This window comes from Schistocerca nitens, chromosome 7 (genome assembly GCF_023898315.1).
Source record: "Schistocerca nitens isolate TAMUIC-IGC-003100 chromosome 7, iqSchNite1.1, whole genome shotgun sequence".
NCBI lineage: Eukaryota > Metazoa > Arthropoda > Insecta > Orthoptera > Acrididae > Schistocerca > Schistocerca nitens.
Window position 1 is genome coordinate 537853897 of NC_064620.1, and position 72089 is coordinate 537925985.

Here is a 72089-nt window from a genome sequence, read left to right on the forward strand (position 1 = left end):
TATTTCATCGCTCATCAGATAAAATTTTCTCCTATCACACACTAACACAGCCTGACCGTCTCCAACGGCTAGATTACCCTACAAATGGCCGCTGTTCATCCCGGAAATCACTGTCAAGCACCACTGCAGTCAGTTAAACTATTGACCACGAAAATTGGTGAAATTCTTAATTTCAATCTCTGATGCACGTATGATACATGAAATCACACAGAAATTTTCGAGAAATATTATTGTGTTATCAGTTTTCTTTCATCTGCCACAGTTTATTTGTAAACAGTAATTTCTATGGTTTTTCTCGGTTTTCGCATTTACAAGTGTAAATATTAACAAAAAATTTAAATTCTAGATTTAATAATTTCGTATGTATCTTAATTTTACAGTTGTGCCACTACTTTTGATGTTTGTCTTTTTATTTAGTAGGAAAAGCGGTATTTAATTGCGCGAAAACCACTTTTCGGCCTCCCATTTAAATATGTGAATAATTCCCGTAAATCAACTATCAAAGTCCGATACAGTTGTACGACATGTATCCATAGGCACCACGTTTGTTACAAGCGGATAATGCGTCGCCGAAATATTCACTTTTACAGTTCAGAAATATTTCTAATATTTAACATACAATAACTTATAAACTAATGCGGATATCGAAGGCGCGTCTTCACATGCGCATTCGTCCAATTTTTCCGCTTCAAATGAGCGTACTGGCTCTTCAGTTACACATATGGCTCAGTTCTCCCGGTCACACGGTCACCTTAGCGGCCGGTGCAAGTCCACAGACAACTTCACCTGTGGAGCATAATGTGAAACTGGCGCTCCACATGCTCCTGCCAAGCTGACATCTGCTGTCAACACGAATATGTCCCGATCCTAGCCGCTGCCTGTGCGTCCGCGGTCGCGTGTTTGTGACGGAATAGAGCGTTTCTTCCCATTAAAATAGGCTGTCGTGTTACGCGAGGTATAATGCCAGACAGCGTAACAAAACTAACTGTGCACATCGAAGTTGGTGGTAACACCCTAAAAGGAAATGGTGACTCATTGTCCAGTACAGCGTGTAACCAGGCCATTATGATACTAAAGAAGGTGAAGCGTATACGAGATGAAAAGATCGCCTTGTTGTGCTGTAGACGCCTAATAAATGAGCAGGACACCAAATACATGGCATCAAGGTACAATGGTAACGAAATAGAAACACTTGCCCAGCGGTTTGTGAATAAGTAACCAACTGACATGGCTGGAAAGACGAGATCATTTCATTCACAGTTGCCCTACAATTCCTGATTTTTCTTATTAACTCCTTGCTCATTCTTCTTACTATTTACTTTTCTTGGACTACTTTGTGTATGGGATGGCCAGCGTTGGTGTCTTAGGGTATGACATGTAGGGCAACGCGAGTAGTGGCACTGCATCTTATCTTCATGGAATTATTGCTGACGTATATATATATATATATATATATATATATATATATATATATATATATATATATATATATGTGTGTGTGTGTGTGTGTGTGTGTGTGTGTGTGTGTGTATTAAACGTTGATCAAAAGCAGAGCGTGTGTAATTCGGAAATCTGTGCAAACCGTATTGGCATTTCAGTTCCGACGCATTCAATACTTTTTGTATGCAAATTTTTTGTATAAAACGGCACATTCCTAAAGCGAAAACAGAATGGAAATTTTAATATATAGTTAATAATTCGTTGCATAACGTGGAAAAGTATTATACAGCACTAATGCATTACATTTTCACCTAGTTGTTCACGATTCTACAAGGCCGCTACTTTCAACACAAAGATTTTAGACCCCTGACAATAGTGTCATGCGGAGCAAAACAAACAAAAGAGATTCAGTGCAACGCCGTTTCACGTTTGTGAACAGCAAACAGCGCCGCTCCCAGCAACAAGGAACAAGTTACGCTCAGTATCGGTACAGCAAAGGAAAGGGTTCGTTAGTTCTGTTTGCCAGGGTTTCTCGTTTTTAATCTTTATTGACGTTCGCGGGCGCACCTATGTACACTCTGCTGCAATCTGCACAGTGAAAGAGGTGCGTGTTGTTCCATTAAACAATAGTTTTGTCCGGCAAGGTCAAACTTTCCAAAGAAAAGCACTACTATTCCAGTAACAGAGCACTTTTGCGAAACGAGGTAGAAGATTTCATTTTTTTTTTTTTATCTTGAGCATATAGCTGAGAGTGCGTTTAATCCAAGTTCTCGGCCTTCAGAAACCTCGTGAGAACTTTTTATGTTGTCCTTTGTTACTCGGAAGTTATACATCCTACTGAGTTCGTTAATTTTTACGAAGTTGGCTAAGAAGCCGGCTCCAACGCCTGTAACTCATCAACGACTACTCCACATGAAAAATATCGAGATGTCGAATTTGTAGACCATGAAATTTTATGTTAGAAAAGCATCTAGTTTTCCAGTTTTAGGCACTATTAGGCGTTCAAGACAAAGTAATCCCATTTTGTTGCTGTATTTCTTTTTTTCTTAAGAAGTTAAAGTTATTCAATGAAATTAAATTTTCAGTGAGAAGACAGCCCTCTAATAATCCCATATGTGGTTCCTACATTCATATGTATTTTTATTCATTTTTATTGTATGTCCTAATTGTTAAAATTTGATTTCTAAAATGAAAACCAAATACATAGCTTGGCCAATATGTGTTTACAAATAAGTAACATAAAATGTGTACAAAAGAAGAAATAAAAGCGCATGACAATATTAAAAACCACAATTTGAAGATTAGAGATTCACATTTTATCAAATTTCAATTCCATCGAGTTCCCTTCGAATTTCAGTTCCATCGAGGTCCCTGCGGAGACTGGTACAGGTCCCGTCCAGCATCCGATCTTCAGGCTCCATTGCGGCACCTTCACCAACTTCCTCATCATGGAACACATCTTCGTTCTCTTCCTCGTCGTCGTCGAACTCAATTTCTGGGGTGTTCTCGCAAGATAAGCCACATAGTGTATGCACGTTGAGAAGCTGTTCAGTCCAATTTGCAACATCCACCTACTGCTGTGCCTCTTGCTTTGCAGCACAGAAGATCATCTTCACAAGCGTGTGTGGTGCAGCATCTTTCTTCATCATCAGAGGAAACAAGCCTGATAAGTTCTTTTCCCAGCTTCAATATCATGGATCAGTTTTCTTCACCTGCCAAGATTGAACATCATGGTGCGGTCACAATGAGTGTCACCTTCCTGCATTCGATCTTGCCGGTAACCCATCATGTTTCAAAGACTTGACAGACTTTACAAAAAACTCCTATCTGAACACGTCCAAAGCTGCGTAGCTTCAATTCCCACACAGCTCTAACATCAGCTATTCTCCTGCCTATGCTGTTAATTCTTGAGAGACCAAGCGTTTAGCAAATTCAGCAGCCCCTACTCAGAAGTGTGACTGTCACTCTGTAAGGTTTGGTAATTTCCCCTTGGCCAAAGAAAAGAAGATGTGGTAAGTATTGGGGCTCGGCAGTTTCTGTGCCACTTTCCATTGTTGCTAGATGTTTACAAGATGGCAGCGATGACGTCATCCAAGATGTCAATGTGTAGACTTGTCAACAGCGCATGATGCGGATTTTGGTGGGTAGATATGTCAATTGGGCAACATCCCTCCCCTTCCCTCCCCCAGAAATACGCCAGGAAGTTCAAATTCCTACAGGATAATGCATCATGCTACAGTTATCTCTACTAACCTAAGAAAATCGCCGGAAGACCGGTCATTTGGGCTACCTCAACTAACCTAAGTCACCCGACCGCCATGTCTTCCTAGGAACTGGTGCCAAGTTTGAATTTTGGCGCTAAAGAAAGGTCAATTGCTATATAAAATAAAAACCGAGTTAACCTCAAAGAAACTGTATAGCGTCCCAGAAATAGTTAACGCTCGCTTTCTTGATGTCTCTTCCTCGAAGGGCTAACGTGGTAGCCCGTCCATCAAATGTTACCCTTGCTGCTTTCCACTCACACAAACGTTCCCTCCACTATCTAGAAACTCCTATATCCCAGCACAAAAGAATGTCTTGTGAATGAATCTAACATTATGATTCGCTCTTATCGAATTTACCCTTCGAATTATTGATTTGACCAGTGTGGAAGCGCCATCCGCCTTTTCTTTCAGCGGAAAAAAACTATTTTACACAGATAACCATATTGCATCGACAATTAAACACTACAAAGTGCCCCTACATATCGCCAAATATAGAAAGACTCTTACTCAATTACACCGCTCTCCCACTGACGACAGGAGCTTGAACATTAGAGTGTGAAACCAAGCTACCCAGCATTATATCACTGTGTACCGTGTCGATGTAGTAACATAAAGAATCGCACCGTTTACATCATTCGTACCAATATGGCAAAGACAGACAGCACAGTACGTATACTAGTGGCACCAGGGCATCCACGCCCAATGGTGGCCACAGCACCCTGAGCAGACCGAATTCACTCTCAGAACTGTTCTACAAATTCGGGCTCTCATACCTTCTGTAAAAATGCGTTATTGTTTCTGGTCCAGACTTGCTTGCTTTTCTGAACCCATCTCAGACTCTGGCATTACAAAAACACATGTATGTTCGCATTGTATGCCATAATATTATATCATTTTTGCGGTACTTCTCGATATCAAGCACCCAGCAGTTCCCTACCGATCGCTCAAGCAACATAATTCCGAATATATACACTGGAAATTATTTCTCTACAAACCCGAAACTTTAGCGCTTATCCCGTCTGCGAAGACCTTTACGTGAGAACTCGAAATAAATAGAGGACAATGATATTTTCACTCATGAATATTCATGTCGGTGATGTATCAGATTCCAAATCATACAAAGTCGACTAAGGTGTTTCTCATCTTTAGAAAACAAGCAAAAGTCTTTTTCACCTGCTACATGCACACACCACAACCGATCTTCTCTCAACTACTTAAAGGAGCGAAATCTGCCGAAACAGTCAACGGAACAATTTACACTGTCCAGCACACACACACCTCCATATTCAATCTTCTCAAATTTCCACACGATCGCGGAAGGAGCCCAAAACATACTAACTATTAGTTACCTATTCTGCCCTCTAGAGGACGTCAAAGTTAAGTCAGATATATTCCTGCATGTTCTCGGGTTCGATTCCCGGCGGGGTCAGGGATTTTCTCTGCCTCGTGATGACTGGGTGTTGTGGGATGTCCTTAAGTTAGTTAGGTGTAAGAAGTTCTAAGTTCTAGGGGACTGATGACCATAGATGTTAAGTCCCATAGTGCTCAGAGCCATATTACTGCATTCCAACAGGCCTTTGCATTCGGACGGCTGCTACCGTTAGCGAGAAACGTGAATCATTCCCGCATAGGTCACCGGCGCTGCAGGCCAAGCATGCATAGACATAGTGATCCTACAAATTCATTCACATAAATATTTTATCCTTGTACTTACAAGTAAATGTTAGCGTTGCGGTCACAGCTGAATGACACTCGTCTACGAGCGAAGTATCGGGAATAAACCTTGGTGACGTCTGTGTCTCTGGAAATAGAAATACCGGTACCCATTATTAGGACTTGAGATACTCTTCGAATGCTATCACAGTACCCCATGCCAAATCCACACCTTCAGTACGACTGGAGATAGTCATTTCCTTTGCACATGTCGGAACACTAACACACACTTCATGAACCTGATGCTCAAATAGGAATATATCACGCACGCTCAACTGCTAAGTATAATGCTTTGTCAATAAATGATCGCTGACGATAAGAAATTATTCTGAGAGAAAATCAACCAAGGGTGGACATGTCTTATAAGTTTTTCTTGCGAGTGGTACCATCGTTCCTAGAAAGAGAGGATTAACCTCCAAATGTTATGAAACGGAACTTGTTGTCCAGTTCGATATTTTTTCAATAAATACTGATACAGGAGAACTATAGCCTGAGTGTTTTGACTCTGCAGAAGTGAATTCCATGTATGACAAAGAGAAGAGAATGGACCAAGTGGTGTTTATTTATTTATTTATTCATTTTGTTTCCTGTGTGCCATGTTTCCTTGTATCCTTTCCCTTATGCGACCTTGGACTGTGTGACTGATATAGTATGTGATGTAGCAGAAATCTCTGGTCAGAGGTCATAGCACTGCATGTGTACAGTCGCCTGTGGTAGGATAGTACCAACCCCCTTAACGTGAACTAGTTTGGCAAAGATGGTGGGCACGTCTTGTCAGAGAGATCGCAAAGGCCAGAGGACAGGATCTGTTTGGTTGGCGAGCCATCCCCTCCACCACCTTTTGAACGAAGAACGGTTAGGCGAGGTGTTCGATCGAGCTCTTGTACCTGGGTCGCGGCGCTGAACAGACATGGAGACGCAGCTCTCGTTTTGGTAATGTTAACAGTGGTATTAGATTGTTTGAAATCTGTTCGGTAATGAGGTTCAGATGTTGAAATCAGGTTCGAAATTACCACTGATCCCCATAAGGAAATTTATTTTAAAAATTCATTCTAATTTCAGTAGAACTTACCGTTTGTGCCTTGGTGACGCCTTGCACCATGGCATTTAAGCTCACGGACATATTATTGCTCTGTGCTTAACCGCAATTTCACTCATTCAATGTATTTTAATCTGCTCTTTCATTTACAGTAATATTTTGGGGAATTTTTATTTGTTTTCCATATGTTTCCTTTGTGAACTTGCTTCCGCGCCACGTGGTCGGTTGGAGCAACCGCCACATTGACAAACTGTAGTTTCGGTCTGTAAATATACTGTACACGATGAATAATCATACTATTTTGGGCGAGTGTAAAATAGGGAAGGAATTATCTTGCTTGTCCATATTTTCGTGGATTTCTGTTGCCTAGCGAAACTTGACCACGTGTGTAGAATAGCATTGAAGTGATCATGTTTCTTGTGCTCCCCATAACTATTTCACTTGTTGGCGGTGTGCGTTAAGTAAAATACATGGTTTATACTCGTCCCACTAGGAAAAGTATCAAATTTTAATGCTCATTGATCTGATGAAGACTTGCGAAGTTCTCTTCCTCCCTGGCCTAGTTTTGCTTGTAATGTCTTTGGTGAACTTGTTCTGAGTCACCTTTAGCAACAGAATGTAATAAGCATCGGTTTAGGTATAATTTTGTGTGTGTATAATATTACATTGAAGCCAGGTGTGCGCTCCCCTGTTCCATTCCATAATTACGTGGCGAAAGTGAACCTTTTTAACTATAAAGACCACTTGTGATGATGTATATTGCAAGAGAAACACGACTAGTTGTTGGAATACCATCGGTAATGAATAAATGTCTTTTAATCTCTACCCTCGACTGATTATTTGCTCTCTCCATCATAAAGAATAGGTGGAAGTCAGTACCACAGTCGAATTCTGGATCATGAAAGCAAATATAAGCTATGTACTACCAATTAAGCGCTGTATAAGTGCCTTCTGTTTTTTTTTTAAAAAAAAGAAAAGAAAAAGAAAAAGGTAATGCTATTGCGTTATTCGTTGCGTTTAAATTCTTACCGGTTGGCTAAAACCTACCGCTATAAATTATTAGTACCCGATAATAACTGGCAGTGGCAAGAAATTTCTTGGACGATACGAATTTAGGAAACCACTTACTACAGATGGTAGCTTGCAGGAGCGGTAGGACATGACAAAGCGACGGCAATCTTCCTGCTTAGGTAGAGTCTTACCACCACCAGTGCTTTAAGGTTACGTTGCACGTGGCCATCCTGTCCAGGATTTCGAGTCGCAGGTCCTTCTGATCAGTAATTAGGAAGTAGTAATTACATTAAAATTTTTGAGTATTAATGATTATTCTTTCCTTGTACAGGTTAGCACAATTCTGGTTGTGTTGATTATAGCATTGTCTTCATTTGTGTTGTGTTCTGTTGTTTTGTGTGTGTTGTGTTCTATTGTAAAACTTATGGGATTTTCTTTTAACTTGAACTTAGGTAATTACAATTTTTTTCTTTCGTGTTTAGTGCTTGGATACTGTGTAACGGGTAGGAAATAGTAGCTATAACGGTGCAGATAGGTGATGAGCCAGATTATTACCAGGTCACGTGCTAAGAGTATAGTTGATATGGACGCGCTAAATGATGGAAACGGTAGTATGGAGAGCGCGTCGGCATTACCGGGTGCAGCGGAGTCCGAAAGCATAGCAGTGAACCCGCAAGGTCAGTGAACCTGCAAGGTCAGCCGACCATGGGAGGCAATAAACAGGTAGGCCAGGCGCGACCCTAATGGAAGACCTGGTAGGACGCCTAGGAACGACCTTGAAGAACACCAGCATTGGCGAGGGGGTGAGAAGCGAAGCTGCAGAAGAACCGCTTCCGACAGTCTTGGCGAGCACGGGAAGTATAAGCAAGGAGAGTCCGTATCTAGCAAGCATTCTTCAGTTATGAAGCAGCAAGCTGCTGAGCAGAAGAGGGCATTGGTAACTTGAACAATTCAAACAAGGCATTAAGTGACAAATTGAACGATTCAGAGAAAGTATTTAGGGAAGCTTTGGGCGACTCAAATAACGAGTTGCGAGATGACCTGACAAGGAAATTGGGCGAGCAAATAGGCGCAATAAATACGCCATTTGACGAACAATAACGTGGGCTAGGGCACTAACAGGAACGCCTAAAAGCGTTATAAACTAGAATCGAACAGCTGCTACAGGAAGCCAAACACTAGCTGACTCCATATTGAAGGAGATATAGTCTGTGGAAACTGAAGTCAGTGAGGCCACAGGCAGGCTTGAAAATCGTGTAATACTATTAGAAAACGAACTTTCCTCGCGAGAAATCGTCATCCCTTCGGAGTGACAAATAAGGGAGGTCCTACTAGACGTCTGCAAGGGGCAAGGAGAGGCTGTTGTTCGTGTGAGCGAACAAGTGGCTGCTCGGGGTGCGAAAATTACGGCGCAAGAGGACGTAATTGAGAGAGTAATCGATCAGGTGGGCGCACTAACGAGTGCGGTGGGGAAGATCACGCTAACGAATGAGGCAGACTCGGACAGGACGCAGCCAGCCGCAATTGCGGAATCCGAAGAAGTGCAGTCACTTCTGCAATTTAAAAGGGTGCAAGCAGACATAAACAAACGCTGTCGGGACCTGATACCCAACTTGCATAACAAGCTGCGGGAAAACGAAAGCGCAGAGGGCAGTGCCACTATTAGTAACACGGTTCGAGGAGCGGAAAGCACCAGCAGTAAGCGCAGGCGTGGAGAAGAGGAGGAATATCGTAACTTCGAAGAGAGACTCTGTAATCTGAGAGGAAATTCGGCGTCACCTGTACGCACTGTGAATAACGGTACGAATTACGATAGCGACAAGGAGGAATGCCGGAGACACTCTGTCTCCGTACAATCTTACTCTCTTTTCCCTGACCCAAATCACGACATAGCGCCCTCGATGTGGTTAAACCAGTTTAGCACTTGTTACCTCGCTCATGGATAAATGTGGTCAGAATAAAATTTGCGTGCAGTCACCTGAGATGTGAAGTGGCAACCCGAATGTAAATAATGCTTCAAGACTGTCGAACCTACGAGGATTTTAAAACGACTTTCCTCAACGAGTTCTCGTCGCGGAGCATGCAAGAACGGGTAAAGTTAGGCATCTTGATGCGAGAAAACTATGTTGAAAGTACATACAAGCACGCCGTGGAATTTTACAAAGAGCTTGTGAAAAGTAGTTTCTCGATGCACCATATGATCCCAAGGAACTTGACAGAACTTCTCTGACTAAGCTTCCGAATAAATGGCGTAAAGATATTAGAATAGCGGGAAAAGGTATGGATGACGTTAGTGGTTTTGAGAACCTGCTGCAAGAATTAGGGACTGAAAGAAATGTAATTGAGCAGCAAAATGTAGTTAAGTTCGAAGGTAATCATGACGGGAATCATGGACAGAGGCGCAACCTGAATTGGAGGCCTCGCTTTGGTCGCAATAACAATGACAGGCGTGGATCTGGGCCTTGGAGCCCACGGAACAATGACAGAGGTTGTAGACGCTTTAGGGAAGGTCGGCCCCGGCCTGATAATGGTAATATGTTGCACACAACGGACGGGAGGTCCGTGGAGCCACACGATAATTCCAGAGGCAGCAATGTTAGTGAAAGTGGGGACGCATGACTATCAGTAATAGGGGCGAACACAGCGGCGACGCGGTATGATGAAACTTACGATGTCAAAGCAATGTGCTTAGAACACGAAGACATCCGGGACGTGGTACTAGAGGAAAGAGCAGCAGTAAACTCAGTCAAATGCCCCACAGTCAGCATAACAATTAACGAAATTACATATCCCTGTCAACTTGACTCACAAAGCGAAGCATCGGTGATTAGAGAAGATGTGTTCGCACAGTGTAGTGTGAACAGTCGGTGGCCGACGCTTCCGTTGCAGAAAACAAGAGTGCGTGGTGCCGTAGGGAATAAAAGCGTAGGGACGAAGTTGCAGGTGTACATTGATTTTACTTGTCAGTCCTACAACCTTACAGTCGTGTTCCTGATTCCTGATAGTGTCGTCACCAGCAGTTCAGGCAGTACTTGGCCTGGAATTTCTAAGACATTATAAGACCGTTCTAGATTTTGATGCGCGATCACAAAACAAAAATGAATGCTGTTTTCGATGAGGGACGAGCAGAAGGAGTGGCATGTGCGTCCCTAGGTAAACGCGTGACCGGCGAGTATGATGACGAAGTGTGCCTAGATACAAAGGAAGGAGATCGGGATAGTGAGAAAACAGTAGAGGAGGCAATACGCGAGAAAACGCGGCATTGGGGATCGACAAAGATAGAGGAACCACTAAGTGAGACTTAAGGAGGTACCATACCGTTTTCGCAGAGTTGGCTGGCGCCACACGTTATTTCAAGTGGGAAGTAGGAGATGTAAAACATAATCAAAATTTGGAGTAGGAGATACAGTTCTCGTTAAAACTCATAGTTTGTCCAAAAGACACCGGTTCATTAGTAGCACATTTTTCGATGTGTATTCTGGACCATTTCGGGTGAGGCGTGTCGCTCATCACAACGCGATTGAAACAGAAACGATCAGGTCTGGTAGGCCTAGGGGTTTGCATCACATATCTAATGTGAAGAAATGGATGGAGTAAGAATTAGGGGCAGAAGTGTCATCTTTTGTAAACAGGGGAATTGATTAGCTTCGTATAAAAAGTAGTAGACTACAAGATAACGTGTAAAGGAATTTGGTACTCTTTACTGTCTTTGCCTGGTCGTCTATTAGGTATGAATTGTAATAACGAGTATCGAAGGAAGATATTCGTACATTACGGTCGTGATTTGCTCTGGAGGAGCGATGTTCACTTGCAAGGGAAACAAGAAGAAATTTCGATAGGAAAGGTGAACCCTTCGGAATGTGCAATGATGAGGAAATGCGCCGTAGATGCGCTTATGTGTAGTAATGGCTCCCGCCGAAGGAGCGACGGGGACCTGTTGTCGGTTGCGAAAGGCACAGAACTTTGTGTGTTGTTGCATTTGTTTTATAGTGGTGTTCAGGGACGCATCGCTATGAAGTGTTACTGACTTAGGCAGTGATGACTTTGAGAGACCCCAAAGGAGAGCTGAAATTAATGGAGTGTATGACAGACCATAGCGAGGGAAATAAGAGTCAAGTTAAGGATCCTGGAGTTAAAACATCCAGAGCAATGGAGACAGGACTAACTAAAGAGGAAGCCCATGGCGGTAACAGAGGGAAGTACAGGTTATACTCATGAATAACATTTATTTAATGGAAGATGAGACTTGTAGTAGAGTGAGAAGATATGAAGTGGACCCTTAGTTTTAAACTAGATGTATGTGATATCCCATATCTGTGCTTAACTTTTGTTCACAGGGAATAAAAGGCACGAAAGAGGACGAGATGCTGATGACAATAGATTGAGAGGTATAACAAGAATTTGGAATAACTGAAGTGGAGGTGTAATGTTTCTATGAGATCTTAAGAGTAATTCCCTAATGGTTTCCTTAACGAACTAAATTAGCGAGAACAAAGAGCAAAAATGTCCGATTTGGGTAATGTGAGACTGATCCAAGTGGTAATAACTCCAAGTGGTGTCGTTCCAATTAGATTTTTTTTCTTGTACTGTGTAATTGTCTACTTGTCACCTGATGGTGTGTTATCCTGGTCATACACTCATGGATGAGCAGATATGTCACCTGTTGTTTTATTGTTGTGATTAGTATAGGAACAGTAAAATAACGTCTAATCGATTTTGGAAATGAAAGTGTTGTAGTAACACCACATTGTGATTTCAGAATGTTTTGGTAACTAGGATGTAACTTAGACCAAATAGCCTATGTGATAGTAAGCATGCAAAGCAGGACATGGTGATGTAGATAGTGGTGGTGGAGTAATGAATTGAATTCCGATTCTCACAATCCAAAGTACCTGTCTCAGTGATTCCACAATTTGTTCCTTGATGGGCAATCGAATACCTTTTAAAATATGAAACAGGCTAGTTATGGTAGGACATCCCAATATTGTAAAGACATTTCGAGACGCATTTTCTCTATTCAGTTGTTAGTCAGCTTGTAGTGTGAAGTCATTTAGTTAAGTATAAAAAAAACCTCACATTCCCTGTCAAACAGCTGATCCTGTGGGCGCGAGCGGCAGGCCTGGACTTATGAATAGAGTCTGGCGCTACCCTTTCCCCTTCCTTCAAACGGCAGTGGCGGCGGCTGAATGGTGACAGCAAAAATGGTTCAAATGGCTCTGAGCGCTATGGGACTTAACTGCTGAGGTCATCAGTCCCCTAGAACTTAGAACTAATTAAACCTAAGTAACCTAAGGACATCACACACATCCATGCCCGAGGCAGGATTGGAACCTGCGACCGTAACGATCGCGCGCTGGCGACTGACACGTGCACTACGGCACACGACACGGCTACCTCCAGCAAGGTCACAGCCGGTCTGAGCGGCCAGACTCCTGCCACCACAATGAAGACAACTGTTGTTATCGCTACGAGACATCTTTACAGACGGAGATCGCAGTGTCGCTCCGCCAGGGCACAGGAGGCGGCGATTTTGGCAGAGGCCATTAGCGATACTGAACGTGTTTGTTGGTGAGGGTGAACAATGTCGCTTTTGCAAAAGTCAAGGAATGAAGGACAAACTACTAAGGGCTGCTAGCCTCATTAGTAACCCTTGTTGGACGCAAGAACACTGAGCGTAAGGAGAAGAAGCGGTAGAACTTTCAACGCAAAGACAGTGGACTGCGAATTTAGAGAGAGGGGATAGTCAAATAAACCGATATTTGAGTAAAATGTGTGTATAGTCATGATGAACTTACGCTTTTGTAATCCATAAAGGTGAAGGGTAGTCACAGACAGTTGTGTTGGACTAGAAACTTTTCATCACAGCACTCAGGCCCGTGAGTCATTGCTAATTCTTGTTTAAACAATGCAGAAGTGGACTGAGAGCAGTAAAATAGGTCATCAACAGCTTGAGGACACGTACGTGCAGTGCAGTTGTTAGACATACAGTCTTATTCTGATCACGGGAATGATGTACCATTAGTCCAACCCGTTGCACTAGTGGAGTTGCTCTAAGGCTATTACAAATTTGGAACTGACTTATGACAATGTGTTGACTGCAGATTGACAACTAGTTTGCCACTACAATTTGCAGAAAATATTTGCCTACACAAAAATAAATTTTAGGAGACAGCACGGGATGGACAGTCGGCAGAGTGCAATAGGCTACCTCCAAGTTCCTTCAGAAGAAAGCGCTCCCCGTCGATAACACTAGATGGCGTGCGTGTTACTTTATAGTGCCGTGTGACTATTGAAACGTAGGGGGTGTCAAACAATAGCTGAACTAGCGTGTGAGCTGGTCCTTTGATAAGGTTAAAATTTACATAGCCTCATATGAATATCGTGCGTTTTCTTGTTTATGACTTAGTTAAATATAAGTAGGATATGAAGTGTTGTATGTTTTAGGTTATTTATTTTTTTTTTATTTCCTTTCTTTGATTAAACGTGGAACAGGATAGTGCCTCGTTCACTGAGTGACAGTTTTCAGCAGAGAGGAAAGAGGGAATGTTTTTTGCTTTGATATACTGAAGTTATCTCTAATCTTAGGAACGTGGTCGATGGTATGTTGTTTTTTGTCATTTATCAGCTTGAAAATGGGGCAGTGAGATGAACAAAAGCTTGCTGGCTCAAGGCCAAATCTTGTCTAGTAACTCAGTCAGAAAGTAGGTCGACGGCATTTCCCTCATTCCTGTCTGAAGAGACCTAAATTTTTGTATTGACGAAGAGACCATAAGCCTGAAGACAGTGCATATAACGCAGTCAGGTGTTATCTGATAATAATGTTTAGAACGACTCTCACTCTGAGGGTTAGCTAGATAAAGATATATCATTACATTGGTTTCATGACACGTCCATAGCTTGATTGCTAGTTGGTAAAGAACAAATCAGATAAAATTTAATGTGTCAAAATACAAAGTTGCTTTTCGATTAAATTTGTGACCTACCTAATGTGCTACTCTATAATTTTGTACTAGTTTGAGATTTTGTGTTTATCAAAGATTAATTATTGAGAGTCCCATTCTGAGTAAATAGTGCCAAGTAGGATCTGTTTCAAAATGTATTTTCTTTATCAGGGTTTCTGATTGGTGACCAGGGAATATTCATAACAGTAAATGTTATGGAGCCATTGAAGGCATGGTTTATAGTATTATTAATTATGTTGAATGTTTACTTATTTTCCGATGTTTCCAGAATGAGATTTTCACTCTGATTTTCCGATGTTTTGCAGAAGTGGTGAATAGGTAATGGACATAGCGGAAAATATTTTGTAGCCGTTGTAGGCTGAGTATTTTATGTTATTGATTGTGTTCAATACTCACAACTTTTTTCAATGCTTTTTATAGAACACATTCTGTATTGTTGAGATACACTAACAGTCACCATTGTTATCAGTATTTGGTTATTATGTCCTATGACAATTAAATGTTAACTTAATGAGTACCTACCTGTATTGGATATATGTGTTTTAAATGATTAAGTTGATTTCATTTATAGAATTTCTGTAATTTTTGGAATATGTTTGCGTAATAAGAACCAACCTGTGTTGGATCTAAGAGTGATTAATTAATGTCATTTCATTTACAGAACTTCTGTAATTTTATGATTACTTGTGACAATGGCCACTGAGTCAATGGTCTTGACAAGCTAACTACACTCCTGGAAATTGAAATAAGAACACCGTGAATTCATTGTCCCAGGAAGGGGAAACTTTATTGACACATTCCTGGGGTCAGATACATCACATGATCACACTGACAGAACCACAGGCACATAGACACAGGCAACCGAGCATGCACAATGTCGGCACTAGTACAGTGTATATCCACCTTTCGCAGCAATGCAGGCTGCTATTCTCCCATGGAGACGATCGTAGAGATGCTGGATGTAGTCCTGTGGAACGGCTTGCCATGCCATTTCCACCTGGCGCCTCAGTTGGACCAGCGTTCGTGCCGGACGTGCAGACCGCGTGAGACGACGCTTCATCCAGTCCCAAACATGCTCAATGGGGGACAGATCCGGAGATCTTGCTGGCCAGGGTAGTTGACTTACACATTCTAGAGCACGTTGGGTGGCACGGGATACATGCGGACGTACATTGTCCTGTTGGAACAGCAAGTTCCCTTGCCGGTCTAGGAATGGTAGAACGATGGGTTCGATGACGGTTTGGATGTACTGTGCACTATTCAGTGTCCACTCGACGATCACCAGTGGTGTACGGCCAGTGTAGGAGATTGCTCCCCACACCATGATGCCGGGTGTTGGCCCTGTGTGCCTCGGTCGTATGCAGTCCTGATTGTGGTGCTCACCTGCACGGCGCCAAACACGCATACGACCATCATTGGCACCAAGGCAGAAGCGACTCTCATCGCTGAAGACGACACGTCTCCTTTCGTCCCTCCATTCACGCCTGTCGCGACACCACTGGAGGCGGGCTGCACGATGTTGGGGCGTGAGCGGAAGATGGCCTAACGGTGTGCGGGACCGTAGCCCAGCTTCATGGAGACGGTTGCGAATGGTCCTCGCCGATACCCCAGGAGCAACAGTGTCCCTAATTTGCTGGGAAGTGGCGGTGCGGTCCCCTACGGCACTGCGTAGGATCCTACGGTCTTGGCGTGCATCCGTGCGTCGCTGCGGTCCGGTCCCAGGTCGACGGGCACGTGCACCTTCCGCCGACCACTGGCGACAACATCGATGTACTGTGGAGACCTCACGCCCCACGTGTTGAGCAATTCGGCGGTACGTCCACCCGGCCTCCCGCATGCCCACTATACGCCCTCGCTCAAAGTCCGTCAACTGCACATACGGTTCACGTCCACGCTGTCGCGGCATGCTACCACTGTTAAAGACTGCGATGGAGCTCCGTATGCCACGGCAAACTGGCTGACACTGACGGCGGCGGTGCACAAATGCTGCGCAGCTAGCGCCATTCGACGGCCAACACCGCGGTTCCTGGTGTGTCCGCTGTGCCGTGCGTGTGATCATTGCTTGTACAGCCCTCTCGCAGTGTCCGGAGCAAGTATGGTGGGTCTGACTCACCGATGTGCGTTAAGTAAAATACATGGTTTACACTCGTCCCACTAGGAAAAGTATCAGATTTTAATGCCAATTGATCTGATGAAGACTTGCGACGTTCTCTTGCTCCCTGACCTAGTTTTGCTTGTAATGTCTTTGGTGAACTTGTTCTGAGTCACCTTTAGCAACAGAATGTAATAAGCATCGGTTTAGGTATAATTTTGTGTGTGTATAATATTACATTGAAGCCAGGTGTGCGCTCCCCTGTTCCATTCCGTAATTACGTGGCGAAAGTGAACCTTTTTAACTATAAAGACCACTTGTGATGATGTATATTGCAAGAGAAACACGACAAGTTGTTGGAATACCATCGGTACTGAATAAATATCTTTTAATCTCTACCCTTGACTGATTATTTGCTCCCTCCATCATTAAGAATAGGTGGAAGTCAGTACCACAGTCGAATTCTGGATCATGAAAGCAAATAAAAGCTATGTACTATCTATTAAGCCCTGTATAGGTGCCTTCTGTAGTGGTTATAACAAAGCTATTGAGTTATCCGTAGCGTTCAATTCCTACCTTTTGGTTAAAACCTACCGCTATAAATTATTACTACCCGGAAATTACTCGCAGGGGCCAGAAATTTCGTGGACCACACGAATTTAGGAAACCATGAGAGATTGCAGGACACTCTCACTTCTGATTTGGTGTAGGGAATAAGATTTACGGCGATTTGACTTCATACATTGTGATGAAATGGTGCGTAGCAGTTTATGGTCTGGTTTACGTGCTCTAGGGAAAGAAATACGGTAAGCTTTACCTGCGTTCAAAGGAACAGGGTGCCGACTTAAACGACTGCAGTAAAGGCACGGCGTTGGTGGGGCGACAACGCTCGTTTTTTCTGGAGAACGGTGAGGAGACGTTCCCAGACGTGTCGTGGTGCTGTCTGCACAGCTTTGTAGCAGAGGACACATGGCCGCCCCGAGTGGCTGGCACCTCTGTTGCATTTTATTTTAATTCTGACTATCTGACGCTGTCAGGTATGACCGCAGCTTTCGTATTTTTTGGTACGTCCCTTGTGACACCGAAACCTAGGTTACAAATTAATTGTGTTCCGAGTGAGGACTGTGTTTTTCAAAATTTTGTATTATACAGCAGTAGCTGATTGACAGCCATATTAAAAAACTTTTTTATTTAATTTTACTTTCTCTTAATTTCAGCACCCACACAGGTCGCAACACGTCATCTACGAGGGCGGTTCAGAAAGTAACCTCCGATTGGTCACAGTGCGGGTTGTGGGGGGAGTAGCGACGCCATCTGTGCGTTCACGCACTCAACAGGTCAGTCGGCATCAAGCCGTGGTCGAGTGAACGTCGTACCTGCGCTAGTTTAGTTTTTGTGGCAGTTTGAAATGTGTGCTGCAATAGAAAACCCCGCCAAATGTGAAGTGCGTGCTGTCATAAGGTTTTTTACAGCCAAAGGATATTCTGCAGCAGCTATTCATCGTGAGCTTTGTGCCGTGTACGGACCAAGAGTTATGAGTGAAGGAGTTGTCCGTGAATGGGTACGTTTATTTAAAAGTGGACGAGAAAACGTTCATGATGAAGAGAGGAGTGGTAGACCATCATTGGTGACTGACGAACTCGTTCAGACAGTTGAAGCAAAAGTTCGTGAAAATCGACGTTTCTCAATGTCGGAGTTGTCTACTGGTTTTCCACAGATTTCTAAGACTCTCTTGTACGAGATAGTGACAGCAAGATTGGGTTACCGTAAGTTCTGTGCACGATGGGTGCCCAAAATTCTTACCGACCACCACAAAACTCAAAGAATGGCCTCTGCATTAGACTTTCTGTCACGTTATGAGGACGAAGGAGAACCATTGTTAAACAGAATCGTGACCGGTGACGAAACCTGGATTAAGTACGTGAACCCTGAGACAAAAGAACAATCAAAGATGTGGGCACATTCAAATTCGCCTACCAAACCAAGAAAAGCCTCGCAAGATTTTTCTGCCAGAAAACTGATGGCAACGGTGTTTTGGGATGCCAAAGGGGTGTTGTTGGTTGAATTCATGGAACGTGGTATGACCATTAATCAAGACGTGTACTGTGAAACAATAAAAAAGTTAAGACGGGCTATACAGAACAAACGCCGTGGTATGCTGACTTCCGGTATCGTTTTTTTGCACGATAACGCCCGTCCTCACTCTGCTCGCAGAACAATGGCCCTTCTTGAGTCCTTCAAGTGGGACGTTATCAACCATCCAACTTACAGCCCAGACCTGGCGCCAAGTGATTATCACCTCTTCATGCATTTGAAGAAATGGCTCGGGTCACAGCGGTTTGATGACGACGAAGAGCTCAAAGATGCGGTCACAGGCTGGCTCCAGGCACAAGCGGGTGATTTTTATGCAGAAGGAATTTCAAAGCTTGTGAAGAGATACGATAAGTGCCTCAATCGCTATGGAGACAATGTAGAAAAATAGTGCAAAGATGTAGTTGTAAGATGTATATATTAAAATATTTTTATTTAACTTGGTGTATTTTTTTAAATCAACCGGAGGTTACTTTCTGAACGGCCCTCGTATATAATGGAAATCATCCACTGTAAATGAGCCTTTCAGTTGTGCTGGAACACCAGGACATAGGCTTGTATGCTGCTGATAATCATAATTACCATCATCCTTATCATCCTCATTGTCATCATCAGCCATCTAACAACTACTGCTAGATAAAAAGTCTTATGTAGATTTTTCCAATTAATAACACTCTACTCTTGACCTCAATTGTTTTACGAAGGTTTATTAAACGGTACACGTTTCTCCATTGCACCATTCTCAAAGGACCTGCCAAATTTTTATACCATCTCATAAGTCTTGCTATAGTCAAGAATAAGTGCAATTTGTGCTTAATGAATGATAGTAGCGTTGTAGAGATACCTTGTATCAATACACGTTGGATGCTTTCAGAATGGATGAACGTTGAAATGCGTATGGTTTAGTAAATATTAACGAACTGTGGAGATGATTAAAGTGTTATTACAGTGCAAAAAACTGATCGCTGCACCTCACAATGCATTTACTCAGCACATGTATAACTTTTCCATTCGTTACAACCTTTATCTATACTCACCTACATCACTCATGCATACTAATATGTCATAAGAAATACACCATAAGTGATGTGTGTATACTTGTGGTCGGGACCACTACGTACGAAAATCGCTGAAGTGCCAGAAGCCGAAGCAGTGCTCTTCTTCTAGCAACTTCACGTGGCTTGTGTCACTGGGACAATGCACATCCTACATGACTGGCTTATATGTTACAAGTTCGAGTCTCCTGGGATTCTAACCCAGTGTCCAGTCTTTCGAGAGCATTCCACATGCAGCTCTGGCATCTTGCCACACCTCTAAGACCACATAAACGTCTATACATGTCATTGTATTCTCCACCGTTATTCAAAACCCAGTAGAAGTGTTTCCTGCACTGTGGGATTAGCATAACGAAAACTAGCTGTGTAGTATACCTACCCATAGCCTCAAACGTCTCACTGAAGAATAAATCGTGTAAGTTTGAGTTTAATGTATGATGCCCTTATTATCAGTTACATCTTAAGATTGTGAGTCAGGCATAGATCATAACCTATATAATCGCCTTTTAAAAGCGGCATCCTACCAGTTCTATCCAACAACGTAGCAAATATTTCGTACGAGCAGAAAAAAAGGACATGTCTTGAATATGATTGGTCAGAACTTTGTCAATAACTTTAATTTAGCTTCAACTGTCGATACTTTGAAGATGGATTTTAAAGCCCTTCTGATTTCATGTCAAAATATTTTGCGCCTGTAACTGTAGCAAGCGCTGACTACTAAGTGTTCTAATAATGTAGCCCATGTTTTGTTCCATACAAACTGACCTCAAGCACATTTCATTAACATATACCATTCTGCTTGTACTATTTTCAAAATGTTATTCGACATTTGTAGGCGTCTAATTTCTATGCTATAAATGACTAAGGAACACATATGCTCTTTGTCTCTCTTTCCTCCGGTGGCTACAATGATAGCAATTAGTGTTGAACTTTCCGGATCGTTGATCTCGTTTAAATGTGATAAGCAGCAGAAGCACTGTAATATGGTATTACTTACCCAGTGAATGCATAAAAACCAGCACACGTTCCCTACAAAGAACGTAGGCTTTCACGGTCATAGTTGATGTTAATGTTTCTTGGGTAGCTGTACCGTTTCATTCCTGCAGAATATTCCATCCCGGCGTTCTGGCCTTCCTTAGACCTTTCTCGAGGCACTGGTGTGCAGTTAGATCTGAAAAAAGTAACAACGTGGATAAAGTCGTTGCAATAAGAGTCAGAAATGTTTCATGCGAATATCTTTATTGGTTTGACTAGTAGAAACAAGATGACCATCACAAAGAAAGAGTAAGACACATTCAAAAGTGACGAAAAAAGATAAAACAGAAACAAATAATAAAACATTCCGCACAGCTGCCAAATTTTTAGGGAAACAGACAAGAAGAATCGACCTTGTACAAAGTCTCTTCGGGAGGTCAAGTTATTTCTGAAAGCCAGTACTGCATTACATCGATATCAAAAGTAACAGGGAGGGATGTGCCGCCTCTGCCTGGCTGGAAGACATTCATTACACCAGCTGGTGAGGAGACGAGACCGCTCAGGCACAATGCTCGATGATGTGGGCCGGGTGGAGGATAGGTTTTCCTGTGATACTAAACAGCATGGGTGTAAAATTGTATACCTGTCAACTTCTTAAGTCGCGTTGGTTTTTCCCCATTCAGAAAATATCGTAAACTAGTTATTTTAATGCAATAAAAGCAGATTAAATTTGGAAAAGAGATTCAACGAAGACAGCTAGATAAATATAACTATGTATCAGTGACGTGATTTTAACAAAAACTGTCTTCAGTTGACTAGACATCATTTATTCACAGCTTGGAACGTGGAGGCGACCTTAGCGATTTCCAGGATGTGCAGATCTTGTTTTACATGCTCTGTGAGGTGTGCTGGTGGCGTCCTTAATTTGGCAGTGTACAGAAGGATCAGTCTGCGAGTGCATAGGGGCATTACAAAGCAGATAACGATCCATTGGTTTCTGCAGGTTCCGGAAACGACGGAAACGACGGAAATACGATACAGCACCCAAATTCCGTGCGAGTCATGTTGGTAAGTATACATAGCGTACAAGTGCAGAAATTTTAAAGCAAGATATTTCGAACACACCAGAACTCTAAAAAACAATGCATCTGTTTAACCCCAGTAATCAGACTCGAAGTGGACACCACCGTCTTATAATTTGTATTTTTTTTTATTATCTGAGAGTTTATATTCCATAATTAGTCGCCCTGTCCGAGTACACATGCCACTACATAAATTCAGACATGGTGGCCATGTTCAAGGCAGTACACATCCAACACTAAGTCGCAACATAGCCCAGCATTTCTTCAATAATCAATAAGGAGACATGAGACACCCTTCCACATCGGCTCACAGGGAGGTGCTAGTCATGTTACTCTCTTGTGTTCAACTTGTCCTCAGGACAAGCAGTTTGGTACACTTGTCTATGAGGCTCTCGTAAGTAGTGTCTGCCTCTTCCACCTTGCATCTGTCTGGTACGCCTAGTTTTATTTTGGTACAAAACACAGAGGCCGGGTGACTCTGTCTCTCGCTATTATTCAGTAAGCAACCAAGAAATGTCACAGTTCCTTTCGAATCTTCTTCAACTTTCTCCACTCAGCTAGTTTGTTCCTGAGACTGTCATCGCTATAGCTCCATCTTTCGTGTAATTTCCCAGAGTAAACCGAATCATGCCTGTTAATGCAGATATCTTTTTCGTTCTTATGACTTACAGACCCCCATAATACAACAACCTCTTGCAACCTATCCATCCAAATTCAGCGTCCAATACAAATTGGTGGATGGAGGTGGAGAAAAACAACATCGTATTTAGTTTTTCTGCAACCTGGATGTTACCCATGCAGTATAATTTCCCACATCTCTTACATGAATATAAAGATGGTGCAGTCCTTACATTTTATGCCCCTGAACTGGAAATATTTGAATGAAGTGTTGGTGCTCTGATAGTATGTTAGGTGAACCGTTGGCAGTCAGCTAATTATCGCCGAACAGCCCTGGCTTTCGGTGGGTTCACAACAGTCAGCTGAATGACAAGTCATATGCACCTCTTTAAAATGGGCGATCCACGCCTGAAAAGACTCAAGGAGCTACGAAGTCAAATGGAGTGAGTAATCGGTGACTCAGGCAAACGGAGCATTAGCTCTTTGAGCCAGTGAGCTGCCTGAAGATTTTACTGCAGGGTGCTGCAACACTGTCGCATGCAACATGATAAATTAGTCAGTATGATACAGACTAGATCGCAGAAAAGTGCGCTGTGCACAATACGTACGTCTATGTTTCTATTCGTTTTCGTAGTGAGCATCTTTTCTCAGCATGGTAAAGAACAGAAAGGGAAGAAAGTTCAGTCCTTTATAATGCTGGATTAAAGCTGTAAAAAATTAATTGGCTCTTATTTCTGCTGTTGATCTGAAAAGACCACTGGGATATGGCTGCCTTGTTACGGCATTAAACGCTTCATCCTGATAGATGATGCACTACACGATGGAAGTGCTTGGGAGAGAGTGAGCTGCAAGGAACTGACTCACAACTGACGCATTTCACAGGAGCTGCTCACTGCTCTCCATTCCCCTACCACTCATCATTGCACTAACCACTCAATGCTCAATGCTTCCAGTAGGTTCCTCATTTACCCACTGACTCAGCTGAGCGCACTGTTGGCTCAGACTCTGCTTAAGCTCGCAGTTTGATTTCATTGTTTTTTTTATTCTACTTTCTTAGTTCTTGTTTGTGCCACCTTGGGAAGTGTTGATTATAGCAATAAATTGATACATATACACATATACATATCATGTAGATTTATTCTAATTTTAGGATTTTACTATTTAAAAAGTGCATATTAAGTATTTGTCCACAAAATTTATTTTTCAGTGTTGCAGGACATAAGTCAACCATGTCGCATTCACCTAGAAATATTTCAAGCAATATGGACATAATTTTATCAAGCTGCATAAAAAAAGAAAGAGCCATTACTATCAATGGGTAACATCCAATGTTTGTCACTCCTCGTCAAACCTGAAATATGTCTTAACTCCAAGCATCCAACAATACTTCTGGAACGGTGTGGGGTAAGAAAGTCCATCAGGATCATTTCAGCTCAAGTGTCATCTGTAGAACTTCCAGATATAATTTCTCAAGAATGATACAAACTTTGGTAGGATTTAAAAAAAATCAGTGATACATCTGACTATGAAACAAACAGTGATCTCAGTAAATTTAACGACCATTGAAATAAGTAAATTAATCCCTTCGAAGAACTTGCTAAGAGATTTGGAAAGAGAATTCAAGGGAATACATTGTTGTGGTGGTCTACAGTCCAGAGACTTGGTTGATGCAGCTCTCCATGCTACTCTTTCCTGTGCAAGATTATTCATCTCTAAGTAACTACTGCAACCTACATCTTTCTGAATCTGCTTAGTGTATTCATCTCTTGGTCCTTCCCTACTATTTTTACCCTCCACGATACCTTCCAACACTAAATTGGTGATCCCTTAATGCCTCAGGAAGTGTGCTACCAACCGGTCCCTTATTTTCATCAGGTTGTGCCACATCTCCCCAACTCTGTTCAGTATCTCATTACTTATGTGATCTACCCATGTAATCTTCAGCATTTTTCTGTAGCACCACATAAAGCATCTATTCTCTTCTTCTCTAAACTATTTGCCGTCCACGTTTCAGTTCCATATGTGGCTACATTCCATACAAATACTTTCAGAAAATACTTCCTGATACTTAAATCTATACTCGATGTTAGCAAATTTCTCTTCTTCAGAAATGCTTTCCTTGACATTGCCAGTCTACATTTTGTGTCCTCTCTACTTCGAACATCAGTAATTTTGCTCCAGAAACAGCAAAACTCATCTACTGCTTTAAGTGTGTGATTTCCTAATCTAATGCCCCTCAGCATCACCTGACTTCATTCAACTACATTCCGTTATCCTCGTTTTTCTTTTGTTGATGTTCATCCTATGTCCTCCTTTCAAGACACTGCCCATTTCATTCAACTGCTCTTCCAGGACCTTTGCTGTGTGACAGAATTACAATGTCATCAGTAAACATCAAAGTTCTTATTTCGTCTCCATGGATTTTAATTCCTACTCCGAATTTTTCTTTTGGTTCCTTTACTGCTTGCTCAATATACAGATTGAATAACATCAGGGATAGTCTACAACACTGTCGCACTCCTTTCTCAACCACGGCTTAATTTTCATGCCCCTCAACTCTTATAACTGCCATCTGGTTTCTGTATCAATTGGAAACAGCCTTTCGCTCCCTGTATTTTTGGCCTGCCACCTTCAGAATTTTAAAGAGAGTATTCCACTCAACATTGTCAAAAGCTGTCTCCAAGTCCACAAATGCTAGAAACGTACGTTTACCTTTGCTTAATCTGTCTTCTAAGATAAGTCGTTGGGTCAGTATTGTCTCGCATGTTCCAACATTTCTACAGAATCCAAACTGATCTTCCCAGATTTCGGCTCCTACCAGTATTTCCATTCGTCTGTAAAAAATTCGTGTTAGAATTTTGCAGCTGTGACTCACTGAACTGATAGATCGGTAATATTCACACCTGTCAGCACCTGCAGTCTTCGGGATTGGAATTATTATGTTCTTGAAGTTTGAGGCCATTTCGCCTGTCTCATACGTCTTGCCCACCAGATGGAAGAGTTTTGTTATGGCTGCCTCTCCCAAGATTGTGAGTAGCTCCAATGGAATGTTCTCTATTCCAGGGGCCTTTTTTTGACTTAGGTCTTTCAGTGATCTGTCAAATTCTTTACGCAGTTTCATATCTCCCATCTCAACTTCATCTACGTTCTCTTCCATTTCCATAATATTTACCTCAACTACATCGTCCTTGTATAGACCCTATATATACTACTTCCATCTTTCTGCTTTCCCGTCTTTGCTTAGGACTGGTTTCCCATCTGAGCACTTGATATTCATACAGATGGTTCTTTTTTTTCCAAAGGTCTGCCGGTCGAAGTGGCCGTGCGGTTAAAGGCGCTGCAGTCTGGAACCGCAAGACCGCTACGGTCGCAGGTTCGAATCCTGCCTCGGGCATGGATGTTTGTGATGTCCTTAGGTTAGTTAGGTTTAACTAGTTCTAAGTTCTAGGGGACTAATGACCTCAGCAGTTGAGTCCCATAGTGCTCAGAGCCATTTGAACCATCCAAAGGTCTCTTTAATTTTCCTGTAGACAGTATCTATATTACCCCTAGTGACACATGCCTCTACTTCCTGACATTTTCCCTTAGCCATCCTTGCTTAACCATTTTCACTTCCTGTCCGTCTCATTTTTAAAACGTTTGTATTGCCTTTTGGATGTTTCATTTATTGGATTTTTATATTTACTCCTTTTATCTATTAAATTCCATATCTCTTCTATTACCCAAGGATTTCTTCTAGCCCTCGTCTTTTTACCTACTTGATCCTCTGCGGCCTTCACTATTTCATCTCTCAAAGCAACCCATTCTTCTTTTACCGTATTCCTTCCCTGTGTATTTGTCAATCGTACTCTAATGCTCTCTAAAACTCTCTACAATGACTGCTTCTTTCACTTTATCCAGGTCCCATCGCTTTAAATTTCTACCTTTCTGCTGTTTCTTCAGTTTTAACCTACAGTGCAAAACCAATATTTTGTTGTTAGAGACATCTGCCCCTGGAAATGTCTTACAATTTGAAACCTGCTTCCTCAATCTCTGTCTTACATTATATAATCAATCTGAAATTTTCCAGTGTCTCCAGGCCTCTTCCATGTATACAACCTTCTTTCATGATTCTTAAACCAAGTGTCAGCTATAATTAAGTTATGCTATGTGCAGAATTCTATCAGACGGCTTCCTCTTTCATTCCTTACCCCTATTCCATATTCACCTATTACTTTTCCTTCTCTTCCTTTCCCTACTGGCGAATTCCAGTCCCCCATAACTACGAAATTTACATCTCCCTTAACCCTCTGAATAATTTCTTTAATCGCATCATTCATTTCTTCAATCTCTTCATCATCTGCGGAGCTAGTTGACATATAAACTTATACCACTGTGGCAGGCGTGGGTTCCGTGTCTATCTTGGCTATGATAATACGGTCACTATGCTATTCGTAGTAGCTTATCTGTGCTACTATTTTGTATTCATTATTAAACCTACTCCTACATTACCCCTATTTTATTTTGTATTTATAACCCTGTATTCACCTGACCGGAAGTCTTATTCCTCCTGATACAGAACTTCGCTAATTCCGACTATATCTTGCTTTAACCTATCCATTTCCCTTCTTAAATTTTCTAACCTACCTGCCCTATCAAGGGATCTGACATTCAACCCTCCAATCTGTAGAACGCCAGTTTCCTTTCTCCTGATAACGACGTTCTCCTTAGTAGTCCCCGCCCAGAGATCCGAATGGGGGACTATTCTACCTCAGGAATATTTTACTCAAGAGGACGTCATCATCGTTTAACCATACAGTAAATCTGTATGCACTTGGGAAAAATTACAGCTGCATTGTCCCCTTGGTTTCAGCCGTTCGCAGTACCCGCGCAGGAAGGCTGTTCCGGTTAATGTTAGAAGGCCAGATCAATCAATGATCCAGACTGTTGCCCCTGCAACTACTGAAAAGGCTGCTGCCCCTCTTCAGAAACCATACGTTTGTCTGGCCTTTCAACAGATACCCCACCGATGTGGTTGCACCTACCGTACGGCTATCTGTATCGGTGAGGCTCACAAGCCTCCCCAATAACGGCAAGGTCCGTGGTTCAGGGGGTGGGGAATATGTATGTGGAAAAAAATATATATATTTACAGGAGCCATACAGCAATTGCCGAAGATTAGTGCATAAGGATAGGAAGCACTACAGAATGAAGTACGTGCGCATCTATTAGCTGAGATGAAAGCAATATACAGAAAAGTCTCCTGAACGAAGGATCAAGTTACTGAACATCGTTACAAACAATACACCTTTTCCTATGCATATTTCAGGTCGTTAACCAGGAAAAAACTGGTTCGTCCTGGTGCTCTAAAATGTGGCATTTACTTTTGTGCGCCTGCCATTACGCCAGGACCTCTGTAAGCACAGCTGCACTTCTTACTCCCACTTCAAAATGATTCACTGAAACATTTACTTAAACATTAGGTCTGGAGGCACTTGGGAGTGTTCTAGCAACCCCGAAATTCAGAAAAGTCCCTAACGTTCTCTTCCCATTCGGATTTCTAAGATGTTTTATTACATCCCATGTTTTCGGCGAAGTTTGACTTCCTGCTATTTACCTCTACAAGTTCTTCTTTGCCTCAGCAGTTAAGTGACATTCGCCCCATGGCCACACAGTTCTTGAAAATCAGGTCATTTACATTGGCTAACTTGAGAAACGCGGCTCCAGAGCGGCTTTCTTTCTAACTGTTGTTCCTCGAACCACAGTGCGGCCTGACATTACATCTGCTTAGCGTTTATCTCGCATGGTATTCTGTGAATACGGCTGGGGGATGACTTCCAGCATTTTTATGACCCTACAACGCTTCCCTCAATTCCTGCAGAGTCCAGCTTGTTTTTACAGTGGCTTCTCATTTTCCTGCGCATACAGTTTAACACATGAAATCATAATCTAAACATTAAGCATCGGAAGTAACTAGTACTGATTCGCTGTTAACTGTTCCGTTGGGACTAATTTATTCCGATTTTATTTCACAAACTGTTATGGGTTTTATATAAGTTACAGAACTGTTTGGAAAAAACTGTCGTGTAATGTTACCATTTCCTGCTCCTTTTACATTTATGCAGATACAGTACTTCTCAAATTCGTTATAGCCTAGGTACATCGAAGAGGTTTTCATAATTTTTGCAGTAGGTTTGTTAGCTAATCTGTGGTATTTATTGTTTGGTGAATGATAGGATTTTGTCAAAGGTACACAACATCATTTATTATATTCCTTAATAGTCTACCAAGCCATTACACACATACTCTTTTTCTTGTTGCGTAAAAAGTTAACTCACTTTATTAAACACATGATATTCAATTAGGTAACCACCTATGAACACGCGCTTCCTCTTTTTAAATTATTCATGTCCCTCTGTTCACCGTCAGCGGCTTTACAAATCAATGCATTATTAATTTTCCTACACATTCAGTTGTTGATGTGTTACAGTCAATCATAAAATGGTTCAAATGGCTCTGAGCACTACGGGACTCAACAGCTGAGGTCATCAGTCCCCTAGAACGTAGAACTACTTAAATCTAAGTAACCTAAGGACATCACACACATCCATTCCCGAGGCAGGATTCGAACCTGCGACCATAGCAGTCACGCGATTCCGGACTGAAGTGCCTAGAACCGCACGGCCACCGCATCCGTCGCTCAATCATAGTTTTTCATTACTCACACGTCGATTAATCATACACTCTCGCTTAAAAATGTTTACTTTAACATTTAACTCATTCATTAAAGTTCAAAAATATTTGAATTAAGATATGATAAGCATAGCAAAACACACATTATAGTACACCATCACACAGTGACGTACATAGCACAAAAATATTAAATTGCAGATGTAAACAATAACATACAAAGCGCAATACATATAAGAACGTCAAGGCATGTATAAGTTAAGATTCAACCTGAGATATAATTTCAGACTTGTGCCACTGTGTATCAGAATTGGTGTTCATGACTGTAAATAGTGATAAAATGCGGTGTGGACAAACATTAAGTCAATAGTGATAAAAATATTGAGTCAAGCGTTAAATTATACATGCATTCTGCAAATAGGGTTATAGTTCTAACAACAACATAAAGCAAAGCAAGCATTTTACAGCAGACATACAGAGCATGTAAGTTTATGACAATACTGTCACACATTAATTTCTCATTGGTGCAAAAATTATTACGTCAATAGTATTAATTTCTGATGATCAAGACCTACAAGTCAGTCTCTAATATGCAAACCCTAAGATATATAAAATTTTATTAATTAAACAATAAACTGTCCCTAAAAGTAAAAACCCACGAAATATTCTCGTTGCTTTGAGGAACAAAACTAGTTTGCCACAGGATATTAGTATAGTCACTGGTTACGTATGGGAGGTACCGCGTTAGTTTCTGGATTGTGGGTTTATTTTTATGAGTTTAGTTTGTCATGTCATATTAACATTGGTTTGACAAGAAGGTGAACTAGTTGAAATGCAGGATAGTTCTCAACAAAGAGATTTTTCTAACTGTCTCAGTTGCACACTCATATGAAATCATTAGTCCAAGTGTTCACAATACTGGTGATCATGATCTATCTTCAAAAAATCCAAACCTTTGATATGGTCACAGCTGTTCACATTTATTTTGGGTACATGCGTGAGAGCGACATCGTGATGACTCTTCCTTCCTCAACAGTGTCACAAGTTTAGTGAAACTGAGTGAGTGGCTTAGTGTATTTTCACTATTTCAGTGTCTTGAATCGCGATTAGTGTTCATTTGTGATAAGTTATTGGTGACCTTCTCTCACTGGACAAAAACGTATCACTCCATCCAGACGATTGTACATTTAAAAGTTTGTAAAAATTGCGCACATTACCTTGGAAAACGTGAGGATGTTTGAGATTGTGTCAATGTTCATTGTATACAAAAGACGTACTCTTTTCACATGTCAACACTCAGTGGTTCATGACAATTTCTACTTTCAGAACCTACATGAGGTTATCATTTTAGTGTGGTAAACAGGGCTGCAGGACTACACCTATCTAGGGATAGTTATGCCTTGAACAATCAGCCGGCGTTTATTCATGGAGAGGCGGCGATGTGTCCCTGCAAGTTCCCTCGGGTGTGTAGCTTGCATAAGGCGCAGTCAGTGGCTGGTAGGTAGAACGTATTATCTCACGGTAGTTTATCTGCGTTAGTCGCCAGTGACCTGTACCATGGTGCATGCGACAGCTGAGCAACCTGCTGAACTGATTTCTTGTGCCACAGGGAGCGCGACAGACCAGAACTGCTGAGCAGTAACGAATCTGTTACTTACTCCTCATACCCACTGTCACACTACGTCTGCAACGCCTTGTACCTCCCTCCAACGTGTGACTACCGTCACCTCAAGGAGTTGAACAATATGTATATTAATTTTATAACACGAGAAAAACATAAACATCCTTCTGTTTCTAGCACTCTTTCTTTGACAACACTACAAATGAATATTCCCAGTTCCCTCACACATTTATTGCCACTCTTAACTGTATACAAAATTTTAGCTTTACTGATGCTTCACATTTCAACGTTATTTCAACTTTGATCAAATGTGCTAGGTTGTATAATTCCTAAACGGACTTTCATTCTTTCGAAAACTGAGATTTATACTTTTAATTCATATGATGTCCGTTAAGTCGGTATTACGTTACTCTTACTCAAAATTTTCGAACTTCTCCTTTCACTTACATAACAACAGTTTCCTGAATACTTCATACAAAAATTTATTTCAGTTGGTAGCTCAGGTTCGGCTTATGTTGTTGGTTAGTTACTTCCATGAGGGTATTTATATTCTAAAGCAGTACTGGTTCATAGATATCTCACAATTACCGGCAGACTTACAACGGCTTACCTGTAAATTCAAATATAATACGACAACCGTACACATTCTACCATCTTACGCATCTTCTTTTGTCTCTGTTTGTTGCGTTTTACCTGGCAAGTAAGATTATCCACTTTACTATCACCATCCATCTTATGTATTCATTTTCTGCCTTGCACTGTGCGATCGCTAATCTGAAATAGAAGCGCAAGCGTAATGCGGTTCTCGACTTATAGCTGAAAATCACAACAGAAAGTTCTCTTATATCATACATCATTTGCTGCGCTGGTTCACTCACACCCTATCATTTCTCTTACTCTTACCATTTGTTATAGTGTTTGACATTTCACAATGGATCATGGTCTGTCCATCTATGATTTGACATCCATTATTACCTTACTCCTTCCTTCATCATATCAAGTTCACATTCTTATCACCTATTTTTCATCAGTACCTTCCCTGTCAGCAGTACTTAGATATACATCGAAAATTACCCCATAGTACTTTCATCAAACAGAGAAGTACTCGCGAATATGAGCGTACTGTTTTCAAACATTTACTCATGAAGTATGTATATCCTCACAGAGCAGCATCCCTTTACGTCTGCTATCTTCAAACGCTCCTCGTCTCAGTGCTACATATCATCAGTCACATCCTCTCCGTTTCTTTCAGCAGCGCATTTGAAAATTTACCAGAATCTGAAATTTCTTCGCCCTTGCTTATGTTCTCTTGCTCCTCTGGTGCGTTTAACACTGGATTTGCGAATCCTGTAAAGTAAAAAATATTGAATATCTGGCAATTCTCTACTGCTGCATTGCATCCAACGTATTCTGTCTCTTCCTCTTCCTATTCGCTGGTCCACATATCCTCACTGGCTACATCGTCCTCTACACCGTCTGTTTCGGTACTTTCTGTGGTGAAAGGTGGAATCACTCTGCCTTAAAAACACTTGTTTGAAGCTCCTCAAAACCTCGTAGTGATTCGCAGCTGACTTCGCCCGCTTATTTTCTAAGTTGTTCCTCTCCGTTTCCTAACATTATTCCCTTGTATTCTTCAGAGATAACCAGGCCTAGTGAAAATACTACGTGTTCCCGATGTTTCTAGATTATTCACGGAACTAAATATAACCTTCTTGTCCTTCAATTTCACCACTGAAAAACTCTTCTTCAAGTGTAGCCCGACGCGGTAATATTTCAAAAAATTAAGATCTAATATCGCTTTTACTGTCAGATTCTTTAGCATTAAGAAGTTCGCTATAAGTACATGTGACTCGTACCTGTAATCTATTCTCACTTGCTCCTTTAGCTCTCTACATATTCCGTTCACTGTGCTTCTTATTCTCAAGCACAGCGTTTCGAATAGTGGCCACTCCTTTTTTCACTACATGAGTCATATACGAAATTACTTTAAAACCCAGACCTTTGTAGCTGCTTACAGGCGTTGATAAATATCAATGCGGACAGAAGAAAATGTGTATCCCTCCTGCTGCTTAAATGGCAGACGCTCTATCCGGCTGAGCCATCGAGGACTCACAGGATAGTGCGACTGCAGGGACTTATCTCTGGCACCCTTCCGGTGAGACCCATATTTCCAACTTATTGTCCACACACTACATTTGTAGTGCCCCTGCCCACTATACTCATTACTCGCGGCATTCAGTCTACCGAATCCCATAAGAGTTCGGACAATGTGAGTGCGTCCGCACTACAGATGATCATTGGCCAGTAAGCCTCATGTATATGAACATGGTGTCTGTTCTTTCGGACACCATATTCATATGAGTCGTATACCTCCTTTGCCAACAACAATACTTGGCATCCAGAATGGAGTATACTATTTATAAATTGTTTCCAGGTCACACTAATTATTCGACATGCAATGTCCTCTGTTCCACTGTCTGATTTCTTGATTCCTGCTTCAAACGTTTCTTTTAGTTTGTCGCAATTTACAAATAGATCTGCCAGTAGACATATCATTACCTATTGTGAAGTCTCTGTTGCTGCTAAGTTTCTTGGAGCTTTCCCTCATTTTTCATTCCTTTTGTCTTATCTTGAGTTAGACCCTCATAGTTCTATTACTTCGTCTCTCTCTTCCTGCTGATCATTTGTCTCCAATTGTTCGTCCTATCATCAGGCTAATGCTATGGTCTCCATCGTCTGTGAACATTCTGCTTGGGCCATTAGTTTCTATTTATTCACAGCAGGTTCCGCGGTCTTCAGTTTTGGTAGTTCTGATGCTGCTTTTCAGGTAGAACATGCGTCTGTGTGAAGTGCACTTTTTCCTTTGCTTCTGTCAAAAATGGTTCTAAAATGGCTCTGAGCACTATGGGACTTAACAGCTATGGTCATCAGTCCCCTAGAACTTAGAACTACTTAAACCTAACTAACCTAAGGACATCACACAACACCCAGCCATCACGAGGCAGAGAAAATCCCTGACCCCGCCGGGAATCGAACCCGGGAACCCGGGCGTGGGAAGCGAGAACGCTACCGCACGACCACGAGATGCGGGCTTTGCTTCTGTCCTATGACTGTATCCTCACTCGTGCAATAAGTGCTGTAATCCTCTTTCATCATTAGATGAAGGACCGATGACCGTAGCAGTCTGGTCCCTTTAATCCCCCAAACCAACCAACCAACCATCATTAGATGAGGCCTCTCGGTACTGCTCAACCCAAATCTTTGGGTGTAAGCAGTTCGATGCACCTGGAAACCACGAATATTTAGCACTGACATGAACTTCTTTTTGTCGTCTTCGTCCTCTATATCGATACTGTTATATCTCCCTGTATTAGATGCGTTTGTTTCGTCAAACATATTTGGATTAGCTCTGTTGGCTCATAGAGCACGTCTAACTATTGATTTCTTTCGACCATCTCCATGAAAAAGAGTATTGCGTCATGTTACACATATTCTCCATACCGTTTCATCATTGCTATTCCGTACTTAATTGGATCCTCCTTTGTCTCTGACCAATATTCATGAAGGAAAGTGAGTATGAACTCTTCGTACTTCTTATACATTCCTATAATAAATCCCGTCCTCACTGCTGCCTCTTCTCTGAACTGTCCGCAAAGTAGATCCGCGAAACATATGGCCATGATTTAGATGAGGCTTCTCGGTACTGCTCAACCCAAATCTTTGGTTGTAAGCAGTTCGATGCACCTGGAAACCACGAATATTTAGCACTGACATGAACTTCTTTTTGACGTCTTCGTCCTCTATATCGAATGATAAATATTCAACGGTGGCAGTGTTATTTACTGGTCGATTTGAATGTGTTGGTTCTCACATGATGCGACATAACCTGCGGGTAAGTTCTCTGCATTCCTTTTCCTCCCGATCTTTCTGTTCTTCTCTTCAGTTCTTCACGTTTTCTCTTCCTCTACTATTCGAGTTCTGCTGCTCTCTTTTTCCTGTCATTAGTGCAACTAACGATTCCAAATTTCTTTAGTGGACTTGGCCCTTCGTTTCCTGGAATTTTACTAAATCAGTAATTTCTTCATGCTCGTTTGGGCTTACTCGAATTGTTCTATTGACAATCGCTAAAGGGCAGTGGTTAAAGATTCATCTTGTTATATGACTTTCTCTAACGTATTCTTCTGCGAGTCAGTATTCTGCTGAACAACTTTTACATGTTACTAACTTCTCGCGTCCATGTTTTGATCGCTTCAGTTTTCTGAGCGTTGGTATCAGTATCTTTGCTAAACTATCTGTAGTCCATTTTGTGTTCTACATCCAAATCTCTATCATCGCATCAGAATCTCGTGGTTGCCCATCTATCTACTTCAAGATCTGTTTTACAACTTCTGTAACGAGATCATCATTGTTTGCGCCTAATAATGTAATCTATTCTTAGCATCTAATTTATTATTTGTTACCACAACCTGTTCTTCTATCTTTTTGTTTAGATTCCCACTACTCTCGAGTTGTTATTCCAGTTTTCCGAACTGCGCGTCCCTTTTTTCCTCACTTTTCTAGAAACGATCCTTACTTATTTTCTCAATAGCCCTGAACTGTTCCTCCGTTTTCTTGAACTACTCGTCATTTTTCTTTTTGTTCTTTTTAATATTTCCATTTTTTCTTAACCAGTGCAATCAGATAATGCTGCAGACCGATTGCTGTTGGTTGTTGAGGTGCGGACTGACGTGTATCATACTCGGTGCGGCGTTTTCGCGACCTATTACTTTGTAAGACTCTGCTACTGGTCAATTCTGTCTGTAGTATTCTACACTAACAACTGTTTCCGAGTTCTGATCATTGTGATGACATACGCAAATCCTTCTCAAAATAAGTTTTAAGAGTACCCAACTTTTTAGTTTCCAGTTTGTTTATATTCCCCTTGCCTAATTCGTGAGTATAATACCTTAATTAGAACCTTTCATTTAATATGTTAATTTGTCCATGTAATATCAGACATAAGTAAATCATCAGTCAACAAATCAATGATTCATCTGACAATGAAATGAAAGAGTGACCTCAGTGAATTCAGTTTATTACACAAACACAATCAAAATAAAGATAGTGGAAGGTGACTGACAGGGGTAAACTAATGCCTTGACAAAAATTTGTAGCCAGTAGCCAAGTGAACACAAACCGAACGAAACATTTACATTTGCAGGAGTCATACTGTGATTGCAGAGGGTTCGTGCATAGAGATATAAAATACCGCAGAAGGATATGATGTGCATCTATTGCCAGAGTTGAAGTCATGTGGAACCTCTAACTGCAAACAAGTTTTCTTAATGAAGACTGAAATTACTGAACATCGTTTGCAAATAGTTCGCCCTTTCCCACAGTTCGCTTCACTGGCTCACTACCAACAAGTCCTCTCTATCTGCGTATGAGTTCATCTCAGCTGGCCGAGACACTCTCGTCGCATATGGGTCTGGGTGTGGAGAAGTCGTTTAGAAGGGAAATCTGCTTCTTCGAGAAGCCCGTATGAGAAGACTGCCTGGAAGACGTCACCGTCAGATTTAACTCTTCGCAGTGCACCTGTAATAAGGAAATCTCGGTGCTCTATATTTTTTTGTGTCGCTTATTTCAGGTAGTTAACCAGTTACAACTCTTGTTAGCCTTGGTATTCTAAAATCGGTCTGGCTTACTCTCTCCCTCTCTGGCTATTTTCGTGTGCTAGCCACTACGATAGAACGTCTTCAGTGTAGATGCACTTCTTAATCCCACTTCCCAAATATTTAGGAGAACAAATTGTAGCCGCCGGCGGTTGTGGCCGAGCGGTTCTAGGCGCCTCAGTCTGGAGCCACTCGACCGCTACGTCGCAGGTTCGAATACTGCCTCGGACATGGATGTGTGTGATGTCCTTAGGTTACTTTGGTTTAAGTAGTTCTAAGTTGTAGGGGACTGATGACCTCAGATGTTAAGTCCCATAGTGTTCAGAGCCATTTGAACCATTTGATGCAAGTTGTAGTCATATTTATATTTCTGTAAACATTCAGTTTGGTGGCGCCTGGGAGTGTGTTAGCATCCCACGATCTTCCAAGAAGCCCCCAAACTTTCTTTTTCCATTCGACTTTCTAAGATATTGTCGTAACAGCCCATGGTTTTCGGCGATGTTTGACTGACTGCTGTTCCCCTCTACGGTGCGAGGTCTTCCGTGAATCTGCTGTTAAGCAGCACGCATCCTGTGGGCACACAGTCTGTGAAAACAGACTCTCTTGTCGAGCTCACCGTGGAGGTGCAATCTGCAATGTCTGACATCACACGTTTGATGCTAGGGCAGATTTCCGACTGACTCTCGTTCTATAAAACATAGGCCTACCTGGCATTGTACCTTCCTGGCCTTCACCAGCATAATGGGATTGAGCAGCAATTCTGCGAACAGGACTTGGGTATAATGCCCTGCAGTTTCATCGTTCTACAGCGCTTTCCTCATCCTCTCTGGAGTGCATCCTGCTTTCACGGTAGTTACTGATTTACCTGTTCTTGCAGTTTAACATAGGAAATCCTAATTGAGGTGGTTAAGTACTGGTAGTTGCTGGTACTAATTGACATTATCCAATGGAGATTATTTTATTCCGATTCTATTCGATTCGTACAGGTTTTACGTATGTTACGGGACAGTTTGGAGAAAAGCGGTGACATAGCACAATGTCTAAATGCAGTAACAACAATTATAGCACATTACCTTTTACGTTGTGGGCATACATTTGTAACTGAAAATGTCTGGCAGTCGCTCCTCAATACTTTTTATATCAAGACGACGCATTACAAACAACCTGCATGTGTCAGCTATGAAACGATCAATGAAGTTATGAAACGATCAATGAAGTAATGACGCAATCCATCGTTAAACTACCATTTGCAATTTCATAGCAAAGATAGTCACAAATTTAACACGCAGCACAGGAGTATAAGTTTAGATGCCTACTAACACCACTGACTATGAATTAACTAAACAAACTTATGATGAGATGAAAGACATCATTTTCATACTGAAATGTGAGAAGTTTCATTCTGATGAGGGTCTGCAATTCGTTAGTAGGAAGAGGAAGAAAAGGAAAAATAGCAGAACATGGACTTGGAGAAGAAATGAAAGGGAAAGTTATGTGGTAGAATTTGGCGTAGAGAATAAATTAATCATTGTTAACAGTTGGTTTAAAATTTAAAAAAAAGACGGAAAATGTGGGACACACCTAGAGAGAATGTAAGGTTTCAGGTGTGCTATAGGATAGTAAGGCATTCTATTCGACACCAGATAATACATTTCCAGGAGAGTTTGAAGACTGACATTAATTTAATGGCTATGAAGTGCAGATTACACCTAAAAGTGTAATAAAAGTGTCGAAAATAAAGAAGATGGGACCTGGATAAGCTAAGACCCAGACCTTGTCGAAAATCTCAAAGGAATTACTAGGCAACAGCTGACTGACGAAGGGGAAAGGAATGCTCTACAAGACATTTGGGTGGATTTGAGAGATGAAGTAATGAAGGCAGCAGAGGAGCAAATTGGAAAAAAAGGAACAGCAGAAATTCGCAAGTAACAGAGGATATTGAATTTAATTGACAAATGGGAAAATATAGCAATGCAGCGCATAAAGTTGCCGAAAGAAAATACGGATGTCTGAAACATGACAATGAGGAAAATTACAAAAAGGCAAAGCAAAGATGGCCAGAGGAAAAATGCAAGTTTCTGGTAGCTTGCATGGAAGTGATAGATGCCGCATGCAGAGAAAAACAAGCAAATTAAAAATTACTTTGGAGAAAAGATAAGTAAATGTATGAATCTTAGATTATCAGATGCCAAGCAAAAACTAAATAAGAAATGGAGTGCTGGAAGATCGTAGGAATATACAGAAAGAGGTTGTGGGTGTAGAGAATAACTTGAAGAATGTGTTAGATTAAAGCAAAATATCTGAACATTTGTAAGAATTCTGATACTCTGAGTGGTCATAGGGGATAAACTGAAGAAAAGCAAACATACGTTTATAGCATTTACATATTTAGAGAAATCATCTGACAGTCCTGATAAGAATACACACTTTCACAATCTGAAGGAAGTAGGAATAAAACACAGGGTCACAAAATTATCTGCGACTTTTACTGAAACTAGACTGCAGTTGTGTTTTAGGACTTGAAAGCTACCCAGTAGTACACGAGGGTGAAGTAGACAGAATGTAAAATGCAGAGTGGCATAGGTAGAAAAGTATATTTCAAAAAGCTAAATTTGTAGACATCGATTAGAAACTTAAATAATAGAAAGTGTTTTCTGATGATGTTTCTGTTGAGTGTATTCTTGTACAGAAGTAGAACTTAGATGAGATATTGTTCAGTCAAGAAGAGAATAGAAGCTCTTCAAACGTTGTACCATAGAAGATAATGAAGATTAGATGGACAGGGCGTGTAACTAATGAAAACATAATAAATGATCTGCAGGGTAAGGAATTAGTGTCACAACTTCACTAAAAGAAGGGACTGGTTGATAGAACATATCCTGAGGCGTCTTGGGAAGTGTGGAAGAGTGGAAGTTATAAATTGTAGGTGGATGCCAAGTCTTGACTACACTGAAAAGATTCAATCACATATTGCTGTAGTTTTTACAAGGATGAAATGGGTTGACACAGTATATACTAGCGTGAAGAGATGCAGCCCATTGGAGTAAAAAACAAGTAAGAAATTTGATAAATTGTCTTTCTGGTTATGGCAACCTAACACAAACTTGCAATATCTTTGGTCAGCTAGAGTGGTTGCGTGATATATAGATTCTACCACACATCACTTGCGACGTGTAAGCAGTATACATCCTTGTTACCGCAAAAAGTACTATACTGTAATAAAATTTTCAAATGATAACGGCATATTGTGTATTACCCCATGCAGTGTTAAGCTCATTTCTGTAAAATAAATCAATTGTGAGTTAATTCACCATGTAAACGTGTGTTGTTCTACAAGTTCTTGCGAGAATGTCAATTAACGATGATGAAGGCGGACAGTGATCACACACCCGTCACTACAAAAGAGGCCACAAAGGCTCAATAACATTGAGATCTGGTGACTCTGGTGGCCAGGAGAGATGCGACAATTCATCCTCGGGCCCACGAAATCAGACTTGGTCATGTGAGATGTGAGAACATGGGTCCCATCGTCTTTAAATACAGCATCTCATTCGGGGAAAAAATATATTGCACCATGGAATGAACAAGATCAGTCAAAATGGTTACATAACACGTGACAGGAACGCCATCTTACAGAGTGACCGTGGGGCCCATCGAATAGCACGATATGACAGCCCGAATCATCACTGAAATCCTGCCATGTTCGAGTCTTGGCAGCAAGCCATCTGCATTGTAGGCTTGGGACAGCAAATACCGAGACATAAGAATGAGATTTTCACTCTGCAGCGGAGTGTGCGCTGATACGAAACTTCCTGGCAGATTAAAACTGTGTGCCCGACCGAGACTCGAACTCGGGACCTTTGCCTTTCGCGGACAAGTGCTCTACCTCCACACAATTTTAATCTGCCAGGATGTTTCATATCAGCGCAAACTCCGCTGCAGAGTGAAAATCTCATTCAGGAAACATCCCCCAGGCTGTGGCTAAGCCATGTCTCCGCAGCATCCTTTCTTTCAGGAGTGCTAGTTCTGCAAGGTTCGCAGGAGAGCTTCTGTGAAGTTTGGAAGGTAGGAGACGAGATACTGGCAGAAGTAAAGCTGTGAGGACCGGGCGTCAGTCGTGCTTCGGTAGTTCAGATGGTAGAGCACTTGCCCGCGAAAGGCAAAGGTTCCGAGTTCGAGTCTCGGTCGGGCACACAGTTTTAATCTGCCAGGAAGTTTCACCGAGACATAAGCTTGGCTAAAACCTGGAAACAGTGTAGAGCAGTATTCATGCCCCCAAATGACTTTCTTCTGCTGTTCCTTAGTCCACGTGTTATGACTTTGGAGCTACGTTTTCCTGTTACGCATATTTGCATCGTTGACAGATAGTTTCGGAATTCGAGCTCGCCCTGCGAGTGCGACATCCACCTCTGCAGTGACTTTTGCAGCTGTTGTCCTCCTTTATTACCCCAATCATGTTAAATTAGCAGCTGCCATAGTCAATGATCACACACTTCCATCTGCATAGTGACATAGTGGATGATGTTTTTCCACTTTCTCTGTACACAGAGACTCTTGAAAAACCTCGGCGACCTTAGTTACAGAGTCACTGACTATAAAAGCACCAGCAATTGCCCCACATTCGAATTAACTTAGCTCAGACTTCATGCGTTGACATCTCCACTGAACTCTGTTTTGACCACAAATGACACTTGCAGCGGCTTGAGGGCACTGCACAAATGGCGATCGTGCTCAAACACAATAGATCCGTCTCATGCTTGGCTGGCATTCCTCGTGGAGTTTCCATGTGTTTGTCAGAACTCAACTAGGAGCAGTTGTAAATGTAGCCCTTATCCATATCCAACGTAGTCAATTCACTAATAAGAAATGATTGTCTCTAGTTAATGTGTCTGTCATTCTAGGATCTGTAGCATCAGTAGAGCATGTCAACCTCCATAGGGTTGCCTACATCATTTATTCCTTCCTGAAAGGAAACACAGTAACTAATTACATATTGCTGATGACTTCAGAATACTGTGGCAGTTCCAAAAATGTGTAGGAGTCAGCGGCGGTAAAATATCGTAATGTAGTGTTCTGTAGACGCTATCAACCCAATTTTGAGCAGAGGAAATATTTCTGCTGCTTCCAAATAACATGCATCCATACACAGGCCGATCAACTGGTGTACCAATTTCATATGGAACTATTTTTAATAATTATTTATTTATTTTTATTTATTTATTTATTTATTTATTTTACCTGGCAAGATTAGGGCCATGAGGCCCTCTCTTACATCTAACCAGGCATTCTACTTATTTTACATTCATATTCTTCAGTAGGCATGTTAAACTACATCTAGTACAAAAATTTAAATAAACAATTAGAAAGGTACACCTGGATAAATACATACATATAGAGTTTATATTCGTAGATCATAAGTACTGTTATAATTATACAGTATTGAAGAGACAGATTTTAGATAGGAGTGCTAGCAGCAGGGAGTATGAGGGAGACTCAGAGTGAAGGGAGGAGAAGAACAGAGAGACATGATGAAACATAATTAAGGAAATATAGAGGAAAAGAAGATTGCGTGGCTAATAGAGATAGATGAAGAGGAAGGCATCTCAGGAGCAAGATAGGATACGCTAGCTTTGCTATTTCACAGATGAGAGGATTGGCCTTGTACATTAATTTTGTGGAGAACTTTATGTGGATGATAGTAGGAAATGCTTCAACTTCTTCTTGAAAGCAGCAGGAGATTGAATTTTGCGCAAGGTAAGGGGCAATTTGTTCCAGAGGCGGACAGCGGCCACTGAGAAGGAGTTTGCAAAAGTTTTTGTTTTGTGAGTGGGCACAGTTAGGATACCAAATAAGAGTGACCTCGTGTTTCGATTATGATGGTATGACAGGTTTTTAATCTCTGAACCAAGGTACTGGGGTGCTTGTGCGACGAGGAGTCGGTGAAGTAGACATAGAGTGTGGTAGTCACGCAATTTGTCCGGCCGCAGCCACCCTAGCTCGGAGTATGAAGTACTAACATGATCATATCGGCGAATGTTGCAGGTGTAACGCACACAGGCATTCATGGTTAGCTCTAGCCGTCTTTTGTTTTCACTACTCATGCCTTGTTGAATCACGTCACAATAGTGGAGGTTCGGTAGAACGAGTGCTTGCACGAGCTGGCGTTTCAAGTCCTGTGGAAACATGTTCCGAAGCTTTTGAGAGCATAGAGACAAGCAGACGTCTTTCGGCACACTGCGACTGTATTCTCCGCCCAGTTGAGATGCTCATCCAAAGTTACACCCAAGTTCTTCACTGTTTTCTGATATGGTATTGGAGTACCGTCGAGCAGAATAGGAGGTAGCCGTTCGCGGAAATCTGAACTTATTAATTTCTGATGGGCTATTAAGATTACTTGCGTCTTTTTTGCATTTAGTTTAAGCCCCAGGTTTTTTGCCCATGTCACTACTGAAGATAGATCATCATTCATCTGAACGATTGCAGTGTTTACATCTTCAGGTCTGACGCTTAGGTAGAGCTGGAGGTCGTCGGCATAGAAATGATATTTACAGGAGGACAGAACCGACGAAATATCATTGACATATAAAGAAAACAAAAGTGGTCCTAAGACTGATCCTTGTGGCACTCCCGAGGAAACATGTTTCCAGGAAGATTTTTCATTTACGCAGACAACACATTGCTGTCTGTCTTTTAAGTAGCTTTCAAACCATCTCATTGCACTATCAGAGAAATTGAGCTGTTGCATTTTTCTGAGCAATATGTCAAAGTTAAGTGTCAAAAGCTTTGCAGAAGTCCAGTAGCGTCAATATTGTTGCCTTTCGATTGTCGATGGCATATTTCAGGTCATCAATTACTTTAATTAGAGCAGTGTTTGTGCTGTGATGTTTACGGAAACCGGATTGAAATTTGTAATATAGGCTGAATTCATGCAGGTGTTCAGTGATTTTGTCATGAACAATATATTCAAGTGCTTTGGAAACACAGGCTAACGAAAAATTTTGTTTGACAACCTTATTTTGCTTTGATAGTTGCCCTTAATAAATTTTTATGAGCTGAATCCAAATCTAGCCTTTTTTTGTATCACCCATAGTTTTACGGTAAATGGGGAAATTAGTGAAACGCTTTGTTACAACATAAGCATGGTTTGTAATTACAGTAAGCTACTTAAAACAATGATATGTATTAATGGAGGTTTCACTTGTCAGCTGGAATTGGTTTGTATTTTTTTCTCTTCTTTCTTTGAAGCATTTTGTGTACGTTTTTCTACGATCAGTCGCTTGCTGAACTTTTCGGTGAAGTGACCAACAGTAGTCCCACATCATGTTGGTTTTCCAGCGACCTTGGTAGCGTTTTCCCATGTCTTTAATGTCTTGGTGAAAACGCTCTCCTTGCTCCTCACTAACATCTCCCATATTTTCCGGGAAGCTATCAAGCTAACTGTTAAAAAAGTTAACTTTCAGGCTCAGTAAACATCCTAAAGTTTTTAACTTCTTTAACATTGTACCTATAATAGAAACATATTCTGTGTCTTTTACATGTCCTAAAAACTTTGTAACAACTTGTTTGAATGATACCCATGCCTCCTTCTCATTTAAGGTCGTTTTGGATTCAGAGTGAACATCAAACATCAATTTTATAATGTGAGGTCCGATAAAGACGCATTCTTACAGTTTAGCTTCTGAAAGGTGTATGAACTTTTGGCAGAGATACCTAGAACATGGTCCATGTTTAGGCAAAGCCTATACAAACGGATTAACTGATTCATTAGCCCTTACTCTATATGTAGAGGTGGTTGGAGTACGTTTTTGGATCTACAAGGTTTTAGCGAGGAATGTCCTCCTCACCAGGTTTTAAAGACTCCCTCACAGGCCAGTTCTTTCAACACCAGTGTTGATCCTAGCCCTACTGTCTCATTCACACAAGAATCATGGTAACGTGATAAAGCCACCTTGCTGACTAAGGAGCATGCATGTTACTTTCAGATCGCCACATATCATTCAACCATGAGCAGAATAGCTTATTTTATTTTCCACTATTTCTATGTTTCCATAGCTTTCTTTCATATGTACAGAATGCCCAACAGGTATAGATGCATACATGTTACCAATGTGTAATAAACCAGCCTTTAAACTAGTTTTGGAAGAATCAATAAGCAGCCTCCAGTCTTCTTTTTGTATTCAATACCAAATTCGTTCATCATACTGGGAATGTCCGAGGGGTACACTAAATCACCTTCTTGTTGAAAAATATTGGAAAATTGCGGTTCTCTCTTTCTATACATGTATATGCTGGTGCCAACTGCCAATAAGTTCTTTACCTTTAACCTAGAGCCAAGCAATTCAGCCTTTTGCTTCATTAAGATCAGATCCCTAACAAAATCGCAAAGTCAGTCTGAGTAAACAATTTGAGCTCTAGACTTTCTGTATTACAATGGAATTCGACATCATCTGGTTCATCTAAATCACATTGTACATCAGAAAATACTTCTGTTGGATAGAATTTAAGTCATCTAGTGGTTCAGGAACCAGCAATTCTGCATAATTCCCTAACGGTCGGATGGCGGACGGAAGGTTAGGGTAGCTTATTGCCTTCTCGTTTTTCGAATTATGACCAGTAATACCAACACTGCAAATGTAGCAGTCATCAGAACGATTTCTTAGCTTTCTCCATATCATAGGAATAGCAAATCTAAAGGCTTCTTTCTCCATTATGGTCCATTTTCTCAGATCTTCAACACACACGTAATATACCTTATGAAGCGCCCAAGATTTATCTTGATCACCAAATTTAGATCCAAAGTATGATGGATAAAACTTTTTCACAAAGTCTGTAATGTTAGTCGACATAAAGGTTTTGTAGGTGTGGTACCACATCATAATGTATAGAACTACTGCTGCTGGAGAAAAACCAAAGTTTCGGCCACGGTTGCAGCAGCCTTCTTCTGGATCAGTAGAACGGTACCACACCGAGAAAACTTATATGTAAATTAACTTTGACCATGGAAGCCTACGCAATTGCCGGCCGTGGTGGTCGTGCGGTTCTAGGCGCTTCAGTCTGGAACTGCGCGACAGCTACGGTCGCAGGTTCGAATCCTGCCTCGGGCTTGGATGTGTGTGATGTCCATAGGTTAGTTAGGTTTAAGTAGTTCTAAGTTCTAGGGGACTGATGACCTCAGATGTTAAGCCCCATAGTGCTCAGAGCCATTTGAACAATTTTTTGCCAGTCGGTGTGGCCGTGCGGTTCTAAGCGCTTCAGTTTGGAACCGCGTGACCGCTACGGTCGCAGGTTCGAATCCTGCCTCGGGCATGGATGCGTGTGATGTCCTTAGGTTAGTTAGGTTTAAGTAGTTCTAAGTTCTAGGGGACTGATGACCTCAGAAGTGAAGTCCCATAGTGCTCAGAGCCATTTGAACCATTTTTTGAACTTATGCAATTATATCTGTAAGCTTTCTTTGGTAGTTTTTGATCACAAAATCACCACAAATATAACAAAAAATGTCAGCAGAGTTTTTACAACCACGATTAGAAATTATACTGAGCACATGTACAAGAAATGGGAATTTGCGGTTAGGTGGACAGTAAACAAAATAACATCAGTTAACACAAAAACAGAATCGACCTTTCTTGCCAGAAAATGTTTCTCAGCATGGCTACCAACGTCATCTCCATTCATTACACCTCCTTTTTAAATTATTTTAACTGTATAAAAGTTGTTAAATATCTAAAAAATCGCTTAATTTAATAAATTTCACTGTAAAATGTGAAGAAATGGTGGGAGATACAGTTTTTCACGTATCATATTTGGATTTCCCACCCTAAAAACCTTAAGAATAAAGTATTTTCAGCAAAAAAAAGTTTTCCACCATTGGTCTGTGTTATCTGTCTCAGATATGCAGGCAAATCCAAATCACTTTCAGTAGTTTTGATATTATTTCCCAAATCTACTTCTCTATCTATACTGTTGAAAAGAAGCAGTAAAGCTAATTATCATGCCACCTGCGGACCTTTGTAACTACGAATCTGTCTTTGATCATTGGGGATGTTCATCTAGTAAGCTGTATTGTTGTGCAGGACTTAGACATTTATAACTACTATCAGTCACTGATCATTAGCTAGGTTAATATTGTTCTCCAGCATTTGTGGGTTCTGAAGAAAATTACAGTGATGTATGATCTTTCAGTAAAAGGAACAGTAGTAAGAGTATCAGATGCCGGCTTAGAAAGACTATTTCAGTAGCTGGATAGAATATTTGGCAAGCTGATGTCATTAACTATGAATCAATCTAATAGTTGTAAATAAATAATAGGGCTAAATGCCAACCGAAATAATTAAAACATGTAGTTAAAGAGCGATTATAGATTGCACCATAACAATAAACCGGATTAAAATAATGTTTAGCAGACCACATTGCTTTTAGTAAATATTAATACTGTAATTATATTCAATAGTACAGTAAAGCCTTGTTTCATTATCTTCATCCTTTTATGATGACTCATAAAAACCAGCATTTCCCAGTTCACGTGGATGGAGTTGGATGCTTTTCATGTGGCCATCCCATATAGGTACAAACCAATAACTGAAGAATGGAGAGAGATATCTCCCAGCTCTCAGCTTTAAGTACCATTTCGATTAGTCAGCAACATTTCATACACAGAGATGAGTGACCTAAGGTGAACGAATCGAAAATTCTATGCAATGCGTTTTTAACATTGCCAGGTCTTAAAATTCTGTATAGCGATTTATTTAATTTCGATACATCACAATACCTGTGAATAATAACGAAAAGAAACCTAGTCCCTTACGAAGTGGCGATATCAGACTGTAATAAAGAAAAGGATCAAATTTTTCCTCATAATGGTTTTCCTAAAATCGGATGGTAAGTATTTTGTAGCGGCTAGTATATCCACTGCAGTGTTCCTCCATGGATACACACAGCAAATGTGGGCACAGCTGAAAGTGCACTCTGTGACTGGTGGCATTGACCTGTGGTGTCACGTGTGGCAGCGGGATAACAATGACAAATGGGGATGTGGAGCTTCCTGAATGACATTGCACACTCAAACCTTGCTGGTACTACTAACGTTTCCGTGCAGCAGACCCAAGTGGGAACCAGCATTTAGTAATGACGCTGCAGACATGAACAGCCAAGCTACTATCTGTGTCTACCACCAGAAACTTCACGTCACAAAAATCCACACTGCTGACCTGTTATACAGCGTCACCTGTGTTTGTTGTTGACTGAGAAACTTCTTGCCTGATTTTATAATTTGACATGACTGTCTTAAGGAGTGTGCCAAAAGTAATTTTTCTTTCAAATTTATTTGACTTCAGTAAAGCAGTCAAGCCACAGTCGCAGTAAATTACAGAAAATTTACATGAATAGTTTTGGTGAAGCTCAGTCACCGTTATGAAACTAACAAGTATGAAATAAGTCTGCTATCAATTATGAGAACCTGAAATGTAATTAACATTTAAACAAGACACCGTTGTTATAGGAAACAAAACTTAATTTTATAATGTTATTAAGCAGTAATGGCAAAGAAGCAACATTATTGCTACTGATAGCTTTTAAGCTTTTATCTATACAAACCATTAAAACCTTAATCCGTTAATTACATCGATATTTTATAGACCGTTTTAAATAGATCAAACGCCACATTGGAAAAAATGGGATAATATGTTTGAAATTTGTTCTTCTGAAATACTTCAGCTTGGAAATAAACAAATCCTGGATTATAAATTTGATATCAGGGACATAAACATGAATTAACAGCTACATACGAATGTACAGGATTTCATATCCGATTGTTATGGAAAAAATGTATCCTCCATCATAGTATCGATGAAATGATGATGCTATGGTATTATGACAGTGAGCCGATTATTATTTTGCTGCTTGGAGGTGAAGAGGGGAGAGGTAACAGATTAGAGGGACAAGTAAAAAGAGTTTCATGGGGCTTACAGCTGTTATGGGACACTGTACTCATATTCTTAAGAGAAGGTGGTAGTAGATGTTTCGAAAGAGAAGGAAGAAAAACCTCTGACTCTGACGATCGTTACTGAGGTGACACAAGTCATGGATAGCGATATGCACGTATACAGATGGCAGTAGTGTCGCGTACACAGGGTATAAAAGGGAGGTGCATTGGCGGAGTTGTTATTTGTACTCAGAGGACTCATATGAAAGGATTTCCGAAGTGATTATGGCAGCAGGACGGGAATTAACAGACTGTGAAAGCAATATGGTAGTTGGAGCCAGATGCATGAGACATTTCTTTTCAGAAATCGTTGGGGAACGGAATACTCCGGGATCCATGGTGATAATAGTGGGACGAGAATACGAAGTTTCAGGCATTGCCTCTCACTGCGGGCAACGAAGTGGCGAAAGGCCTCTTACTTTAGCGGTCGAAAGCTGTCACGTTTTCGTACAGTTTTAAGTGCTATCAGACCAACAACATTTCGTGAAAGAACCGCAGAAATCACTGTGAGACGTAACGTGAACGTATCTTTTAGGACAGTGCGATGAAATCGGGTGTAACTGGGCTACGGAAGCAGACCACCGATACGAGTGGCTTTGCTAACAGCCTGCAGGTCCTCTCCCGGGCTTGTGACCATATCAGTTGGACTGTAGACGACCCAAGTGGGAACCAGCATTTAGTAATGACGCTGCAGACATGAGCAGCCAAGCTACTATCTGTGTTTGTGTCCACCACCAGAACCTTCACGTCACAGAAATATCCACACTGCCGACCTGTTATACAGCGTCATCTGTGTTTGTTGTTGACTGAGACACTTCTTGCCTGATTTTATAATTTGACATGACTGTCGAAAGTAGTGTGCCAAAAGTATTTTTTTTTTCAAATTTATTTGACTTCAGTTAAGCAGTCAAGCCACAGTCTCAGTAAATTACAGAAAGTTTACATGAATAGTTTTTGTGAAGCTCAGTCACCATTATGAAACTAACAAGTGGGGTGCAAAGGTAGTTCTCATCCGTAGTTGAAAACTACACGTGCACCCTGGGTAACGCTAAATGAACTAGCACCATACTGGCGACCAGACAATCGGTAAACGATCTCCTGGTCATAATCAAATCACGATGACTCCCAGAAAACGGAATGGTGAGTGTCCTTTGGAGGACAACTTGATTAGACAGCTCGAACCAATCGTACGAGTGTGCCAACTTAATATTGAAGACATAAGTAGAGCCAAATGCCAATACATGCATAAAATTTTAACATTGTACAACATTGACATAGTTGTAGTCCAGGAGACCCATACAGAAAACGATGATGACTAAGATCAAGAGGGAAAATAACGGTCTATGACCTGATAGGTGCTACACATCACAGGCATTATGGTACAGCAACGTACGTTAGAAAGGACATAGAGGATGCAGTCCTTATTTCTACATCTACCACATGTGATATCCACGAAGTTACTGTAAAAGTAGGTGAACTAACACTAAACAACATCTACAAACCTCCAGGCCACTCGTGGCCTCCACAAGTTCTACAACCCCTGCCTCACCCCACAATATATGTGGGTGACTTCAACAGCCACCACGAACTGTGGAAATACCGCACATCTGACCAGAATGGTGAAGACTTGGTGAAATGGGCTGAAGATTGCAATACACAGCTAATCTTTGACGCCAAAGACCAAAGTATATTTAAGTCAGCTGCATGGGGAACTGAAACCCACCCTGATCTATGCTTTGTTACGGCTGACACTAATAACAAACCTGTACCAGCCTCCCGCAGAATACGTGGTGACTTCCCTCACTCCCAACATCGTCTGGTGCTCATAGAAATAGGCATTGCTATCCCCCTAACTTCCTCGTATCCTCGGCCCAGATGGAACTTTGGGAAAGCGGATTGGGCTGTTTTCTCAGAAAAACTTGATAAACGCCTTGGATGGATAACTCCAACTTATAAAATTTACAAGAGATTCGTGGGAGCAGTCATCAGCTCAGCTAAGAACAGCATTCCCTGGGGACTTAGAAAAGAATACGTGCCGGGGTGGAACGAAGAGAGTGAGCGCCTCTATAAACAGTTCCTAGAGCCTGGGGATAGGGAGATTGCAGATGACTTATTGCACAGTCTGGATGCTGCCAGGCGCACTAAGTGGATAGAGACTGTTGAGGAAATGGACTTCACAAAATCAAGCAGAAAGGCGTGGTCGCTACTTCGGAAGCTTGGTGGCAGTAGCAGGAACCAACGACCAACCAACTCTATTTCTCCAAACACAGTTGCGGCGCACATCAGTAAAACCTTTAGAGCTCCTGGGGATCGAGCTCATACCATAAAAGTTAAAAAGGAACTTAATGAAATCTTTAGTATGAAACAATTCACTACACTCGTCGCCCTTCTCAATCGAAGAAATAACACTGGCTCTGAGAGACATCAAGCCACGGAAAGCCCCAGGTTTTGATGTAATTCATCCTGAGTTTCTGATTCACTGCGGTAAATTTGCAAAATTATGGCTTGCACAGTTCTTCTCCAGCATGATGGAAACTGGAAGAATACCAAATACCCTTAAGAAAGCAAAAATCATAGCGATACTGAAACCAGGTAAACCGAATGACCAACCAAAATACTACCGCCCAATTGCCCTTCTTTGCATGATCTACAAACTACTGGAGAGACTTATATGTAACAGAATAAGGCCAGATATCCTAAAGTGTATCCCTGTGGAACAAGCAGGCTTCTGGCCAAGCAGGAGCTGCACAGATCAAGTCCTCTCACTAACTTCCTACATCGAGGCAGGCTTCCAAAGACAAGAAAAAACATGTGTGGTATTTATAGACCTGACAGCGGCTTATGATACTGTATGGAGGCAAGGCCTGATTTACAAACTACTCCGCATCGTGCCATGTTTGAAAATGGCTTACCTTATCAACGAGATGCTCTGCAACAGACCATTCCAGGTGATAATTGGAAATTATAGGAGCAAAACAATGAAGCTCAATAATGGCTTGCCCCAAGGATCAGTCCTGGCACCGCTACTTTTCAGCATGTGTATAGCTGATATGCCTAATACTAAATCTTTAAGTTTGGATATGCAGATGACTGGACCATAGCTACACAACATCGAGATATGGAGCATACTGAGACTGTCCTGACAAGCGACTTGTCCTTGCTGGGAACGTACTTTCGTGAATGGCGACTACAACCTAAAACTGAGGCTATGTGTTTCCACCTGAATAATATATTGGCTTACAGACGCCTTAAGATATATTTTGATAAAAATATTCTGCCTTATAATAAATATCCAAAATACCTGGGAGTGACATTAGATAGAACCCTGAGCTACAAACAACACCTCATCAACACTGCTGCAAAAATCCGTAATAGGAACAATATCATTCAGAAACTATGTGGTACAATCTGGGGCTCCTCCGCCTCTTCCTTGCGATGCTCTGCTTTGGAACTTGTGTACTCTGTGGCAGAGTACTGTTCCCCTGTTTGGCTAAAGAGCGCTCACAACAAGATGGTGGGCACAGTACTGAACCAAACTATGAGGATTATTTCAGGTACAATAAAATCAACCGCCATTCACTGGCTACCTGTACTGAGCAACATACCACCACCTCACTTATGAAGAGAACATGCGCTTCTCAGAGAATTTAAAAAAATACAAGACAACCCGCAACTTCCGATTCAGGCTTTGAGCAATGGCATTGACAGAGATAGATTGCGCTCTAGACATCCACCTCTTATAAGAGCCAAAGATCTGGAGGAAAATGGTTTCTGTCTTGAAGAACACTGGAAAGTGGAATGGGAAGAATCAGCACCACCACGGCTAAACACCTTACTGAAACTGTCGAAGAGACCTCAAGGCTTTGGCTTACCACGTAAAACCTGGACCATACTCAACAGGATCAAGATGGGCCACGGTCGATGTGCGGACTCTCTACACAAATGGGGAAGAGCACCATCCCCAAAGTGCGAATGCGGCACAGAGAAGCAGACGATCCGGCACATCATTGCAGAGTGCCCTGTGAGAGCCTACTCGGGTCAAACAACGGACTTCCTGGATGAGACTTGAAGTGCAGTTCAATATATTAAAAACCTAAATGTTAATTTGTAATTATATATATGTTGTTGATGACATAACTGTATTCAATTCTTTATGTCTTGTTTTTTAGTGCCAAAGTTATAAAGTTATTGTAGCAGCTTATTTCTCTATAAACGTGATTTGTACTTGCCATACGCTAAATAAATAATAACTAACAAGTATGAAATAAGTCTGCTATTAATTATGAGAACCTAAAATGTAAGTAACATTTAACCAAGACACCTTTGTTATAGTAAACAAAACTTCATTTTATCATGTTATTAAGCAGTAATGGCAAAGAAGCAACATTATTGCAACTGATAGCTTTTAAACTTTTATCTATTCAAAACATTAAAACCTTAAGGCTGTATATGTTGTATTGGAATTAGCGTTGTCCATCTACTTCCATAACGAACCTGCTAAGTGAAAATCGTGTCTTATTAACCATATCAATTCTGCTGTTTTTCTGAAACATACATCACTCAAGAGATGGAAACGTTCACTGAATTATTATAACGCATCTGAAAAAAATTAACAGTAGTCAATTATTTAAATGGTTCAAATGGTTCAAATGGCTCTGAGCACTATGGGACTTAACATCTGTGGTCATCAGTCCCCTAGAACTTAGAACTACTTAAACCTAACTAACCTAAGGACATCACACACATCCATGCCCGAGGCAGGATTCGAACCTGCGACCGTAGCAGTCGCGCGGTTCCGGACTGAGTTCCTAGAACTGCTAGACCACCGCGGCTGGCAGTCAATTTTTTAAACCAGTTGGTTCACCTGACACTTCCTGGCAGATTAAAACTGTGTCCCAGACTGAGACTCGAACTCAGGTCTTAGCCTTCTGCAGGCAAGTGCTCTACCATCCGAGCTACCCAAGCAAGACTTACGACCCATCCTCAAATTTTGAGTTCCGCCAGTACCTCGTTTCCTACCTTCCTAACTTTACAGAAGCTCTTCTGAAGCTGTGAGGATAGGTCGTGTGTCGTGCTTGGGTAGCTCGTATGGTGGTGCACTTACCTGCAAAAGGCAAAGGTCCCGAGTTCGAGTCTCGGTCCGTCACATAGTTTTAATCTGCGAGGAAGTTTCATATCAGCACAAACTCCACTACAGAGGGAAAAACTCATTCTGTAGTCTGCTGACCGGAAGTCTTGTTCCTGCTGCCACCTGCCACCGAAATTCACTGATTCCCACTATATTTAACTTTAATCTACCAATTTCCATTTTCTAATTTTGTAGCCTACCTAGGAGATGTTAATTCAAATAATAATATACAGTATTTGTGCATGGATATTGTTATTTTACTAACTTTATGAAGGTACAGTCTTGTACATTACTTAAGGAAAATTGTTTGCATCAGGACATACCTGTCATGTTTTGAGGGAATTTTACTGTTTTTAAAAAAATTTACGACCATTAATTTTTTCAGGTGGATTCTGATACATCAGTTAACTATTCCATCTCCTACTTGAGTGATCTATGTTTCAGAAAAACAGTACAATTGCTAAGGTTAGTAAGACAAGATCTTCACTTGTCAGGTTCTTTATGCAAGTAGTCAGACAACGTTGATCCTAATCCAACATACATGACATTAAGATTTTAATGTCCTATATACATGGAATGGAAATGAAGTCTCATGCTTCTTGACAGCCGTTCTAAGCAATGTCCTAATGGAGGTGATTTGCTGTTGCCTTCCTCTGAGCATAATGGGGATGAATGATGATGATGAAGACGACATAACAACACCCAGTCTTCTCAGGGCAGATTAAAATCCCTGACCCTAACAAGAATCATACCTGGGACCCCTCGCTCGGGAAGCGAGGATGCTACAGCAAGACCATGAGATGCGGATGCTGTATACATAAAGGCTTCAGATCTGTTAATTGCAATGATATTTCTACTTTGCCATTACTCCTTAATGGGGTTTCATTTAAAATCATAAATTCACGGTATTACTTCCTATGACATAGGTGTTGTTGTAAAATGTTACTTAGATTTCAGGTTCTCATAATTATATTTCATAATATTATTTCATACTTGTTACATTTGATTATGGTGACTGTGCTTCACGGAACTAATCATATAAACTTCCATAATTTACTGTGACTTTTGCTTGACTTATGTACTGAAGTCTAATAAATTTGAAAAGAAACCTGTATTTATTCACACTTCTTAAGTCAGTCACATCTAACGAAAAAGATTGATTAACTTAGATGGATGGAAGAGCATTTAATACTAATATAAAGTTTCAAATGCACTCACAAGTGGCGCATCAGGACCATTCGACTGCCGCGTCATCATCAGCTAAGGATGTGGATAGAGGAGCGTATGGTCAGCACACCACTCTCCCAGTCGTTACGATGGTTTTCTTAGATTGGAGCCGGTACTGTTCGGTCTAGTAGCTCCTCAATTGGCATCACGAGGCTGAGTGTACCCTGAAAAATGGCAACAGCGCATGGCGACCCAGATAGTCACCCATCCAAGTGCCATCCACACCCGACAGCGCTTAACTACGGTGATCGGATGGGAACCAGTATATCCAATAAATTTTCAGAAATGTAGCCAAAAACCGACAACATGTCATGTTTAACAAAAAAGGCTCCAAAACCAAGTAGTTCCAAAATACGTAACAACGGATATAGAAAACCAAAACTGAGTAGCACCAAAAGTTGTGACAAGAAGAAAAAATTTTTTAAAAAATTACATATCAGGAAGCAATATAAAGGATATTATATTCTGAGAAGATTATTATGAAACAAAATAAATGATATAATATTCTAATGTATGAAAAATTATAGAAATACACTGGATACTAAATGTGTGATTAATAAATTTTTAAAACTAATACAGGTTAGGCATACTAACAAAATAATGTCATTACTTATTGCTAATAATGAAACATTTGAAGAGTAGCTGCTGCAGCCATACCAAATTGCAGATCAAGGAATTCTATAGAGAAAGTAATATTCTAACTATTGAGGTTAGGCATACTAACAAAATGACATCATTACTTTCTGATAATAATGATAAATGTGAAGATCAGCAGGCTCTGTCATACAAATTTGAGGACATAGTGATTAATATAACATGAGGCGTAGCACCTTCGCATCACTCCTGTCACTTGTTAGGACGATAACGTTATAGCATGAGTCATCAATGGACGACAGCAGCTGACATGGACCTGAGTTGCAGAGCTGCATGTAGTTGTACTAGTAGGCGGCAGAGGTCAGCAATTGCTGGACAGTGCTAGCAGTCGTAGTAAAACTATGTTCTAAAGTTATGTTTGACTAATATTTAATGTATTTGCATAATAATAATTGTTTTATATGTGTAGTAATTAGCAGTGTGAGTGTTGTATGAGTGAAGAAGAATAGAAGCAAATGAAAATTGTTTTATTTATTCATGAAGTACCAGTTAAACTATACAGGGGATTTACTATAATTAAATGTGCAGTCAGTTTATGGTACTAATAACTTGTGAGTAGTACACAAATTAATCGGTAATTTCAGAAGGAGTAATTTTATATTTGATACTTTTCTAAATTTATGTATTTAGCAATTGCCTTAGAAAGAAATGTTTTACTATGATTGGTCATTGAAGTAAAGCGCGGGTTAGTGCGGGATAATACTGCAACCTGATTTGCTGTTTGTTATATCAGCCGATCAGAGAAATGCAGGCTCGCGCCAATCTATGCTGGGAACAAAGCCTTTGGTGTGACTAAGTAAGTTGGGGCTGAGGGTTCGAACTAGTAACATCTCATTGAAAGCAGTTCCGACGAAAGTACTGTAAAATCGCGGAAAAATGCCAATTACGAGTTCTCGAAGTAGTAAAAGTGTATTTAAGTGAACGGTATAGTGGAAGTCGTGTGAAATTTCGGATGGAATATGAAAATTATTGCTTTTGACTGTTAGTTAAAACCGCGTGGCGTGTTGTGCGTTCTAAGACTGGAACAGGTATTACGTGTAGAGCAGAGTGCACAACATTTGAGCGAGCATATTCATAACTAAACTATCTAGTGAACTCTACTAACTTCGGTAATGGGTGTAAATACCATAAACTGGCTACGTGTGTGATTGTGTGTGCGTGGGAACTTTACATTGTGTAGACACTTAGTACAGACTTGGCTGTATTAACTGTGATCTTTATCGTAAAAGTATATCCGAAAATTTACATTGCCAAGTTACAACTTTTATTTCAGTACTAGCCACATCCCATTTACCTGACAATTCTATGTATTTTGCGACCTGCAGTAGATAGTAGTGGTCTTGTATTTTCTACTACAGCTTTTAGCAAGACAAATGAACATTCCTGGACACTGGTAGGGCGGTGAAAAGAAACATGCCGCGCTACTCATGGTGTTTTTTTTCCCCCTAAATTGATTTTCAATTCCCCCCGAAGGGGGCGGGCTGGCAGCAGCTTAGTACGCCGCTCTACAGCCTACAGACTTTTTTTAAAAAAACGGAAGAAGAAAATAAACAAGAAAAACAAGCGATGAAACGTTGACATAAGGTGTAAAATGGCGAAAAAATGCGGAAAGTTAAACAGAAAGCAAAAGGGGTTGGCAATGTTAATAAAAGACACAGGAATCAGGCAAGTAACATAGTACACACACAATTAAAAAAACATGGCGACAGTCTGGTTTCATGGCCGTTCGCAACACTTCCCAAGAAACAGATCACAGAACACTCACTATAAAACACTGCACGAAATTGGCGGCACAAAGATGACATTCCCGAGCGAAAGGCAGATGGGGGGGGGGGTGGAGGAGGGGGAAGAACAAGGAGGGAGGAAGGAAAAAAACGAAAAGGGGGGGGGGGGGAACCAAGTAGGGAGAGGACTAATAAAGGGGGAGAGGGGCAGGGCAGACGTGAGTGGGAATGTAAGGAGGCAGAGGAGGGATATGCAAAAGGACTCGGGGGAGAGAATGGGGCAGAGAGAGGGGACGTGGGGAAAAAAGAGGATGGAAGGGGGGGAGAGGGAGCCCAGGAAAAGGACAGAGGAAAGGAGGGGGAGTGAGGATCAGAGTTGATAGGAGGGATAAATGAAGGGAGAGAGGGCATCATCCGGGAGGGGGAGTTAATGGAAGCCACCTTGGGAAAAGAGATGAAGGGTGTAGAGATGGAGGGTAGGGTGGACACAACTGTGAAGACGTGGCAGAGGGCTCGTGGTGTAGCGGCTGGGAAACTATAAAGCTGTAGGAACCGAATTCGTGACGGAGAGGGACAGTCAATAAGCAACTTTACAACAGTGACTGTAGGTGCGAGTGAGATATTGCTGTGAAGATGAACATACGTTTTGAGATGCAGCGAGGAAAGAACCTGTGGAACAGAGATTTTATAGGGAACTGTATGCTATGGGACTGAAGACGTGGTGTAGAACTGGTCCGCTGAGCAACAGATGGCACAGTAAGTGGACAGCAAGGCGCAGCAGCTTCCATCGCAGTGGCAGCGTGTGGGGGCCCTGAATCTGGTACAATGTGGGAAGAAAGGCAGATTGCTGTTTTCAACAAGCTGCGACGACTTCGGTCGAAGAAATATAAGCTAAGTTTATATACTGTATTATTTGCATGTGTAGACAGACTTGCTAGTATGGATGGTTCAAATGGTTCAAATGGCTCTGAGCACTATCAGACTTAACATCCGAGGTCATCAGTCCCCTTGAACTTAGAACTACTTAAACCTAACTAACCTAAGGACATCACACACATCCATGCCCAAGGCAGGATTCGAACCTGCGACCGTAGCGGTCGCGCGGTTCCAGACTGAAGTGCCTAGAACCGCTCGGCCACACTGGCCGGCAGTATGGATGGGAATGTTCATTCTGTGGTTGTGAGAGGGGGCGATGTAAGTCAGTTTGATGTGAGTGCTAGTCAGGCAAGTACTCCTGAACAAAAGCAAGTAGGGGATACCGTTAATATGGAGGTATTAAGTAACGATATGCCTCAGATATTTCCAGTTGTAAAGATGATAAGTGGAACATAATGTTCCGACCGATTCTGTTATTGGTGACAGTTTAAATCTTGACGATAGTCAGTTGAATGATTCTAAATGCACTGCGCCAGTCACATGATAAGTGCGCCTATTGCAGTATATGATTCTGAGTTTTTTGGTAAATAAGTGACTTTCCTGAAAGGTGACATATTTTAGATCATAAGCAGTCTTCTGTTCCAATTTTTTGACCTCGTTCCTCTATTATTCCCTGTATTGTACGCTGTGATGTTATAAGTAAGAGATTCAGTCATTTTATGCCGACCTATGTAATGTTCAGCAGCTCTTCTATAAAGTTCATACAGTGTCCTTCCTTTAATTATTCTTTTGCTGCTCATTAAGAACACATTCTCGGTTATGTGGATTTTTTGTATCATGTATTTTTTGGTAGTAAAGATGACTATGAAGTTGGCCTCGAAGTCTATGCATCCTTGAAATATTCTACCTAGTGACGAGCAGTCAGCAAGGATGGTAGATAGAATTGGTAGGTTGTGGCTCAGCCCCAGCTCACTAGCTCTCATGCAGTTTGTTCGTTATCAAACCAAAACTTACCCAGTACCTCCCAATGCAATCTAGTATTAATTCGGTTTTCAGATCTAACCGACTTCTTTCTCACAAATGCTGCACGTAAGGAAATGAATTTATTAATTTTTTATGAAAGGTGAATGTAAGAAAACAAAATTTAATATTTCTTTAGAAAAGGTGCACATAAGAAAATGAATAAAGTGAATCATCGTGAACATAAGAAGAGCTAACATAATCTACATGAAAATAGCTGTTCAGAAAAATGAGAATTGGATATACATCAGCTAAAGCGGACTTTTGCGTCAGAAAAAAGCTTACTTTAGTCTGAGACTCACTATCTAATTCACAAACAGATTTTTTTAGTTTTTATTTTCTCTTTCTCTCTGAAAATACTTCAGAATGAAATGCAAACAAGCTGTAAAGATTTCTCTTGCTTTCTTGAATTTTTTTTTCATTTATATAGTTAAAAATTTTCAGTAAGTATTCTGTGCTCTGCATCGTAAGTTCAGGTTTTCTTACCATACATCGCTACATATGTTAAAGTGTCTGTAGGAATTTTTTCGTTACAGGGGCATAAAGTTTCATAGTCATTTTCTGTGAAGATACAATATTCCTTCTGCGAGCCATGTTAATCACATAAATAGGATAGATCGTTATGAAATTATAAGGAGTTACATCAGTGTCTGGTTTCAGTAGTGTAACTCGTTTAAAATCGAGAAATGCATCATATCCATTGACAAAATTATTTGAGGTATTGATATTCCTTGTTCTCCCATTTCTTATTTATGTGTTCTTTAGACTAATGTGGTCGAATATTGAAGTGTCAAGTAACTGAATATTTTTACCATTTGTCTGAAATGTAACAAATACGAAATATGGCACATCAGATTCCAATAAGTTGTAAGAATTTGTGAAATCTGGTTCGAAATTTGTCTTGATACTCAATTCTGTAACTTCTACAGTTTGTAGCATATAAAAAGATATCGGATCTTTTGGATTTTTCAGAATAGTTTCTCATTGTTCTAACTCATAAGATGGTTCATATTTTACAACTGGTTCACGAATTTCCATTAATTATATTGCAGTTATTCCTTCCTTACCAAGTGTCTCTTTAGTTTGAACTCCAGCATCATTATAATGACTTGCATCTCCAAAACTAGGAGACGTAGTTAAAATTACTGTCAAATCTCCTTCCCAGATAATTTCCTTACAATCTTTAAAAGATTCACCAAACACTGACAGTGGATAAATTACTTCACTTTTCTTACTCCCTATTTTTCCATTATTGAGAATATGTCCTTCCAAGCTTATTTTATCAGTAAGAGATGAAGTAAAAGATAACATAGCTGTTGATGAAATATAAAGATGTTTGATCCCAGATAAAATATTAATTCCTTTCTTTATAGACACAAAATCAGTTTTCCCACAAGATTATCCATTAACTTTCCTTTTTTATTTTCCATCATACATTGGATAAACTGATTCTCATCCATCTGGATTAGCTACAAAAATTGTAAAGTTCATATATAATTGTGCATGATTCGGATGAAGCCATGCATCTCCAGTGTTTATTTAAATTTCTGGTTCTTTGTTGGGTAAATTTAAATTATTTTTTGTTTTCTCATTCACAGGGGATGAGTAAAACTTATAAGTCTTGATGTTGTTCATGCTTTATTAAGGATAAAATCTATTAGTACATTTTTAAAACAACTGCTACATAAGCGCCATTACAATCAATCAGATTATCATTCTCATCAGTTATAGGAATTTCTAAATCTTTAAAAGGAAAGGAAATAGGTATATCTACAAGACCATGTGGTTCATAAAATATTGGTCTTCCAGTTTTGGCTTTTGGGTTAAATGAAAGAATAGTATTAGTTTCTCTATGAAAATTATCAGTATATATAATAAAATTTCCCACATTCAAATCAAAATTAATGAATTTTAATGGAATACTTTTAGGAACATCTTTGGCAACAGCCTTTTTTTAGCTTCAATAATTCGATTATTGGTGTGCGAGATGTATGAGAGAAGTGAAATACCCTCAAACTTCAAGATGAATGTAATAATTCCAATACCAAGGAAAGCAGGTGTTGACATGTGTCAAAATTACTGAACTATCAGTTTAAAAAGCCACAGTTACAAAATACACAGACAAATGGAAAACTGATAGAAGCCGACATTTGGAAAGATCAGTGTGGCTTCCATAGAAATGTTTTAACCTGCGAGCAATACTGACCTATTACTTATCTTAGAAGGTAGGGTAAGGAAAGTAAATCTACATTTCTAGCATTTGTAGACTTAGATATAGCTTTTCACTATGTTGACCGTAATAATATCTTTAAAATTCTGAAATTGGCTGGGGTCAAATACAGTGAGCAAAAGGCCATTTACAATTTCTAACGAAACCAGATGACAATTAAAATTGTCAAGGGGCATGAAAGGGAAGCAGTGATTGTGAAGTGACTGAGACTGGGCTGCAGCCTATCCCCAATGTTAGTCATTCTGTATATTGGGATAGCAGCAAAAGAAAAATTGGGAGTAGGAGTTAAAGTCCATGGAGAAGACATAAGAACTTTGAGGTTTGATGATGACATTGTATTTCCATCAGAGACAGCAAAGGACTGGGAGGAGCAGTTGAACAGAATGGATAGTGTTTTGAAAGGAGGATATAAGATGAACTTCAATGAAAGTAATATGAAGATAATGGAATATTTTCGAATTAAACCAAGTGATGCTGAGGGAATTACATTAGGAAGTGAGATACTTAAAGTAGTGTATGAGTTGAGCTACTTGGGGACAAAATAACTGATGATGGTCGAAGTCGAGAAGATATAAAATGTAGACTGGCTATGGCAGAAAAATCGTTTCTGAAGAATTGAAATTTCTTAACATCGAGTGTAAATTTAAGTGTTAGGAATTCCTTTCTGAAAGTATTTCTATAGATTGTAGCTGTTTATGGATGTGAAATGTGGATGATAAATAGTTTAGAGAAGAAGAGAATAGACCATTACAAAATTTGGTGCTACAGAAAGATGCTAAATGTTAGATTGGTAGATCATGTAACTAATGAGGAGGTGTTAAATAGAATTGGGGACAAGAAGAATTTGTGGCACAACTTGAATAGAAGAAGGGATTGGGAAACAGGACGCATTCAGAGGCATCAAGGGATCATCAATTAAGTACTGCAGGGAAGCATGGATGGTAACAATCGTAGAGCGAGACAAAGAGATGAGTACGCTAAGCAGGTTCAGAAGAATGTAGGTTGCAGTAGTTACTTCGGGATGAGGAAGCGTACTCCCAATTTTTCTTTTGCTGCTATCCCAAGTAAGAGTAGTGTGGAGAGTTGCATCAAACCTGTCTCTGAATTGAGGACCACAAGAACCATATTTATTGTAAACTCCTAATGTAGACCAAAAGTATCTTTTATAACCATTTATAATTTTACATCACTTTCAACAACAAATCTATTTAAAATTTCATCTCCTTTTATATGAATATTTGGCTTTTTCGATTGAATAAATTTTTCTAAATTTTTCAAACTATATTGATGCACAGAAATTTCTATTGTTCCTCCATCTCAATAAGGTTTATTATTTTTCGATATAATATTTGAAGTTAAAAAAGTTTGATAAAAATCAACTAATGAAACATTTTTATATGTCTTATTGCAAGGGTTTATCATTTTTATGAATACAAAACGTATCACTTTTCCAAAATACCAATTTGTTATTAAAATTTTTATTAAATAAATTACAGATTGGGAACCAAAAATTAGAATTCCACAAAAGAAATAAAAAAAATAAATAAGGTAAACATTTGGCAAATTCTATTCAATATTCAATCATTGGAGCAAGTAGATGTGGTGAAACAACATTATTGAAAGGTAATTATATTTTATCCCAAGGATGGTTGAATTGGAATAAAATTGTGATTCTTGAGTTTCTCCTGGCATGTTTGATAATCAAAATATCTTCAGGTGTGCTGCTGGTCTACAGTGTCAGCGCCCCACGCCGCGGTCACAGGGTAGAACAGATTTCGACGGCATCTGAGATGATGTCGGTGTGATGACTTCGTCTGCTGTGGTTGTCACAACTATACGTTTGCTCGATTTACTCCTTGCAGACAGCGGAGGGAGTGCGCCATGCGCGGAGGGTATTTAAATCTGCCGCCGCCGCAACTGAAGCCAGTTCTCCCTGAGCAGCCATAGCGTACGGATCTCCGTACCTGCACGTTCACAGGAGCTCAGTCCGTCAGTTAACCTGATGATGGCGCTATGTACCATCAGCGAAATATTGTGCCCGTTGGACACTGTAGACCGGCAGTACACCCGTGGATATTTTGATTATGGAATTAAATTAATCATTTCTATTCAAAAAGTTGAGATCAACAAAAATAACAAGAATTTATAAAAAAAAGAAATGAAAAAAATGAACATAAATACAATTAAAATATACTTCTCTTATTTAAAGTAATGAAGAAATAGTTCCATTAGATGAAGGCCAAAATAATTCACTTCTAGTTTTTTATGACTTCATTCCTGAAAATCAGGGTATAGTTAGAGAGTATTTTACCAGAAAAAGACATAAATAAATTGATTGTCTTTATTTTTCTGAAACTTGTTCAAAAATACCTAAACAATTAGTCAGAAATAAGCTTACTTTTTAAAATATTTTCTGACAAGATGATACAAATTTAAATCATATTTATCATGAGTTCGTTAGTGGTGATTTAAAGTTTGATGATTTTAAGCACACATGCAGTAAAATTTGGAATGATCAATTTCGATTTTTTTATGATAGACATTAGTTAACTGAGTGATGGTAGGTTCAGAAATAAAATACAGAATTTCATTGCAACATAAACGTGAAACATATACATTAAACAAGACTGTTAAAGATGAACAATCCATGATAAAAATGTTTAAGTTTTTCTTTCATCTCTAATATATGTTTGCAAAATACAACCCAGAACTTGTTAAAAAAGCTAAACGAAATAGCAAGAAATCTCAAGAATTAAAAGGACAATTCAAGCTTTGAATCAAAAAACAACCATGAACAGAATATGAAAAATATAAGAAAACGTGAACAGCCAATTATTGGTGTTATTGAACAATAAAAATAAGGAATCAGAGTATTAGGTGATAATCTTTTAAAAACATTTGAAGAAAACAGAGAAGTTGAGAAAACTAATGGTTTTGTATAATAAACATTATTTATAAGAATTTAATGATATTCCAACAATTAAACATTATGGAAATGATAAAAGAGATTACGAATCAGAAATACAAGATCTTTAACAAAATATGAAGAGGAGAGAGAAAGAAGGACAGTTCCAAGAGAAGAACAAGATGTTAGAAACACAATTATAAGTAAAAGAATCTTAGAATGTATTAATCACTGTGAATATAATGTTTTTGGATTAAGGCCTTTTGGTGCATTAAAATTTGTTGGTAAATTACCAGCAAAAACCTAACAGTGATAGATTAACTATTGGTGATCAGACATATGAAGGTACAGATGGATTAATGAATTTTTTAACTAAAGACAGATAACTATGGAAGACATGAATACACTATTTCCCCCTGCGGGTTTGGGGGTAGGAATAGGCCCGTGGTATTTCTGCCTGTTGTAAGACATGACTAAAAGGAGTTTCAACTGTTTCGGCCTTTCATGTGTTGGTCCCCATCAGGGATTGACATCAATTCTTCAAAATTCCACAGAAGTACGAGCCTTTCGGGGAAGGACACCTTATGTGGTGCACTATAAGTCCTCTGTGCCCTAAGACCTTGACGCTCTTCATCGTCTTGCGTCGTAACTGCTCCCACCATCCATCATTTTGGGCATACGCACCTGGTGGGTAGTGTAAGTTACACCCTTAGTGCATCACCATTTGCACCCACGATCATTATGGACTTCCCATGGCACCCAACATCCAGCACGGTAGCCAGCTCATTGTGGTTGGGTCGTTATGTACCCTCTAGGTTGTAGCTCCCTGACAACACAGGGATCATACTGCCGATGCCTGAGCTGCCACCCCCCCACATAAGCCAAGGAGTAACTGCCTGTCTCTCTGGGACATCGGGACTCCCGGCAACGCCCATCCTGCCAGATGGCCTTTGCTGCAGCTGGGTGGCGCCCGTGGGAAGAGCCCCTGGTCGGAGTGGGTGGCATTGGGGCGGATAATCGGCACTGAAGCGGATGAAGTCTCAATCCGGTGGTCGAACGACCACCAACGTCTCTAAGCGCGGTAAAGTAGACTTTAACGCTGTGACATATAACCCCAAATCGTTCCCTTCCCTAGCCATGCGCTGGGAGGGACGTAGGGCTCCGGACAGACAGGAACCGTATTCACTGTGATACCTTGCGTGCAGCAGAACTGATAGGGATTTAGTTTTGGGGACTAAGCCTCTCTTCTTTGTGGCCCATCTTAAAGACAAGTTCGGGGAAGTGGCGTCTTTTTCCAAAATGAGGAGTGGGGCCATTCTGATTCAAGCAGCTTCATCTGCACAGTCATGGGCAGTACTCGCCTGTGAGAAGCTTGGTGACATACCCGTTAACGTCACGCCCCATAAATCCCTAAATTTGGTCCAGGGGATTATCCTTCATAAAGATCTTCTGCTACAGTCTGATGACGAGCTACGGTAGAACCTGGCACGACGAGGTGTACACTTTGTTCGTTATGTCTTTAGGGGACCCAAGGATAATAGGATCGCTACCGGTGCTTTCATCCTGGCCTTTGAGGGCGACTGCTTGCCCGAGAAGGTCAAGGTCATGATCTACCGGTGCGATGTCAAGCCCTATGTCCTGCCCCCTATGCGATGCTTTCAGTGCTGGAAATTCGGACACATGTCCTCCAGATGAACTGCCAGCCCCATGTGTCGTGATTGTGGAAGACCTTCGCATCCCAATGCTCCATGTGCTCCACATCCCACCTGTGTTAACTGTGGGGAGCATCATTCTCCCTGCCCCCCAGACTGTGCAGTCTACCAACGAGGCGGAGGATACAAGAAATTAAGACCCTGGACCGTTTAACTTACCAAGAGGCAAGGAAGAAACTAGAACGGCTGCTGTAACACTGCCGCCACCAGTTCCTGCAAAGACTCCCTTCTCAGTTGGCCCACAGAACAGTCAAGTTACGCCTGCCCCACCACTGGTAGGGGCCACTCTATCTTCCACTACTCCCAAACACCCAGTTTGGGAGCAGTGCGCCCAGAACAACTGGGGACATCAGTCCCCACCTCTCAGCCAGAGAAGCAACAGCCCTCTCCAGCTACTCAGCCAGAGAAGCGACAGCCCTCTCCGGCTACTCAGCCGGAGAAGTGACAGCCCTCTCTGGCTAATGAGTCGGAGACGTAAGAGCCTGCTCCGGCCTCATTGTTCGGAAGGGGTCCCTTGGGAGAGTCCCTTCCAAGGACTTCCCCAGTGTCTCACAAGACACTAGCCAGTGACTGAAGAAGCCATCAACTGCTGGTCGAAGAGCTTCACGCTCTTCCTCTGTTCCTTATAATGCGTCAGGAAAGCCCTCCCAGCATGCAAACCCTTCTCCCAAAGACAAGAGAGAGAAGAGGAAGCTCTCTAAGATGCATAAGGACCCAGTGGTTCCCGCGCCACCGCTTCCTGTCAGCTCAGCCTCTGAGGATGAGGTCGAGCTCTTTGCGTCCCCTGATGACCTGGATCTCGCCGTCTCCTCAGAAACCATGGACGTTGCGACGTCCGTCACTCAGTTGGTGGCAGCATGTGACCCTGTGAAGTAATTTGCCTTTTCAGTGCCTTCATGCCCCTCCAGGACACGCTTTGTACAATCCTCCAGTGGAATTGTGGCGGTTATTTTAGCCATCTACCTGAGCTATGTCAGCTTCTATGCATGACACCTGCTTTATGTATTGCCCTCCAGGAAACCTGGTTCCCGACAATGCGGACCCCTGTCCTTCGTGGATACAGGGGTTATTACTGCAACTGCAGCTCTTACAATAGTGTGTTAGGTGGAGCCTGCGTGTATGTCCTTACCTCTGTATATAGTGCTCCTGTGCCCCTTCAAACATCATTGGAAGCTGTGGCTGTCCGCGTAAGGACTACCCAGGACATAACCATCTGCAGTGTCTATGTCCCTCCAGTTGGTACAGTCCCCTGACCTAATTGGCTGCACTTGTCACCCATCTTCCCACGCCTTTTCTTCTCCTGGGGGATTTTAACACCCACAATCCCCTGTGGGGTGGAACGAAGATTACTGGCCAAGGCAGAGATGTCGAGAATCCCATCTCCCAAATCTACCTGTGCCTCTTAAACAGTGAAACTGTCACACATTTCAGTGTGGCGCATGGCACGTTCTCAGCCATAGATCTGTCGTTGTGCAGCCCAGGGCTTGTACCATCGGTCCACTGGAGAGTCCATGACGACTTGTGTGGTAGTGACCACTTTCCCATCTTACTTTCACTACCCTAGCGTTGCTCCCATGAACGCTTGCCCAGATGGGCCTTTAGCACGGCAAACTGGGAAACGTTATCCTCTGATGCCACTGTTGAATCTCTCCCCCACGGTACCATCGATGTGGTGGTTGAGATACTGACTGCAAAGATTGTTTCCGCTGCAGAATGTACCATTCCTCGTTCGTTAGGGTGCCCCTGGCGAAAGTCAGTGCCTTGGTGGTCTCCGGAGGTCGCTGAAGCCATTAAAGAGCGTCGGCGGGCTCTTCAGTGACATAAGCGGCTCCCGTCTTTGGAGAACCACATTTTATTCAAACGTCTTTGTGCTCAGGTCAGGCGGCTCATCAAAAGGCGGAAACAGGAGTGCTGGGAGAGGTACGTTTCCATCATTGGTTCCCATACTTGACCCTTCCAGGTGTGGATGAAGATTCGGCGCATCTTCGGATTGCAGCACTCTACAGGTATCCCAGGGCTTACCATCAACGGGGCGCTATCCACCGATGCCCATGCAATCGCCGAGCATTTCGCTCAGCACTATGTTCGGGCCTCTGCGTCGGGGAATTACCCGCCTGCGTTTCGCGCGCTGAAATGCCGGGAGGAAGGTAAACGGCTTTCTTTTGCTTCTCGCCACCCTGAGGCGTATAACGCCCCATTTAGGTCGTCGGAACTCCAAAGCGCCCTGGCACAGTGCCCCGATACAACCTTTGGGCCAGATGGCGTCCATAATCAGATGTTCAAACACCTGTCCCTGGACTGTCAGCGATGTGTTCTTGCCATCTTCAACCGCATATGGGGCGATGGTGTCTTTCCGTCGCAGTGGCGAGAAAGTACCATCATTCCGGTGCTGAAGCCTGGTACGGACCCGCTTAATGTGGACAGCTATCGGACGATCAGCTTGACAAACACTCTGTATAAGCTACTGGAATGTGTGGTGAATCGATGGCTGTGTTGGCTGCTCAAGTCTCGGGGTCTTCTGCTCCGTGCCAGAGCGGCTTCCGTCAGGGCCGTTCCACCGCCGATACTTTGGTCTTCCTTGAGTCTGCAAGCCGCACAACTTTTTTCAGGCGCCAACACCTCGTCTCCGTCTTTTTCGACCTCTCCAGAACATATGACACGACGTGGCGGCACCATATTCCCGCCACGTTGCATGGGTGGGGTCTCCGGGTCTCTCAACCCACTTTATTAAGAATTTTTTATCTGTTCGGACATTCCGCGTTTTACTTGACACATCCCATAGTTCACTTCATGTCCAGGAGAACGGCGTTACACAGGGCTCTGTATTGAGCATGCCACTTTTCCTTGTGGCCAATAATGGCCTTGCAGCAGCAGTGTGGTCGTCTGTCTCACCCACGTTATATGCTGACGATTTCTGCATATTTTTCAGCTCCTCCACCATTAGTGTTGCAGAATGTAGGTTGCAGTGTGCCATACACAAGGTGCAGGCATGGGCCCTAGCCCATGGGTTTCACTTTTCTCCTGCGAAGACTTGTATTATGCACTTTTATCGGCATCGAACTGTTCATCCCCACCCTGAATTCTATCTTCAGGATGCCATGCTCAGGGTTGTTGACACTTACCATTTTCTGGGATTGCTGTTCGATGCCCGGCTCAAGCATCAGTGCTGGCAGCATCAGAATGCCCTCCGCTGCCTCAGCAATACAACTTGGGTTGCAGATCGTAATACCCTGCTGCAGCTCTACAAAACCCTTGTGCTGTCCCGGCTGGATTATGGGAGTGTGACGTATGGCTCAGCGTCACCCTCAGCATTGCAACTGCTGCACCCCATTCACCACTGTGGGGATCGACAGGCGACAGGAGCATTCCGCACCACCCCTGTTAATAGCCTACTTGCTCAGGCTGGGGTTCCTCCACTTCGCGTCCAGCGTCAACAACTCTTAGCCAACTATGCTGCCCACGTCCGTTGTTCGCCCCGTCACCCTAACTACCGTCTCCTTTTTGCTAATGCGGCAGTCCATGTCCCACACCGGCGGCCGCGATCAGGCCATAAAATTGGGATCCGTGTTTGGTCACTCCTTAGTGCACTCGAGTCTTTGCCTCTTCCCTCTGCTTTTCAGGTCCACCCACATACACCACCTTGGTGTATTCGTCGGCCGCAGCTTCGGCTGGACCTCTCACGATGGCGAAAAGATTCAGTTCCTCCTGCAGTCTTGCGCCGCCAATTTCTTGCTCTCCTCGACGCATCCCGTGGCTCAGAGGTTATCTATACTGATGGCTCGATGGTTGATGGCTGTGTGGGGTACGCTTATGCTCATGCGGACTATGTAGACCAGCACTCCTTGCCAGAAGGCTGCAGTGTTTACACTGCAGAGCTAACAGCCATTTTTCGTGCTCTTCAGAATATTCGTACCAGCACTGGAGAGTCCTTTGTCAGTTGCAGTGACTCTCTCAGTAGTCTATAGGCTCTTGACCAGTGCTACTCACGCTATCGCATTGTAGTTGCAATCCAGGAGTCTGTTCATGCTCTTGAACAGCGTGGCCATTCAGTGGTGTTCATATGGACCCCGGGGCATGTTGGGATAGCGGGAAACGAACTCGCCGACCAGTTAGCCAAAGAAGCTACCCGCAAGCTGATGTTGGAGATCAGCCTCCCGGCAACTGACCTCTGATCGGTGTTGCGCCGTCGGGTCTATGGGATGTGGGGAGACGAATGGCGCATTCTGTCTGCACCCAACAAGCTGCGGCGAGTAAAGGAGACCACGACTGTGTGGGGTGCCTCAATGCGGCCCTCTCACAGGGATTCTGTTGTTCTCTCTAGGCTCTGCATTGGTCACTCTTGGCTGACACATGGCCATCTGCTGCGTCGAGAGGACCCGCCTTCCTGTCGCTGTGGTGCAAACATGACGGTGGCCCATATGTTGTTGGAATGTCCTATTTTAGCTGCCCTCAGGCGATCGTTTAATCTCCAAGGTGATTTATCATCTCTTTTAGGTGACAATGTCTCTATGGCATACGGAGTTTTAAGTTTTATTTGCGCATGTGGCTTTTATATATCCATATAATTTTCTTGCATCACCCTCTTTTGTGCTGTATCTTTTACCTACTTGCGTGTTGTCATTCGACTCCACCCTAATCTTTTCGGCTGGAGGTTTTAACATGTTGCAGAGTGGCTGGCTCATCCTTTTATTTTTGTGATTAGCCAGCCCCGAACCTCTGCTGTACAGTTTTAATTCTTTCTGCTTTTCTTCCCTGTTGTTTTTGTTGCTGAGCTCCGTTTTCAATGTTTCTTTATTATTGACCTTGGGGCTTTTCTTCCCCTGGACTTTTTCTTTTGTGCTTCGAATGACTAATGGATGGTTTCACTGTGCTCTGTGTGTTCATGAAACAAGGGTGCGATGACCTATGCAGTTTGGTCCCTTTGATCTTTAAACCAACCCATACACTATTTACAGGTTCTCATTTCTCAAGTTATGCAGGTATATCATACCATTAGGCAGTAGACTAAAGTCTCCATAGTTCGAGTCTCGATAGTTCGAGTTTCCAATAATCCAAGTCTCTTTTTTTTAAAAAAAAATAAGGTTGCAGCGATGTACTTTCTTTTTTTACTGTAATGATAAATAATGAAAACATCATTACAAATGTAGATAGGGAGAGTACAGCTCAGTGACAAAGCAGACAACAATGCAATCAACACCGACGATAAGCTCACTGCCCTGTTGCATGAACATCTGTTGTCAGTATACACGAAATACCCCGACTGCTGCCGGCTGAAACCAATCAAAACTGGGGAGTTCATACACTGCTGTAGTTCACAGTACCTGTACTGTACAGAGTTGTGTGTCGTTTTGTTTGTTGACTTGTGTTCCATTGTACACCTTACAAAGATGAGTGCTGTAGCAACAAAGAGGAAATTTGTGCCTTTGCATCTAAAATTAGAAGCACTATGATACTTGACAAAGGAGAAACAATAAAAAATACTTGCTCTCGAATATAGTGTCGGTGAAGTAACTGTTGGTGACTGGCGAAGAGACCGACTTAAATGGGAACAGTTTTCTTCACAGAAATGCTCACACGAATCACTCAGTCGAAGAAGTTAAAGAAGTCAGACTTCGAAAAAACAAGTGAGGCATTGTTCATGTGGTTTACCCAACGGAGACAGAAGGGTGCTCCAATTTCTGCCCCAATCTTGCAAGAAAAAGCTTTGTTTTTCACAAACCAAATGCATGTAAGAGATGACAATTGCGCCGCTAGTGTGGGCTGGCTCAAGGGGAAGAAGAGATATGTAGTGTGTCAACTACATTTATGTGGAGAAAAACTCTCTGGTGACGCTCAGGGTGTTTCAAAATTTATTGTCGAGTTTAAAAAATCATAACTGATAAAAATTTGTCTAATGAACAGATATATAACTGTGATGAAACTGGGACAAATTTTAAAATGTTACCAGCGAGAACACTTGCTTTTTGTGAAGATAAAAGTGCTCCTGTGCATGAAAAAAGCAAAGAGTGGCTCACAGTTATGGCAGCTTCAAATACAACTGGAAACCACAAACTAAAACTAGTTGTGATTGGGAAGTCTGCCAAGCCAAAAGCATTCAAGAATGCATCCATCTCAGCTCTTCCAGTTTCTATATACATCAGAATAACGCCTGGATCAATCAGGAAATCTTCAAGAACCGGTTTTTTAACTCATTTGTACCTGACTGCAAGAATGTTTTAAAGAAAGGGGGCTGCCATGCAAAGCAATTTTGCTCATGGATAATGCTTCCTCACATCCAAGTGCAGGAGAACTGCAGTGCGACGGCATCCGCACCTTGTTTTTCGCACCAAACGTTACCTGTCTCATTCAGCCCA